Raw genomic sequence first — 68024 nt, 5'->3', positions numbered from 1 at the left:
GGCGAAAGAAATTTTCAGATCACAGATATTGGACACACGACGTACAAGTTTCAACGTGGAATCGCGTTCCATTGTGCTGACAAACAAACGGAGCATATCAAATGCATTTGATGGAAGGATGCACAACACGCATTGGGCTTGTAATGGGCCTTGACGAGTCCTAACTTCCTCAACGGCAAGTAGATGGGCTTGGGCCTTGTAAAGTACATTTCATACGGCCCGAGTTTAGCTAGATTCCTAACACCACCGAACCACAATGATAAATGTGATTATTTGTTGGAGACAACCAAAACAGGTTGAACAAACCTAGATCTAATATTTGGAAGATCAAATATTCGTGGTTCAACGAAATATCAAAGCTCCTAAGATCATCATTGAAGCTAGAGGAAAGGACCTGTACAGACATAGCACATGATATCGAATTCCTAAAGGCATATTTATTAAACTTCATATCTAAATTGAGAGAGGAAAGCTCCCAAATCTAGAATTAAACCGAGAGAGTTCAAACTCTCGTATTTAGAACTAGACCGGAAAAATAAAACTCCCAAATTTAGATCGGGAGATAAGAAAAAACAAGAAAACATAAATTAAATCAATAAGAGGAAGAGGGGAGGGTGAGATTAGCTCAAACCCTCCCCATGACTATAGGTTAAAGAAGAAGATGGAGAGAGAAGAAAGAAAGGGACAGAAAAAGACTTTTTCCATAAAGTGCCTTGACATTGAAGTTGCATGCAATCATGAATCACGGATTGATAATGAAAATACACGTTGCTTTGAATTTGTATGTTGACATTCGATTATCTGTTGTCGTCGTGGTAAAGCTACATAACATTAAATGCAAATTAAGATTGAATGTTATGATTTACATGTCGATATCGATATAATGAAATCATATGTTGATCAAAACTCACACGTCGTCAGGAAAACGTACGTTGTTGTGAGTTGCACACTTGTAGTGAAATTGAACATTATTTAACCGCGAATGGATTCATCCCCGTTAATTATTTCGTATTTATGCGATGTTCGCATACACGAGGTGTATTGATTTGGAATTGGATTCTTGGCCATTCATTGAAAATTGTTTTTGGGGATATATTTTCTATTTTCATGATGACATCATCTTATTTTGTTTGTGCGAGAGAGTCCTATTTTTAAACTAAATTAATGTTGGTTGGCAAAGCCTGCCTCATTCTTAGTACAAGAAGTGAAGACTTATGTTGAGATAACCAATAGATAATTTCAATTATGACTCCCAAGCCATTTAGAAATACGGACGGTTATATATAACAGTTACTTTGAATTAAAAACCAACCCTACGCGGCTCCTATTGTTTAGCAACACTTGTCTATACAAACGGTTACACATCCGATATTTGTTGACTTTACTACTCGACAGTTACACTCCGCATTTTGATTTAGAAAATATGTTTCATCCGTTGCCATTCTGCTTCAGCACTTAGCTGTTTTATCGTTGATGCCTCTGTCGATCGACACCGGGTCTTCCCGACCACCGATTTCACTTTACCGACTAACCATTCTCATCACTTGGCCTGTTGTGCCTGCTGTCAATCTCCACGCTTCTGTCGATCAGAACACTTAAGACATTGTTTGGCGTTAACCACTTCTTTATCAATATGTAACATACTTATTATACGTGATTCCATTTCCCATTGCATCCCATTCTTATTGGGGTCAATAACTGAACCGTGCCTCGTGAACGAATGCCGAGCATTCAATTGCATATGGGTCATAATCAGAGTCACAAATGACCAAAGATGGCAAGAATCCAACAGCAGCAGTACATGGGATGGGATAATCGAGAATGGACAACTCTTATATTACGTTAGCACAAAACAGAGAAACAACAGACATCAAATCACCTCCACTGCTTACACTTGTTGGCCTCTCTCATTCTCTCTCTCTCCTTCCTCCTTCCTCTCAATTTCGGTCAAAACAGACGGTCAAAAGAATACAAGAACTCGCCAGAACATTAATTAGACTTGCGCCTAAAGAAGCCCCCCCAAAACTTTTTTGCCAAATTTGACATTCTTGATTCTTTTTCCCTTCCCTTTTCTCTTTTTTTCCCCTTCTTTTTCTTTATTTATTTTTCCTCAACTACCCAACCCTTTAAGCATAAACAGAGCCGTAAGACAGGGCCATCAACAGGACAGCCGCCTGCTCTTCCTCGCCCAGCTTCTTCCTCTGCCTCTGGAGGCTCGATGTCGACGACGACGACGATGACGACGCCGATCTCTTCTGCATCATCACTTCTCTTCCGAGAAGAGCCAACAACCTCTGCTTCAACGAATTGCCGAATCTGTTGTCGTCGTTGCTGTTGTTACTCGGGCTGTGGTTGATCTTCTTGCGCTTCTTGTCATCTGCGGGTTTTTTGCTTATGCCCAGAATGTCCCTCCTCTTCTTCCTGCTCCTGATCCCGCACGCGTTGCACAGAGACTGCAACGACAAAATCAAGATCACACGGTCAAAAACACAGGAACGACCAGGGGAAAAACAGAACGGCTATCACAAGACGATATTTTTACAGATCTAGTTTACAATTCGAGCCGATCCCATTTCAAGACACGTTAAAACGAGCCAACCCATTTCTTACAATCGATCTCTCTATCACTGCTAGTGAAGAACACAGTTTCTTGAATGACACTATCAAATCCACGTGTTTGTGATCGATCTACAAATGGATATACTCAATGATGTGGAAAAACACCTTAAAACAAGCGAAACATCAAATAAGAGATGTCCCTTCGATTTCTTAATTACACAAATCAACCTAAGTAAGTAAACTGATCATTCATGATCTTCAGAAAAGACTTGATCTTTTACCTTGGGGCCAGCTGGACCGCCGCGCCAGAGAGGGGTCTTGGTGGTGCCGCAATCAGCACACGTTTTCTTGGTCTCCGTCACGTGGCTCTCCTCCGACGAAGCTACGCCCGGCGACTCCGATCCCTGCTTCGAGCAAACCCAAAAGAACACAAAACGAAATTAGGGTTTTCATCCCTTCATTCCTCAACCCAAATCAAATCCCACCCCCAAGATCGAATCAAAGCCCGTGCGAATCACACAGAAGCGAAGCCGCGATAGACTCACCTTGTCACTCGCATCCTGCATTTCCATGGCCTATTCCCACCGATCTCCGAACCCCTTTTCCTTCCCTGTCAAGAAGAGCGCGAGCTCGCTCGAGCAGGAGCCAAAAGAAAACTCTCGCGATCGCGGAAGAACAAGAACAAGAACTAGACGGAAGAGGCAGAGCAAGGGGCCGTAATAGATCTAAAACAGAGGAAGGAACAGAGACCAACGGATCGCAAGCCGAACCGTGAGCGGGAAAGACAAAAGATTTTACGCGCCTCTCAGGAGAGAGAGAGAGGGGAAATGGAGTGGGCAATCAGTGATGATGGTACTTGGAGAAACCTAGCAATGGAAACGACATAGAGAGAGAAACAGTGTGCTTATGTAGTGACTGATAGAGAGAGAGACAGAGAGACAGAGACAGAGACAGAGCTACCGAACCGACACGGGAAAAGTTTTTTTGGCGCAGGCGGATCTAAAGGAGAGATTTATAACTGGGACGCGAAACCCTAGCTTCCGCCGCCTCGTTATTACGGAAATGCCACTCCTGGGGTTGATCTCTGTTTTGAATTTGGGGTGGTGGTGGAGGGTGGTGATTTTGGTTTTGCCTTTTGGATCGCCTCCCTCCCCGCCAAAAGCGAAAACCCCCTCCCAAAAAAGAGAAGAGGCTTGAGAAGAGTTTGCCTGAAATGGACCCCAAAAAAAGGGCGGGGGTTTGAGTAATTTTTCATGTTTCTTGAAATTGGATATCTGTGGTTTTCTTGTAGGGTTTAGCAACGAGGCTATGGAGTTGTGACTTGTGCCTTTGTGGATGAAGATATCGTTTCGCTACAAAAATGGGTGGGAGGCCCGGAGAGCGAACAGCCTCCGGCTAGAGGTTTGATCTCTCTTTCAGATGGGTTCGGTGGTGATTCGGACAGAATTGCATTGGCGCGACAAAGAAGGTGGACAATAAATTTACAAGTGAAGGACTGTAGATGGCGGGAATTTGAACGACGGTAATGTTGATAAATTGAAAAAGTATATCGGGACTTTGTTCTTGATGATAGTAGCGGATGCTACAGTAATTACACGCCGCCATATATATAGTTTGTAATTATAACTCGCCCATTAATTGTTATTATGCTAAGTACAGTTGTAACTACACCTTTGCGATTCTAGACTTCTTATTTGCACACTTTCCTCATCTACAAACGGTTACAACTCCCTGGGTCACCATGGGTGCGTTTGATTAAGCTTTGGAGAAATGCAAAGTCATTTCCCCAAATATCTTTTTGGCTCAAAGTGTAATTGCTCAAAGCAAATGCCATTTAATAGTGACTTTTGTGTAGTTTTTTGCAAAATAGGTTTGAAGTAAAAAAAAAGAGAGAGCTATTGTTCATTGTCTCTGAGGACTCGGGTGAGGACTCCGAGGGCCGCTATGAGACTCAAGTGAGAGCTTTGAGGTCGACCATTGGCGACCATCGATGCTTAGCCATCATCGTGGCTCGACCTCTAGATCTCGTCTAATAGTTACAAGCAAGGGCAATTTCGAAGAAGATGAACCAGGCAAAGACCCTAGTCATGCAACCCTAGGCGAGGACAGTCAAAGTCACGCGACACTAGGCGATGGGCTGCCGAGGTCGCGCAACCTTAGGGCAACCCAAATCTGGCCTTTCGACGATTGGTGCGACCTTGTCAATCGCCGTCGAAGGGTTGAAGAAGATTGATGCCGAAACGCGATAGAAAATTTGACTGAACAAGAAAATTTGACAGAAGAACAATTCGTCCTCCAAATATGATTATCAAATCAAAATATTCAAAATCTCCTCAAACGAAACCCTAAAATAAGCTTATATAGCCCCACACCTAACCCTACTAGGATTAGTAAACATCAAAACATAAAATTACGAAAATACCTTAATTCGAAAATTACTAAAATAATTAAAAAAAACCATTTAAACGACCCCGAATCGCGAAAATCCATCATTAATCGTAGCCAAAGGCTACAAGTATTGATCAGCACGCCGTTTCGCTTCAGCCGACCAAATTTGAGCTCAATCCGACATCGTTGACTTCAAGCCCGCCAGTTCGTCCAGTCGCATAACAGGTCCGCCGATCCCCTAGGTGCATCATCCTCCCCTGCTAGAGAAAGATTCGTCCTCGAATCTGCTTCGTCTTTATTGTCGTCAATCTCTTCAGGGTCTTCTTCCTCTTCAATGTAGTAAGGTGACAAATCTGCTACGTTAAAAGTTCCAGAAACATTGTGCTCACCCGGCAACCCAGGTGGCAACTCTTTCGGTACGACATTAGCAAACTCCTCAAGCAAGGGCAGAACTTGGGTAGGAATTTCAGGACTGTCAGAATTCCACTCCATCACCACAATGGCAAAAAGCTCAGGCGCGTTCACTGCCTCTTCTTGAAATTTTGATTTGGAAAGCAGATTACTTTTCCCTTCTTTTCTCAAATCTAAAGGACCTACAGTTATGGTTCGACCATTCTTCTTGAAGGTGTACGTATTTTTGAATCCATCATGCTGTGTTTTTCTATCAAACTGTCAAGGTCTCCCCAACAGAATATGACAAGCATCCATTGGAACTACGTCACCCCACACTTCATCAGTATATTTCTTCCCAATCGAGAACTGCACTAAACACCTCTTACTCACTTTTACCTCATTCCCCTTCCTAAGCCATGACAGCTTGTATGGTTGAGGATGATCTTCTGTTTTCAACCCCAACTTTTCCACCATAGTCGTGGACACCACATTCTCGCAACTCCCACCATTTATTATCATGCTGCATACTTTTCCTCTACTAGTGCACTTAGTATGAAAAATATTATGTCTAAGCCACGATTCATCATCCGCTACAACAACATTTAATATTCTTCTAACGACTAGGGACTCACCAGAATCAGCATAGATAATCTCTTTCTGTTCCGCATCCGCATCCTCTTCTTCGCCTTCAGATTCATCATAAACTGGGCCTTCATAAAAAACTGGATTATCAACAAGCGTCACAATCTGTCGGTTCGGACAATCAGCAGCAAAATGCCCAAATCCCTGACACTTGAAACACCGCTTGGCTGCAATTCGTCCCCTGCTAGTTCCAGTACTACTCTGCCCCTCGTTGGATGCAGGTTTAGAACTCACATCCTTAACTGTGATCAGTGTTGAATTTACTGCAGATGTTTCCGCTTTTCCTTGGGATTCTTTATCTGACCACTTGGAACTGCTGCCTGACCACTTAGAGTTACTGCTTTTTCTTTTAAACTGCCCCTCCACCTTTAGGGCTAGTCTGCACACATCCTCATATGTCCAATACTGCTGTAATTGGACAACATCAGAGATCTCATATCGCAGCCCTGCCAGATATCGTGCAATCGTTTGCTCGTCTTCCTCCGCCACATCACAACGCATCCGCAAGCGATCAAATTCTTCTGTAAATTCCTCAACTATTTTATCACCTTGCTTGACGTTATGATACTCGATAAACGCCTCTTACCTATAATGGGTAGACAAAAAATTTTTCTGCAATAACTTTTTCATCTTATCCCAGCGATCCACCTTCGGCTTTCCCTCTCTAGCGCGTTGCTTTTTCACGTGTTCCCACCAAATCGAAGCATGTTTTCGCAGCCTAATAGCCACTAACTTCACTTTTTGCCCCTCAGTTAGGTCTTTAAGATCAAAAATCCGTTCTACCGTATGTAACCAATCAATAAACTCATCAGGATGAGCCTTACCATTAAACTCGGGAATCTCGATCTTCATTCCGAAATTTTGTGAAGAACGCTGATTTCCAGGTCGTACTCCTCGATTCCGCCCTTGGTTCAGAACCCCGAAAGGGTTTACGTCCTCCTCTTCATCATCGGATGAATGCTCAGATTCCGCTCCTTCTTCGGATTGAACGTCCAACCTCGCCTCCGCAAGTTGTCGCTCCAAATCCTGGATTTGTCTTCTCTGTTCTTCAATTTCTACGTCTCACAGATCTCTTAGACGCGGTTGGTCGTCTACTTCAGGAACGCCTCCACGCCCCCGGCCACCACGAGCCCGCCGTCCACGACCGCGATTCTGTTCAGCCATTGATTCAAGCAACCTGTGCTCTGATATCAATTGATGCCGAAACGCGATAGAAAATTTGACTGAACAAGAAAATTCGACAGAAGAACAATTCGTCCTCCAAATATGATTATCAAATCAAAATATTCAAAATCTCCTCAAACGAAACCCTAAAATAAGCTTATATAGCCCAAAACCTAACCCTACTAGGATTAGTAAACATCAAAACGTAAAATTACGAAAATACCCTTAATTCGAAAATTACTAAAATAATTTAAAAAAACCATTTAAATGACCCCGAATCGCGAAAATCCATCATTAATCGTAGCCAAAGACTATGAGTATTGATCAGCACGCCGTTTCGCTTCAGCCGACCAAATTTGAGCTCAATCCGACATCGTTGACTTCAAGCTCGCCAGTTCGTCCAGTCGCATAACAGGTCCGCCGGTCCCCTAAGTGCATCAAAGATAGACGATCATGGGTTGAAGAAGATGATAGGTTAACCCTTGACCTACGCGATTTGGACCTCGGTGACCTCGAACTCAATGACGTTAATAACTAGCGAGCATAAAGACGGTAGGTTGAAAAAGATAAACAGTGTTTTTTTAGGGCAAGAGTGAAATACGCAATTATCAATGAGGGCAAAATTGGAAAGAAAAAAAATGGTCATTAAAACCCACAATGTCATTCCAAAAATGTTGAAAAGCCAAAACATTGCCTTGCACTTTCAACTTTGCCAATGCTAGTAAATGCCCTAACTTTTTCTCAAGGGGAAATAAGGCTCAAAGCTCATTTGGAAAGCTGAACCAAACGCAATCACTCAATCGTCAATCAATATTTGTCTTCCATCGACATTGCAATCTTCGTGTTCTCCTCTCTATCAAACACTTAGCTAGATTTAGGAGGACATCTCGTGCTCTTCATCGACATTTCTTGTTGATTGCCCTTGGACTACCTGTTAATGTCGATGTTGTCTTGCAGTCGATGGCTACATCATCGATGTGGAGATTCATGCCTTTAATTGACGTCTTCATTCTATCTCTTTTCTTTTCCATGTGTCCAACACTTAGCCAAATTTACAATAATATTGGCCATATATTGTTATCGAAGCAAAATTTCCGTCGACCACACGCTACTGTGTATCGATAGTTATATTTCATGGTTATCAATAATTGTCATCCATAGTCATCGATCAACTTTTATGTAATCATCGATAACTGCCTTTATGTAATTGTTACTGAATCACATAACTCATCGATATTGACTTGATCATTACACTCTTTAGCCAAATCAACTTTGTGTCCATTATATATCAAACCAAATCGACTTTGTGTCGATGCTAAAGAGTTAGCATTTTTTTTTTGTGTAAACAGATATCTATTTATTATAATAGGCACGGAAGGAAAATTCGATCAATGAGACCCACATCTATAGAAGAACCATGGAAAGTTTTCACTATGATTGAGTGATATAAGAAAAATCGCGATTGCCGAATGTTTCTCGAGAATTCACATCGTTGCTGATTACACCTAACAATCTTGCAGATTACCCTCCAACCTTTCGTTCTTTGTTATGAAAAGCATAAAAAAAAATCAAGAAAACATGCGGAGAAGCCTAATCCTATGATCATTTGTGCACCTGCCAATGATCTTGCCAAGGTGGATTTTGATTTGAGTCAATCCTTAGCCAGTGAAAGGTTGTAAGACCAAAGTTGTGGTGAGCCTTTGCTGGAATTGAGAGTTGGGATCAAATTGATGGTATTTGTATTAGGGATGATCGATTTCAGAATATGTTGAAATAAATATTGAACCAAGAATGAGCCCATCTAATCCTAGAATCAGATCGGACCGGACCGGACCGATCCACGCCGGATCCTAAGGGCCTATTTAGGGCGCGTTTGGTAACGCTTCTGTTTCTCTATTTTTCTGTTCTTCTGTTCCCTGAAACAAAAAAAGAGCAGAAATCCGTTTGGTAACGCATTTTATTTTTCTATTTCCTGGAGTAGAAAAGTGGCCAAGAAATAGATTTGAAGCAGAAATAAGAAGTAGAAAAAATCTACTTCTTTGTTTCCAGAAATAGAAATAGAAATAGAAAGGTCCGGTCCTCAAGCCGCGACCTCAGCTCCTCCTCCATCCTTCGTCGTTTGCAAACCGTCTCAAAGCACCGGTCCGGTCCATTCTCGGGCGAAATAATAAAAAAAATAAAAAAATTAATTAAATTATAAAAAATTAAAAAATTCCAAAAATTGATAAAAATCAGAAAAATTCTCAGAAAATCCATAAAAATCAGAAAAACTCAGAAAACCCATAAAAATTTGCAAAATTCCGAAATTGAAAAAATTAAAAAAAATTCATAAAAAGCTTTCTAGAAAATAAAAAGAGACAAATTTCGAGAAAGTAAAAAGTTTTAATAAACTTTTCCCCAAAAAAATAAAAAATAAAAAATTCACATAATGGCTTAGAATAAATTAAAAAATTCCGAAAATTCATAAAAATTAGAAAAAATTCAGAAAAATCCCATAAAAAATTAGAAAATTATCCCAAAATTCATATAAATCAAAAAAATTCTCAGAAAATCCATAAAAATCAGAAAACTCAGAAAACCCTTAAATATTTGCAAAATTCCGAAATTGAAAAAATTTAAAAAAATTCATAAAAAATTTTCGGAAAAATAAAAAGAAACAGATTTAGGGAAAGTAAAAAATTTTAATAAATTTTACCCCAAAAAAATATAAAAAAATTCACATAATGGCTTAAAATACCTGTGGCCACCCACTTTGAGTGAAATTTAAATTTTTGAGGTGCCCAAGTGGTATTTTTGAAGATTCCTTAGTTTAGGGATTAAAAGGGGTTTTAAACCCCTAAAAAGGATTAGACAAACCAATAAATCATGCTTATTGATTTTTTTCACTTATAACTTGTACTTATAGTTAAATAAAAGATATAGATTTGAATGCAAAAAATTAGGAATAGAAATTTTGTACAGTTACCAAACGCATTTCTGTTCTTTTTCTATTCCAGGAATAGAAATTTTGTGCAGTTACCAAACACATTTCTATTCTAGAAATAGAAATTTTATGCAGTTACCAAACGCATTATTTTGCTCAAAAACTCTTCCAAGAAATAGAAATAGAAAAAACTATTTCTGAAAAGAAATTGTTCCCAGAAATAGAAACGTTACCATACGCACCCTTAGTACCCGGCTAAATAGTGCTCGATTCTATTCTTTTGTTCCCGGGAACAAAAAAAGAATAGAAATCTGTTTGGTAAATTTTTTGTTCTCGGAAACAAATATGTTCTCAGAAATAGTTTTGGAATAGAATCAAGAATAAAAAAAAAAAGTTGATTCTTGATTTTGGGAACAAGAATTAGAATTGGAAAGGAAATTTTTTCTTTTTTCTTCTTTCCTGGCCTGTGGGCGGTGGCTAGCGACTGACCACAGGCTAGGGCCGTCGAGGGCGAGGGCTGGACCCTTGCGGCCTAGGCGAGGGCCGCCCTCGTCGGATTTGGCGAGGGCTGGACCCTCGCGGCCTAGGCGAGGGTCGCCCTCGCAGGACCCTCGCTAGATCTAACGAGGGCGGCCCTTGCCTAGGCCACGAGAGTCCAACCCTCGTCCTCTCCTATGGTCGGCGAGGGCCGTGACGCCCTCGCCGGCCATTAGCCAAGGAAGGAGGAGAAGAAAAAAAGAAAAAAAAAAGGAAAAAGAAGAAGAAAGAAATATTAAAAAATTCAAATATATTATTAAAATATAATTCATAAAAAGAAATTTTGGGCAGTTACCAAACGTTTTCAAATGCTTAAAAATTGTTTTTGGGAATGGAATAAAAAAATCATTTCTTAAAAAAAATCATTTATGAGTAGAAATTATTTTCGAAAATATAATGATTACCAAACGCATTTTAAGTAGATCAAGGAATTGATGGTGATTCTTTTTTTCCCTATCCCCTGCTAGCGTCTCTCTACAAAATGAATGTTGCTTCTGTTCGTGAATGTACGTGTCAGTGTGTTCTCCCCTTGCTGAACGTGTCTTGTAGTTGTATTTTTGTCTAAGTGTGCTGCTTCAATGGGTGAGTGAGTTTGCTGCTTTGGTTCAGCGTGAGAGGCTACTAAATTAGGGTTTTGTCTTGCCTCTCATATTTACTCTTTATTCTTTAAGGAAAAAAGGCTTATAAAAAAAAAGAAGCATATCAGTTCAGTCCCATCCAGGTAATTCGAGCAGTTCAATTCCACACTCGAAATCGGGAACCATATTGATTATTGCCAATTCCAAATTTTGGAAACCGGCCGGTCGATCCTATTCCTGAGTTGGAATTGCTCACCCTTAATTTAAACGTTGTGAAGTGATTTTAGATGATTTGTATTATATAAAAATCGAAGTACCTAAATCATAAAAAGAAAATAAATAGTCAAAAGCAAGAGCCGCTTGACCTTCTCTTCCATTACAAACTCTAATTTTATTCGGTTGTAATTTTTCCATATGAACGAATAGTTAGATAAACTGATTACTATATCACAAAATAGTGATTTTTTTTAGGTACATTTAAGATAATGCAAGCAAGTAATCACTTGCTTATCATAAAACGTATAATACAAAGCGAATAATGCGTATCCATATTGGTCCATACAATTGAGTACGTGAGGAATACATATATAAAGAGTATTTATGAATTATTATGACCAAATCAATTACTATTTTTTTATCTTTTTAAAATATAAAAGAAAATATTAAAAAAAAAGAGAGAACGCTGTACTTCTACGATGGATATTCGCTGCATATGTGATGTGATCTTTGGCAGAATCCTGATGATTAATTTTGACCCAGTTCTCAGGTCAACTCTCCTCTTCATCAATACATCATCAATTTCCCCACTTTTCAGCAACAAATTAATATAAAAAAAAAGTGCCTTTCCCTCTTCAGTCAATGCATCACGATTCATAAACCCTAATTGCATTTACTTAGATTCAATTATATCCTTACCCGTCCAAATAACATAAAAAGAAATTCCCTTTATCTCCACTTTCTTAACCTCTTGACCTTTTACACTACCTAGAAATCCCACCAAACAATGTGCTATTTTCAGGAGATTATCTTGTTACCGCTCGAAACCCACCTCGAACTTTGAGGTCGTTGTGAAATAGCTATCCGGCTTTGATTTTTCTTGTCTGCATAGCCGTGTCGAGTGTTAATTGAAAGGGGATTCATACTTCTTTCTTCCCCAAAATAACCTCTATCAGATGATTAATGAACTTAAGAAAATCGAGAGCAATGCGTGGTTACTAAAATTGAGATGTAGTGGAGCTTATCGCTCAATATTAAGGAACAATAGAAGATTATTGGTGTTCGATTAAGAGGTAGTCTCACAAAAAATGAACCTTTCACTCCTATGAGAGCCTCCGTGGCCTATCCCCATCCTATAGGACAGGCTTCACGAATGCATTTTATTTTAACATGTTGGTGTCTGCACGTCTCACATCCCCAATCCCATGTGTCCTTATTTTTTTTAGGGAGAGAGAATACTTTCTAAAAATTTTACACTTCGGTGATCTCGAAGCAACAATAGAAGATCCTTCTAGGGCAAAAGAGGGAGACGCTTCTAATGACCGTATTTTCCCATAAATATTAGGGATAATGACACAGACAGTCCCTGAATTTTGGCCCAATGTGCAATTTGGTCCCCGAATTTTTAATTTGTTCGATGTAGTCCCTGAACTTTAGCTTAATGTTCAATGTGGTCCCCGAACTTTTAATTCGTTCAATATGGTCCCTGGACTTTTGGTACATGTTCAATTTAGTCCTTGAACTATATGAAAATAGTCAATGTAGTTCTAGAACTTGAATTAATGGAAGGACTAAATTGAACATTTTCATATAGTTCAGGGATTAAATTGAACATGTACTAAAAGTCTAGGGATCACATTGAATGAATTAAAAGTTCAGGGACCATATTGAACATTAAGCTAAAGTTCAGGGACTACATTGAACAAATTAAAAGTTCGGGGATCAAATTGTATATTGAACCAAAGTTCAGAGACTGTTTGTGTCATTTTTCCTAAATATTAAGACGGTGATAGGAGAAGTGTGCCCGAGAGGCTGTGCGGTGCAGGCAACGAGTTGACTGTGTGGATTGAGGAAAAGATGCCGTAGCGAGACAGATTCGGCCAGATACTATCAGACAGAGAGGGAAAGTGAAAGCTCATTAGATTTTTTGGTTTGTCTTCAAGATCAGACAAAACCAAAGGACCACACGATCTTACGACATTTATTAGTATGATCATTAAAAGTTCAAATGCTTTTCCTTTTTTTTTTTTAAAGAAATTTCTAAAAACCTCAAATTATACTTACTGTGACATATTTATCATAATCTTTTTTTTGTGGCACTAAAAATCTTAAACTTGTTTCTGTATGATATATTTACCCTACGTCAATATTCCGTCAATGAGCAACGTTAAAAATCTGCTTTTATGGACGGCGGAAGACAAACTGTACTGACAATGGTGCATGCGTGGCTTAAATAAAACAAAAACAATGTCGTTTTGGCTAAAAAAATCAACCGATTGAATCTTGATAGAAGGTAAACGTGTCACGCAGGTACAATTATGGGGTTTTTTATATTACAAGAAAAAGTTTAGGGTAAATGTGTTACGGTAGGTATTGTTTGAGATTTTTTACGTTGTAAAAAAATGTATAAGGTAAATGTATCACAATAAACATAGTTTGGAGTTTTAATACATTTTACCCATCTTTTTTCTTAAGGTTCAACTAGCAACACGCAGGTAGTTTGGCGAAGTCTCTCTTCAAAATATATTTTGAGTGACAATCATGTCACGTGACAATGATATTCAAAGAAACAAGCCAATAAGAAGTTTAAGTTGAAAGTTGATTCATGGGTGATACGCGAATTTGCTGGACTGGATCGAACAAATTGAACTCCTCCTTTTGTTTGGATTCGACGGAGCTTAAAGAAATGACACTAGCCTATAACTTGGGAAAGTACGAGAGACTATCGATCTATAGAAGGTTCTTTTCCTTTTAAACATACTTTTACAACGATCTTTTTATCATGGGATCATAGTATGTGATTCAATTGGGAAATCCCCCTTTAGGCCTCGGATAATTAAGTAATATTCGCAAAACAGTATAATTTTGGGTTTGAGTTTCTCTCTCTCTCGTGCAAAGAGATCGACGAGTGGTCTACCATGTAGGGGTGAGCAACATAAAACGGCTCAGACCGGACCGGACCGGCCGGTTCTGAGCAGTTCTCGGGGTACCGGTCCGGTTCCATAAAATTGGAATTGATAATTTTTGGTCTGGTTCCTGGTTTAATGATGGAATTGCCCACTCGAACTGGACCGATTATTTTTTTATTTCTTAAAAATATTAAAAAAAACCCTAAAACCTAATCACAATCGTACTTTCATACTCGCTCTTCCCACCCCCTATTCCCTCTCACGCTCCCCATTTCCCCTCTCATGCTCGCTCTTTCCATCATGGCTCTCACGCCTCTTTCACATCACAAACCCTAATCGCTCTTTCCCTCTCATGCCTCTCTTGCTCGATTGTCACTCACGGCTCCCTCAGTCACTCTCTCAGTAAGAGAGACGATCATGAGTTTGCAAACGGCGATCAAGAACTGAGCTTTGGACTTAGCGTTCGAGAGGACAACCGTTGAGCAAAGGACAAGCAATCAAGCGGGACAACGCTTAACAAACCCAATGGGTGTGCAACGTCGCGATGGTGGCGAGGAGACAGCTGGGGCTGCGAAATGCGTGGTGAGAGCACGCAAAGGCTGGCAACGAGGAGGACTAAGGCAAGATTTTGAAGCAATCGTCGCAGTAATAGCTAGTTGAAGAAGAAGAAGGTGGCTGTTTGGTGAAGGGAAGAACAGAGTAGAGAAGAATAGGAGAGTCCATTAGGACGATTTGGCCGCCTTGCAGCGGTTGAGCCGCCACTAGAGCCCACACTCTACCTTCGATCTCGGCGGGGTTCCTTTGCTATCCTACTAAACACTACCTATTACGGAGGCTTGGTCACGTATTATTCATGGCTTTTTATCATGGACGAACTTGATTATGCTTCATCGATTACAAAACCATGGGTTGTAGTTAGTTGTGAATCCACTGGTTCCATAGGACACCTTGGAATAGGACCAGACCGTCCGGTCTAATTCCTAGGATCAGATGGTTCAGTTCCCACTTCCAAAAAGTGGGAACCGGTCTTGTTGGTCCGGTTTGCGGTTCCAAGATGGGAACCGGATCACTTTGGAATTGATCACCCTACCACCTCGGGTCCAAGGTCAAGCACGTGAGAAATGGTGCACACTAAGGGAAGGGGAAAAATTCGACCAACCAAAAAAACAGAGAGGGGAAAAAGAAGAAAGGGAAGAGAGATCAAGATCTCTTATTAGGAACATTTTTTTTATAGTTGTTATCATGTGCCAATTTAGTTCATAACCTTCAATCAGAGCAATTCATACACGGCAGAACACTAACCTAACTCTCGGTTCATAAGGCGCTCTCTGCCCCTCTTTCTCTCTCTCCCCAAGTCAAGTCATATTGACAACCTAGTAGAAGGATTCTCGAATTAGGATGTTATATACATGGCATGCATTGGTCGGATTACTTTAGACCGAATCACTTTTTCTAGGGCAATCTCTACTACTTCAGAAGGAAACAAAAAGAAAAAACCTTTAGAAACGTGTGAAATCTGGCTCTCGCACGGGTACAAAAAGAGAAAACAGAGTCTATGAGAAACGCAGTCTAGAGAAGGAAACGAAATCCCTGAAAAAAAGATGTTTCCTGTGGCCAAATATGTCCGACAAAACTTGGTTTTCCTATGCGGTTCCAGGGAGATCAATGCATTTACCTTCATATTTCTATGTTCATAGGCCTGTGAATAGACCCTATATATCAAAGACCAGCTATTCTTATGTCTACTATACTCTATTTTGTTTATTTATTGATTAAATCTCCACATAGCCTGTATTACTATGACCCCTCGTGTAAACATATATAGATTGCATCACTTTGCACGAATTTCAGTTTCTTGGACAATCTAGTTTCCATGTAGATGGGAAGGTGAGCTTGAGAATTTAACATGAAAGCTTACAGATGGGCCGAGTCACTATCGATCATGTGGAGACTCATGGCGTTCATGTGCCGCAGGAATGGCCAACAAATGTCATTAGGCCCATCCAGGCCACAAACATCAGATTGATGAGTTTGAATCGCCTCTTTCTTTCAGGTTAAATCCATCCCAAGATGAAGTGAAACTCTAGCTTAATCAAGAGCAATGCTCTTCAATCATTTCAAACTTAAACCCCATTTTAAGTTTTTATTACATGACTTCCGAAATAATCAAAGAGGCGAACACGATGTTTTATCACATGAACCGGGGCTAGAACCGGGTCTAGAGCGACGGTCCGGTAGTAAACCCGAGTAATTCAATAACTTTGCACAGCGAAGAGTAAACTAACACACACGTCAAGCCATCATAGCTTCAGCTTATTCTTCCTGCCCATTTTTGAGAAGAAATAAGCAATCAAAGCAAAGAATGAACCAATGGAGCACATGAGCCAAGAGAGGAAGAACGAAACCCGGTCCCCGAGCTTCTTCTTTGGCAGGTGGGCTCGGTCCACCTGCACTAGCACCCAATAAACCGCTTTGGCCAATGCATAGGCGGCGACTGGGTCCGACTCCTCGGGCAAAATCCCCTGCTCGGTCAAACACGGGATGTCATAAACCCTGGTCGTCTCAGCCACTCCTAAATACTCGGAGAGGTGGGCGAGGTGAGAGCTGAGACGGTGATCATTTTCTTGAATTCTCGGGCTGCTCCTCCACCAACAGCAGGATGATATCAAAGGGCTTGTTTCTTGATCTTCTGTGCTGCTTCTCATTGTGCGCATGAGTCTTTTCTTCTTCCTTCCAATGTGGTTTGCATTGTACAAGAATGGAGTCTGTGAGTGGAGAGAGAGAGAGAGAGAGAAAGAGAGAGAGAACTATGGGATACGGTTAGTTCAGTGGGATAATGTCCATTATAGACAGGTAGGTTATGTAATGTAAGAAATGGAAAACTTCCGGAGTTGCTGGAGGGTGCCGTTAAGAGGAAACTTTCAGACGCTGCAGGTCTGCATGTGGCGTATACCATGCTCGCAGAAGACTCGCACGTATGTCAATAGTTAATAACAGACATGGATGGTCTCTGATGTGTATTCTTGACGCTTTATTTTTTTGTGATTTACTATAGTTATGTCTACATGACGATAGATATTTTGTATGCCCATTCCGATGGACGATTCTATAATCTCAAGAGGTACTGTGCCTCTAGAATTTTTCGCCGCTGGATTGAACACGATAGATCTCAATCCGAACAGTAACTATTTTTGTTTTTGGATCCAGTGGTGAACAATCTAGGAGGTGCCTCGTGAGAACAGTAGACTCATCCGGTTTCAAAATGCTGCTATAGAAAGGGATATATCTTTGCTAGCAAGTGGCAGCAGATAGAGGTGTAAGACAAACCAAATGAATAGTAATGCTTTGTTTGGGAGCAAACTGAACAAATTCATAGGTAATTTGCTTCGATAATCATGCGTGGTTTCTTTGTTGGATAGAAAGAAAGAAGAGACTTGCCTTCCTTTCTCTTCTTTCATATTGTCAATGATAATTGGAGAAAAAGTGACCGCAGTTCACATAGAATGCATGTGATAATGCTGAAAAACAAAATCTCAAGGAGTTGCCTTTCTAATTGTAGTACATCAGGAATGAGGTTTTCAGATGTTGTGTTCAACAGAGATGCAACGACCAGCCGAAAACTTCTCAAATCTAGAAAAGACTAGCAATAGTAAACTGACTCAGAATAGATAGACGATGGGCATGCAAAGAAGAGCCAAAGCATTCAAGCGACCAACCTCATAAATGAACGTCTTGAGACACTCAAAAAACTCGACATCACAATCATTGATCAAGGGCATGAAGGTCAAGTCTATAACCTGCTTGTTTGGGACGATGTAGCACACACAGACGTGCTAATGGACCCCTTTGACCATAACAGACACCAGACTGACTATGGCAGTGCATCCAGACATACCAAGCTGTTCTGACTTCAATAGCGCCCCCGATGTGAATATCAATTGCCCCAACGTTAAATCCCTGCAATCACAAGATAATCATCAGCATCTTCTAAGACAAAAGACCAAAGTTCCTCGGTTCTCTGGTTTGATCAACTTAAAGCGCCCACTCGTCAGAGACTACCCTATAGATAGCCCACAGTCCACACTAGCTTTTTCCAAAATGTACATTATGCTAATTGGCCAAAAGAAAAAAAAAGTACATTATGCACTTACTTTTACCTTCAATTAAAGTTGAATCCACCAGATGGAGGTAGTCCATTGCCTCCGAAGTTGAAGCCCGGTTGAGCATTTTCACCTGGAGGTACTATCTCATCATCTTCCTCCACCCAATATGTCTCAAGAAGCTTGACTGACTTCTCGTAGATCTCATTGTTGTCATGACTCTGAAGATTCTCAATCTTCTCCAGCCCCTCGGCATCATCTATCATCTGGGCATAGACATTATCGCCAGTATTGCCCTGTTCCTTCTCCGCTTGCCCAACCTTCAGAACATTCTCTAGTCCTTCTAAGCAGACAGTTACAATCCTTGGATCAGGGCACACAAGCAGATCACATAGTGGCTTGATACATCCTTGACTCACCATATACCTACCGTGGAGAAGGAGAAATAAGAGCTATATATTCATGAAAGCATAAAGAAACAAGGGACTCAAGGTAAAAGTTAGAAAATACATACTTGATTTGGTCATGGGTACCACCGGATGAAGCATTTGATATTGCCCAAGCAGCCTCTTTCTTTATATCAAACTCAGCATTTTGAAGTAGATTGAGAAGAGGGTCAATAAGACCAGCTTCTATGACAGCCTACATCAAGTCAGCAGGCAATTAACACAACTTCCTCCTTAGAGTAGCTTTCTAGGTCAGCTAGGTCTTAAATTCTTGATGATTCCTTCGATTAAGCATATGACCAGGGAACTCATGTACTGATAGAGGACAATGCACGTACACTTCATTATCTTTTCTACAACCCAAGCATATTATTTTGGAAACATTTCGTGAGACATTAAACAACATTCAAGAGATAGAGATCCGCAGCATCACACTGCACGAATGCTTTTCCTATGAAACTTCTGAAATAACCAGTACCTGTATCTGTCCACTATTTCCAGCTGTGACATTTGAGATCGTCCAGCATGCTTCTTTCTTGATGCTCTTTTTGTGATTGTGGGCCAAAAGACTCAGAAGGCATGGAAGCGCACCATTATTAATAATGCTCTGGTCAAAACACTTGCATTAGCATCATGGCTATACAAAGCACAGCTCAAATAGAGAACATCATGAAAGCATATTGACTGTGTGTTGCTGTACTAACATGACAGGGATATGTCCTCAACTAACGAGGCACCTGTTCAATAGAACAAAAGGACATAAAAAGAAAAACTTACTACTTACAAAAATTGGTTTCACTATCTAATATAAATACCTTAAACATGAAGAATTCTTGCCTCAATCACATACTATAGCATCGTGCTGAGCTAAGCAACTTTGACAAAATATGAACTAGACTACATTCTAGAACACTGAATTTGTCTATGCAAAGTCCATGACTAATTAAAAGGTAGGTCTCTCAAACCTGAGTTTGGACGTCATCTCCAGTGACAATGTTTCCGACTGTACGAAGGGCAGGAATCAGCACTGAAGGAGAAGGATGACTGTTGAATAAATATATGAATTAGTATGACATGACAAGGAGCAATAGCTGATTATTTATCAATCAAATACTTACAGAAGGAGCTCAACTAGCCGAGGGCAGACACCTGCTTCAATAACAGCTTGAATTTTGTCATTTGTACCGTCAGAAAGATAAGAAAGCGCCCAACAGGCATCTGTCAGAACTTCTTCATCATTCGAATGAATGAGACGCTCCAAAGATGGAAGCGCTGGCTTAACCAGCTCGAATGGAGGCTGTGGCTTGCCTCTGCAGAAATTTGATAAGGTCCATGTGGCATTTCTCAGCATTGAGAGCTTTGCATTTTCATTTAATTGAGCCAGTAAATGCATCAAAGCTCCATGACCCAAGACCAAATCACGGCATTTAGGCGAGTCGCCAGCAACATTTCCCAATGCCCACACAGCCTGTGGTGTACCAAAATCAACAAAACTAAAGTCCACAAAATAAAATGTCTCCAACATAAGACTTTTGCAATATATGATTTTCGAGGTCAAGAAACCATATCAGAGGATACCTGTTCACGGACATCATCACTAGGTGAGGCGAGCAGCTTCACAAAGATAGGAACTGCCCCGTGATCAATCACGACCTTGGTGTTTTCTGAGGTCCCTGATGCGACATTTGTGAGAGCCCATGCAGCTTCAAACTAAGAGATTTACAGGGAATCATGACTCAAATGCCACACAGAAATTACCAACAGAATGTTCTAAATCAATTGACAGTTTCAAACCTGAAGCTGCGGGAAATCTTCCCTAAGTAGAAACTCTACAAAGCGAGGAACTACACCAGATTGTATAACTTCCTCAATTGGAGGGCTTCTCTCTGAAAGTTAAAATTTTGCAGCTATATCAGTCTCAGTGCAGGTGTAACACAAGTAACTACCACCACAATGCACAAAATCTGAACTTAGATGGCAATAGAGCTTACTACAATGAAAAGGCCATACGTTTCCAACTTCAACTTAGATGGAAGAAAAGAGTAAATAAAAAAACCAAATAAAAAGCAGCAAACAAGAAGATGTCCCGATACAGCTTCCAAATACCTATCGAGAGAAGTTTTCGGAACTGTGTGGTTGCTTCCAGATGCAATGCAGAATCCGTAGACCAAACTTTGGCTACCATTGAAGGAAGACTCTCCAACTGCAACAAACATCAAAATCAGCCCACCAAAACACCATTCTCCAATCCAACCAAGCACTCCACAATCACGAAAAAGCAAATCAAGCAATCCTAATAATGCATCATCCAACAACTGCACCGTGCTGCATCTTCATGTAGACATCGCGATAGCGAACTTCGCACAATACGGTGTAGCTGCCGTCACTCGGCACGACCATTACATCATATCCTTCTTCCCCCCTATGGCAACACAACACTGAAACGAAATCTCCCAGCATCCAGCAAACCGAGCGCCCCTCACTCAAGACCCAACACCAATCAAACTCGAAATTTCAAAATCCGAGAAACCCACCGATCACCGCAGCCAAACCCTAACCCGCTACGGCCGCGCACTCGCCGCAGAAACAACAAGATTTCGCGGAAGAAAAACAAGAAGAAGAAAAAGCAAAAGCAAAAGCACCGCGATACCTTCTCCACGTTAGAGGGTTGGAGAGGAGCAGCGACCTGCAACCCCTCGCGGCGCTTCTTGAGCAGGCTCTCCTCGCGCTTGCTCTTGCGGATCTCCACCAGGTTGTCCTCCCTGCGCCGCCGCCCCTCGTCGGCGTCCACCGCCACCTTGTAGCGGTTCCGGCGAACCTCCGCCCTCGCGCTCGGCCTCAGCGACATGGCTGGCTGGCTAGCGACACGGAAATCGAGGGTCGGAGGGATTCGAAGCGAGGGGGGGGGGGGGGCGGCCGTCGACGTCGGGTTCGGGCGACGCTAGATAGCCGTGCGACTGTGTGTGTCTGCGTTTCGTGCTGCTGCAGGGTTTGGCGAGGGAGAGAGACCGAGTCAAAGGAGTTCAAATAATTGAGAGGGTAAATCAAGGGCTCATATGTATGAACGTAGGTATGCGTATGGTATGCATGTATGTACGCACGTGATACATATGTATGTATGTATGTATGTATATTTATCTCTTTTATTAGTTTATAAGGTTTAGGATTGGAGGTGATTAATGGGAAAATTACAAAAGAAAATTTTAAACCTATTGTAATTGTACTAATACAGTCATAATTTTTTTTTTTTGCCAATTGAGCCTAGAGATGGTGAGGCTAGCCTCGCCAGGGGTTGGTGAGGTTGAACTAGCTAGCCCTCGCCTCTGGCCGGTTGCGTCAGTTCGGCGACCGGCTAGATAAACCAAGAAGGAAAAAAAAAAGAGAAGAGAAAGAAAAGAGAAAAAAGAAAAACAATTAAAAAAATCCGAAAAAAATATTAAAAAATTATTCACGTCAGTGTTGGTCTGCCAAAATTGGCCGAATGGACTGAATTGGCACAAATGCAAAAGGTTTAAGACTCAATTGATAAAAAAAATGTTTATAACTGAATTGACATAATTATAATAAGTTTAAGATTTTTTTAGTAATTTTTCCGGCAATTAACAGACCAAACTATAGGCCCAGATCCGCTAAACATGGGTCCGAAGGCAATTTTAGGTAGGCTTGTAACAATGTGTATAGCTACACGCCCCGACTCGATAATGACTCGAGTGAAAGTCCGCTCGATTCAAAAAATGGGTCGTATTCGATTCAATGGAGATGATTGTGCACAAAGACAAAAAGTTGGGCCAGAGCTCAAGGATCAAGCCTGTTCAAGCCTCTTAAATTATCTTCACTAATCTCTTGTATCGTCTATGTCGAGGATCTGATCTGATGGGCTTTGTTCTTCGATAGAATTTTACACACGGTGGCTGATTTATCTTAGGTAACGACTTTGTAATTCGAATTTCACTAATTTTGCTTCTCACGATTAGGATTATTTGGTATGTTTACCAAACCAGATTGATTTTGTTGAGAATTTCTTATGATCGGGACTTTTTCGTGGTCTTACCATACTCGAAAGAGATGGCAAGATTACCCGTGTCATCATAAGGTTTTTGTGAAAACTTAAATTAAGTCAGCGAACTGATCACATTATCATAAAACTTGAGGATTTCTTATTTTTTTGAAGAGACCATGAGCTATCGCGTCATCTCATGTTATTGTATGTATCCACAGTTACTTAGGTCATGTTAGATCATATACAAAAAGGAAATTGATTTTTCATGTTGGCTCAATTTTAAAGAAGAAAGCACTATTCAATGACTCACGGCTACAACCGAATAAAAACTATGTGCTTTTGTTACCATCCAAAGATAAGTGACGATCACATGAAGAACCCAATAATGACTTTGAGACAAGACACAATATACCATGTGCGCTTATTGAGGGAAAGTGTCTCAAATCCATTGACAGATCTCTTGAAGTTTTTTCAAGCATAAGCGTCGGGATTTTGGAGAAGGTACGCTTCGGCGACCTTGTACATTCCCAAGGCTCTCTCTTTGCCGGCTTCGATGTCTTCTTCTTTGAGCTCGACGTTACCCTTGGTGTAGTACATGCTGGTCATCTTGTTCTTGCTCCCCTCATCAGGTGTTGGCTCAAACTTAACTTCGTAAGCAATGAATTCAAATTTCTCCTTGAGATCAATCATTGTATGCTTGTACACGAATGTCTCCTCGTTCAATTCGTCCACGCAATTCTTCATTTTGCCGAGCTGACTACCTGTATACAATAGAATGAGATTGTATCATAGCATACTTGTATATCTATACAGCGAAAATGCATAATTACCTTCGACGAAGTTGATTTGCTTGATGGTTCCGGGCCCTCCATTGCCTTGGAGGATGTCGATGTTCTTGATAGCTTGAGGCCAGAGCTTGGGGATGAGTTTATGAGAGTCGACGATCAGGGCCTTGAACAATCTCACCGGAGGAACGGAGGACGTGTGCTCATCGGTGAATGTGAACACTCCCATGGTTGAATTGGGTCGTTAACTAGAAGAAATATGAACACAATTTGATGATGAAAGAGGGTTGAGATCAAGAGGCTTTTGGGAGCTTGGCATGGAAGAGATGATTAAGGAGTTGCATCTATTGGTCAGATTGAAGTGAGTCCTCATTTTTCCAAACTTTGTCCCATTGGCTACTAGATTCTACAATTTTCAGGAGTCCCATAATACAAACCTTCACATTTTGTCATGATCTCGACAAATGTCATGGGTTGATTAGATTGGGTCGTCGTTCTCAAGGAGTTGGGAATGAGAAAGGGAGTGCACTAAAGTTCAAAAAAAAGCATGTCTCGCGTTGTTTGAAGTATTGTCCAATGTCGCTTGATAACGGATCCTAAAAGATTTTTACATTCATGTGGTCCTCATCCACCTAACGATGCTCATGACGCTTGTATCTTCACGTAACACAATGACAATACGGCAAAATGATGGATCTTAAAAACAAACAGTGTAGATTATGCCAAATAAGCAGGCTAAATTCCTCCAACATTTCTTAGGTGAAACAACGAGCTCATGTGGACTTGGTTCACGGGGTGATTGGGCGATCGCGGGGTTCCTTTTTTTTTTTTTTTTAAAACAGAATTTCTTAAAAAATAAAGTATTCTTCGTCCTAAAATTTAAGAAATTGTACATTTTGATGTGTAAGTTAATAGAAGTTTAGAGAATTTTCAAGCCTTTTACAAAAGGGTCATTTTACGAGATAAAAGTAAACCGAGGGTGTTCTTGAAAAGATTTTTGGCTGGATTTCATGGGAGATATTTATGAATGCGGTAACCATTTTAAGCTTTTAAGACAGATGATTGCACGCTCGACCTTAACAATGGCGGCCATGCTATAGGTTTCTAACCGGTTGATTCCCCGTACTCCCCTTTCACGTGGTTTGCACGTTTCAATACTTTGTTGTCCTACCCAACCTTTGCTTGAGGGGAGAGTTTCAGCAGTCATTAAAACGATTGAGAAGTCGAACAAATTACTTGGTCTAATTAAACCCCAAAAGCCACACATCGTTCATGATCTAATTACATCGTCAATTGAAGTGATTCATTGCGACCGCGATCTCTTTACCGTCCTATAAACACAATGTTGTTAATCCAAGACTTATGTTAAGGTAAGGCACACCTTCAGGAGCTAAATTCCTCCTTGTCTGCCATAATCTCTAGACATTTTTGCTTATTGTCAAGCACCAGAATCAAAACTAGAAGCTTTGCAGGAGCACGGGGACTTATATCTATATGTGACTAGGCAGTACACGAGCTGAGCCGATGGCTTCAACGGAGATGGGTGTGCACAAAGGCAGGAAGCTAGGCCAGAGCTCAAGGCTCAAGCCTGTTCGTGCCTATTATATTATCACCGCTAGTCTCTGCTATACTCGTCTACGTCGAGAATCTGATCTGATCGGCTCTATTCTTTGATAGAATTTTACATACAGTGGCTTATTGATCTAATGAGGACTATTCGGTATGTTTACCAAACCTGATTGATTTTGTTGAGAATTATTGCGATCAGGACTTTTTCATGGTCTTACCATACTAAAAAAGAGATGGCAAGTTACCAATGTCAGCGTAAGGTTCTTTGTGAAAACTTAAATTAGGTCAATGAACTAATCACATTATCATAAAACTAGAGTCTCATATTTTTTTTTTCGGAGAGACTATGAGGTACGACGTCGTTTCGTGTTATTATATATATCCATAGTTAATTAGGGGCAAGATTGAGGTTTGTGATGGCAAATTAGGCCATGTTAGCTCATATAGAGAAAGGAATTAGGTGATGACCTACTTTGAGCTTTCAGCATTTCAAAATGCTACTTCCATGAATTAATGAAATTTGGTCAGTTGCCCTCTTTGCCCTCGAATGGCTCGTGACTACGACCGAATAAAAACCATGTCCTTTTATTACCATCCAAAGATAAGTGACAACGACATTTATTGGAATCAACCCAATAACGACTTTGAGACAAGACACAATATACCATGTGTGCTTATTGAGAAGGATTGTCCCAAATTCATTGACAGAGAGCTCTTGTAGTTTCAAGCATAAGCATCGGGGTTTTGGATGAGGTACGCTTCGGCGACCTTGTACATTCCCAACGCTCTCTCTTTGCCGGCTTTGATGTCTTCTTCTGCGAGCTCGACATCGCCCTTGGTGTAGTATGTGCTGGTCATCTTGTTCTTGCTCCCACCATCCGGTGTCGGCTCGAACTTGACTTCGTAAGCAATGGATTCGAACTTCTCCTCGAGATCGATTATGGTATACTTGTACGTGAACGTCTCCTCGTTCAGTTCATCCACGCGATTCTTCAAGCCGCCGAGCTGACTACCTGTACACAACAGAAGGAGATCGTATCACAGCACACTTGTACATCCGTAAGGCGAAAAATGCATAGTCACCTTCAACGAAGTTGATCCGCTTGATGGTTCCGGGCCCTCCATCGCCTTGGAGGATGTCGATGCTCTTGATAGCTTGAGGCATGAGCTTGGGGATGAGGTTCTGGGAGTCCAAGATCAGGGCCTTGAACAATCTCGCCGGAGGAATCGAGGATGTGTACTCTTCGGTGAATGTGAACACCCCCATGGTTGAATTAAGTCGTTTGCTAGAAGAAAAATATGAACACACTTTGATGATGAAAGAGGCTTGAGATCAAGAGCTTTTTGGCATATAGAAGAGATTGATGAGGAGTTGCATTTGTAGGTTAAGATTGAAGGAGTCCTCATTTTTCCAAACTATGTCCGATTGGCTAATAAATCTACAATTTCTAAGAGTCCCCAAACACAAACCTTCGCATTTTGTCATGATCTCGACAAAAAAAAAAAATGTTATGGGTCGATTAGATTGGGTCGTCATTCTCAAGGTGTTGAGGACGAGAAAGGGAAGGCACTAAAGTCCGAAAAAGGGTATTTTTCACGTTCATGGCGATCGTATCTTTCAGTAAGACAATGACAATGTAGCAAAATGATGGATCTTAACAACTAACATGTAGATTAGCCCAAATAAGCAGCTAAATTCCTCCAACATTTCTTAGGTGAAATTACACATTTTGATGTGGAAGTTAATATAAGTTTCGAGAATTTTTAAGCCTTTCACAGAAAGGGTCATTCTACAATATAAATATAAACTAGGGTGTTCCGGAGAGAATTTTTTGTTGGATTTCAGGGGAGATATTTATGAATTTCGTAACTGTTTTAAAAACAGATGATTGCACACTCGACCTTAACAATGGTGTCCTGGCTAGAGGGTTTCGAGCCATTTGATTCCCCGTATTCCCCTTTCACGTGGTTTGTATATTGCAATCCTTTGTCGTCCTACCTACCTTAGCTTGAGGGGAGAGTTTTAGCGGTCATTAAAACGACCGAGAAGTTGAACAAACTACTCGGTCTAATTAAAACCTGAAAGCCACACGTCATTCATGATCCAATTATATCGTCGATTGAAGCGATTCATCGTGACCGAGAAGTTGAACAAATTGCTCATTGTCAAGCACCGGAATAAAAACTAGAAGCTTTGCAGGAGCACGGGCACTTGTATCTATATGTCACTAGGCAGTGCACAAGCAGAGATGACGAACGGCATATTCCCTATTAGCAAGTGTGGCTCCAATGTCAATGACTACTTCATTTGGCATATATACTTTTATGCTCCAATTGTAAGTTGCATGCTCTGCTTCAAATTTGTCATCAGCTCAGAAAGATGCTGTCTCAAGATGTTTTACCAGCATATGCTCATGGAGAAACGGTTTCGTGGAATCGCTTTTCGGAATCAACTTGTCTCATCACGCATTTCCTACCCTCCAATTTGATCTGTTTTTTTCGTTCAAAATGTGCACAATCTGGAGCTGGATGCTTAAACAGCTTCACAGGGCAAGGACCTACAAGAAACTTGTGCTGTTTCTTGCCAAAAAGAATGACATCCTAATATTCATTTCTTGTCTCATAAGACAGTAAATACTCATTCCATGAGTAGGAATTGCACCAAGAGAAGATTCCCAAGTGTTCCTATTCTCCACCCATTTGGTTTCCCGACGATACGCCTCGCGAGATATCGGTTCTGCAGATGACAGATCTTGCAGTTTGCATTCACTTTGCAGAAGATTTTGTCCGAGTGTCCGACTCTCCTTCAATTCCGCTTTGAAAGACGAGGAAAAAACCTAAAATGGCTTCTGAGAAGGCCGCGTTCGGAATGGAAACGGGCACGAGCAGCAACCAAGCGACCTGCGTGGCAAGGGAGCATAAGTTGGAGGGCGCATCGAGCTCCAACTTGGGGAAAGTGCTGGTCCAGAGAGCGCTTTTTGGGTCGCACCGACGCCGGTTTGGCGGTAAAAAGAGTTTGAGCGAGGCTGTCAAGTCGCTCCCAAGCAGGCTAAGCAAAGTTTCCTTGGCTGAGGAGCACAAGACTTAAGGTATGAACAAGCCTTCTAACAGCTTAGAGTTACAAAACGACTCTGATTTGATACAAACAGCCCAGTTTCCATGTACATGAGAAATATGAAATCAATGTAACGTAGCAAGTGTTGATGAAGCTGTAAATTTCTATGATTAGTTAGACAAAGATACGATATAACCACGAACTTGGCGGTAAGGAACTTGCGTATGATTCTTTAGGGCGAGACGAGGGACATCGAATCTCATGATTTCGCGAGATTTTATGTGATTTCGAGCATTGATTTATATCAAACAACGGTCTTGTTCCGACTAGAAATAACGGATCGACTCATTGAAGTTCCATACAATGCAATACACTGCCGTCTACCGAGTTCGAAATATCTCGTCCTGTTTACTTTAGCCCCTTCGCATGTTGTCATCTGAATAGTCACGCGTAAATGCTTCATATGTTCAAACAATCTCTGGGAATCAAGAAAGCCCTTAACTATGGCACATTGATTGAGACCGAAGGGGGGAATTCATTCTCCATACGACTTGATGAACAACAGAGCGCGATGCATAAAACTTAGGTCATGTCTGAAAGTAAATACCGAAGTAACTACGTAGAAGAAGAATATTTAAGCGCTTCTACCGGAAAATACCCGGAAAAGAGAATTGAAGAGGAAAACAGAGATCTCAGCTGGAAGACTCTGTCATTGCAAACAACTAGGTTTCGCACCTCGTCCGGTATGCGACAATCGAGCTTTCAAACTCTCGAGTCGATGCAATAGGGCCTCTTTGATCAGATCACAAGCGATGCAACGAGCCGTGCAGGGCCACCCACCGTCGCGGGATCAACGTGGCACTCGGCAGCGGGATCCACGTCGAATGACCGTCCCGACGGACCGGTCACGTCGTTGCCGTCGGATTCGAAGTTTTCACATGTGAGGGAGGGGAGAGTGAGTCGGCCAATGTGGATGTACTTGGTTGTTGATCAGGGAACGCGTGTGGTCGGACATCAACATCTTCATATGCCTGTAGGGCTGCCCAGGTCATGCTTTTGGTAGAAAAGTGCAAGAAATCATGAGCTATGTGGAAGCTTAGTGAACCAATCCCTCCTTTGTGATTCATAGACATTTGTGATGTTAAAAGTTCTGCTTATCTCCAGCTGACAACATCTGAAAAATTCCAAACAATAACAATAACAATAATAATAACGGTGGTGTTTTATCAATCTATGATTAATTAGTATGTTATGATATGTTTATTTCAGTGAAATCGTCTGTCAATTTAAAAATGTTTTCAGCTTAGAAAACCCTTTTTTGTGGAAAATAATTTTTCAGTAGTATCGTTCCATGCGGATGCTTTCGAGTATCTATCTGAGCGAGCTTGGATAAATCTTTATACAAAAGCCTGCCCCAATCCTACATCGAACATTGGTTTTGAATCTCAATGTCAAGAAGAATCATATCGAAGTTATGATCATACCATGTCTTTCCCATGTGGAAAAAACGCGTTTAGAAAAGATTTTCATGGCAATTCTTTCTAGAAAATCCTCTTCCAAGAAGAATTATCTTCGCTTCGAGCGCCAAATCAACGTCACGTAAATTTAATCTAGTAAATTCGATCTCCGCCGCAAAAGGTCGATTGCTCTGTCCTCAAAAAAGGGACACCGGAAGTGTTATAATTCACGTGCGTCGCTCGCTTTAAAGTCGAGAATTTTCGAGCGATTATTCGAGTACAGAGAACGATTTTCTTTTTTTTTTTTGTTCGTGTTAAATATTCGAGCTGTTCGGGAGTATCGAATCGAAGTCAAATTATGCTGAGTCGCGACATTAATAATAAAAAAAAAAAGAAAGAAGAAGAAGATTGGAGAAATGAAAATGAAAGTGAATCCAACAAGACCGGCGGTGGTCCAGCCCTGGGCAAAAGGTTCTTTTGGTGTACGAAAATTGAGAGAAGGTGGAGGCAGCTGAGACATTAGTATCAGTTCAGGCGAAAGGGATTCGGGGGAACAAAGGAAGGAGGGGGGACATGATTTGACATTGCATTTGACTCTTATCTTCAAATCCTCCACCCAATGACAAAAGACTTTAACACGTGGGATTATTTTTTTTATTTTTTATTTTTTCTTGAGACGTGATATCATAACAGAAAAATCACTTCCCGTATTTTATTTTTGTTTTGTTTTGTTTTGAAAAGACAAAAGTGTTGTCCCAAAAGTGTTGCTAAGGTCTTTTTGGTCAGAAAGATTTCAAATTAAGATACGAGATACCCTCATTTTTTTTTCAAAAGAGGATCCAAAGTGGATCTTATTTCAAATAAGAATATGAAATGGCTGTATCAGTATTCACCAGTAGAGGTGAGCGTGGTCTGAGCGGGCGGTTCCCGACATGGAATCGGGAAACCGCTCACTAAGGACCGGTTCCGAGAAATTAGAACCGGTCCCATCAAATTTCACACAAATGGAGGTGATCGAGAGTGAGAGAGGGAGGTAATGAACGGCTAAAGGTGCGGCTGTGAGTTGATGAGAGTTGAGAGTCGAGCTTTAGATTAGAGATTTTATGGTTTTCATTTTTCTAAAAATATTTCTTTTTTTTTTTGGGTTGAAATTTTTCTATAAAATTATATATATATATATATATATTATCGGTCCGGTCCAGATGGGCGAGTGGGCGGTTTTACGCCTAGAATCGGGAATCGGACTGGTACTCACCGGTTCTAGTAAATTAGAACCGGTAACCAAACCGATCCTCACAGAAATTACCGGTTCCGGGCGGTTCCTGATTCCTTTGCGCACCCCTATCCGCCAGTCAGCCAAATATTCCGGCTGATCATGGACATTTTCGTCCGAAGATAATTTTTTTTATAAAAAATTTCTCCTTTCAATTCCTCCCCTGTTCATCTTCTTCTTCGTAGCCAAAGCAGTACCCGTCTTTTCATCCCAAAAGCAGTGCCGAACGGAGCGCTGCACACCTCCACTCCCTCAGGTGGTGGATCCCACCCCTCGGACCACACCTGACAGAGACCTCAGCACGTCACGCTCTTCTCCGACGTGCGTGCACGCTTTCGAGCGAGGACCCTGGCGACTCGGCCAGCTTCGACGCGGCCGAGGGACGAGCTTCAAGCTATTCTCTTCTCAAGAGTCGATGCCGAGGATCGTGCTCGTCGAGGTGGAGGTGGAACGGAGGCACGTTGAGCTGGAGGGGCGAGATGACTCAGATGCTGCTCTCTAACCCCGCTCGCTCAAAGCTCAATCTGCCCAAGCTCCTTCAGAAATGGCAACATCATCCGAGCACTGAAGTGTCCACGGGGGCTTCAGCTCATCAAGCAAACACCTCGTCGGCGAACTCTCCCCGATTGGAGCCCCGCCTTACCCAGCTCATCTTGATCTCACCACTGCCGAAGCAATTGCATCGTGTTTAAAGTATTATCACACGTCAATTGATCACGGGTCCTAAATGCTCTTTATATTCATGTGGTCTCCCTTCACCTAGCATCTTTAAGCTTTTGGGTTAGACTTTCTAACGCGTTGTTTGCCCCAATGATGGCTCGATCGCCTTGTAGCAAAACCAGAGCGAGAGCTTCAGTTCCGAAGCGAAACCTAAAAAACTCGATCTAATCCCTACGACGATAACGAGTTCGAGCTCATCAATGAGCTCCGAAACGGCCTTGAAAATCTCACAATCGAGCACGAAGCCGTCGTTGAAGATCGTTCGAATCAAGCGCATGACGGACAATTAGATGAACAGGGAAGAAGAAAAAGAAATAAAAAAAAAAGATTACCTTTGGATGAAAATGCCTTTGATCCGTCGAAATATTTGGCCAACCGACAAGATCAGGCCTTTATTTGAAACTGGCATATTTATTTTAGATCTTTATTTAAAACAATATCAACTTCGACATTAAGGCACTTTATGCTTTTATTTGGAATCTTACACTTTTTTTTTGTTTATTTTAATTTTATATCTATTTTTGGGATTGGTAGTACCTTATCCTCGGACAGGTCCTCCTCCACTAAGTTCTTGCGCCCTCCCATTGCCGCCCCCATGTTTCGTCTTTTTAAGAATGTTTTGCTTCAAGCACCTGTCAAAACTCCTTTTAGATTATTTCTTTTTATAATCCCAGGAAAATAAATCCTTTATGGGGCCGCAATTCTCACAACTTTATTTCATAAGTTGACAAATGTCAATTGGGACGTACGATTATTAGGCTTAAATCCCATAGAAGATGATGATAATTGAAAGAGGAGGCTAACAATTCTCATCACATTGATTTTAGGTTTTAGCCAAAAGCCGGGAATTCAGAACTTAATGAATTACTGAATATATGATGCATCGGTGGTAGTATTTTTCGTGATATCTAGTAAGCATCTATATAACATGCCCTCTTAAGCTCGAATTGGTAGTGTTGATTAGCTTGAGTTTAAAAGTAATATCAAAGTCCGATCCAAGTTTGCAATAGATGGTGCCACGAAACCCGTTTGGAAAGCATCGTAAAACATTAGCTTTTTCGCCGGACAATGAAAACACCGTTTGAAAGCAAACACCGTCCGAATGAGCTTTCCAAGTAGATGGTGCGAATATGTGATAACACTAATGCCATTTGAAAGCGGGCGCCGCTGAATTTTATCATCGAGTAGACGATGCAAAAAGAGGGCTACGCCGTGTGAACGTGAGCTCTCGGTTTAGATCAGCCTTTGGATAGACGGTTGGAAATTGCGAAGCACTGTCTGAAAAAGCATCCAATGAAGCTCGTCTTGTGAAGACAACTGCATGTTCGGGATAACCCAATTGCTTGTGCGGGGGCCAACGCGAACAAGGTTGATCCAGTATGTGGTGAGGCCATTTGTGGCGGAGGAGGACCCTATATTGGTGCTTTTGGGGGAAAAGTGATTGTGGTAGAGAGAACTTCTGAAAACAGACGCATGTTTGTGAACAGGTGTCTTGAGTCGACAGGAGTGTATCCGGGCGTGCATCCGAGTGTATATTCGATTGTGCGACGGGTGCCACGTGCACCCACTACACTCCAAAATTTCCTCAGGATCGCCGTACTCTAATACCGACTTAGAGAATGAGGAGAAATGACGGGACAATCGAATTACTAATATGACGTATCGATGAGATAGGTGGATGGTATTACGATTTCGGTTTGTGAGCACTCAAAAGAGCATAGAAAATCTAGGATTCACTGCATAAGATCTCTACACAGCACAATGTCAACATTTTGGACATTATCCGTGACGATAATTATCGTCAAATGATGGTGGAGGGATCGCAGGATCGCGACAGACACAGGCCCTACCCCCCCTTTGGATCAGCTGGGGACAAAGGAATTCAGCTTGGGACAAAGGAATTGCTTGGAGGATATGTGGCCTTTAGGGAGGATCTCCAAATTATCCTGCCACACACTTTGGATGGCCCTCCGCTCAAGTCTGTTTACACAGAGAACAGCGGCGAGTGGGACTGTCAAATTGGGCCGGCGTAGCGGCAGACACGATCATCCGTCGCTACGCCGGTCCGGCCCGTGACTGCCGGCACGGATCGTACCGATTTTGATGCCGAGAGATCCGATACAATCGGTTTCCCGAGCCTAATCAAGAAGATCGAAATGGAGTTTAGCCCTCTAATTAGCAGATCCGATCCCGATTCTACGAGCATACCCGCTTTAGATCAAGAGTCATACGCATTTTACACTGATGATAGGTCGGGCAATGGCTGGAGATGAAAGTGAGCAGACTACAAAGATGAGGAATCAAAAGGCATGGTGGCTTTATTGTGCATGCCTATATAAGTTGAGGCAGATAAAGAGAGGTACGACTACTGGAGCTAAGCATCATCAGGGCAGAAGAAAGCAACAAAATGTAACATTTTTTAAAAAAAAGTCCTTTTCATTTCACTGTAGTTTTGGATATGGTTTAGCACTTTCCACGCTTCCCCTGGCTCATCCCTTCTCTATATATACCCAAGTCTCAGCTCTCAGTGTCTCACTACCCATATCACGAGAAATACTGCACAGAATCTGATAAGGAACAGGTTTTTTTCTTTCTAGATTGCGTTATGTGTGAATTGGAGCACACGCAATCTGATACTGAAAACAAGAGACCGCCGAAGCTGATGCTGTTCGGCGTCCCGGTGGCTGGGTCCGACGAAACGCCGGTGACCGCACCGTGTGATGGAGAAATCAGGAGATTCGAGTGCCAATATTGCGGCCGGGGGTTCCTGAATTCTCAAGCGCTGGGCGGCCATCAGAACGCGCACAAGAGGGAACGACAACGGGCCAAGCGAGCCCAGATGATCAGCGATCGTCATCAACGGCCGTTGCTGATAGGGGGGCCCATCATCTCCACGCATGCGGCGACGTTCGGACCGTTCGTTCACTCCCACCAGAGAATGCACGGTGGATTCGCCACTTCGGCTAGGTTCTACCGTGCGCCGCCCCCGCCGATTCCGATGCAGTCAGATGGCAATTCCGGCCAATCTTATGTGGTACGGGCAGAGTATACCCGAGCCATGGGTCGTATCAGTAGGCCCATGGAATGTCCCCAAGTTGAGACAAACGAAGTCGGGGTTGACCTACGCTTAAGCTTAGCATCAACCTCCACTCCACAACATCATAAACCGGCAAGATTTCTGGATTGAGTGTGAGTTTAACTAATTTTCCGGAGAGACTTATTCTCTCGGCAATGTCTGAGTTTATGCTATGCTATGAATGCCCATTTTCATCAATAATGTATTCAACCATATTAGGAATATGATTTTTGTTTCTAAATCCAGGAGAGGCCAATTCCAGCGACCGAATTCATTATCCGATTATGCTCTCGACCTCAATTATACATGGAAATGGAATGGTAAAACAAATGAACATGCTCTACATGTCCTGTATAAGGTGTCAAAACCCCAGCTGAATTTACAATATCACTCGCAAAAGGAGACGTATTGATAATTTAAGTATACCTTTCCTCCGTATATTTGCCATCTCACCGGAGATCAACCACTTCAAACTTCGACTTAGAATTCATATAGACATGTGAACAGTGCTCGTAAATGGGGCTACTGTCCGAAGGCTCCTCGTGTGGGTGAAACCCGCGCTCTTGGCAATTGCGAATCACATTGACACCTCCCGGGTCGGAAAGATGGAATATTCCATGTGGACTGTAAGTTGAAATGCACGAGTGGTAAGCATGCTAACTGGTAACTCGCCGACTGAAAATTTGAGAGTGAACACATCCGCTTCGAAACCAATTAAAAAGGAAGACTGCATGCGTAAAATTACCTGGACGTGTCTGTAGGTGCCATTACAATCGCAATTGCCTCAGGCAACATAATCTACAAGTAAGTCCACAAAGCAAATTTTATCAGATTCGGTATGATTCAACCCATAAATTTGAGAGTGAACACATCCGCTTCCAAACCAAATTTTATGGTAATGAACCTATCAAATAACCTCAAATTAACTTTCCTTTCCTTATTGAGGTTAACTAAGAGACAGTACTTTAGCCTTAAAAAAGTTGTAGATACAGATTCTGCTGCTGTTATCTTTAAGAGAAGCATTCTTGTTTGTTAAATAAGCTATACATTTACTCCAAAATTACAGATGACTATGACTGCTTGTTCTTTAAAACCATTCTGCAAATGGACAAACTTCAAGTTGAACAGCTAAGACTACAGTATACATTTTAGAAAACAATTTGACTGTAGCTTTAACAACATGGCATGCCATCAGAGAGAAGGAACAAAATAATTACCTGATATGAATAATGTGTGTGCAGATCCACTGATGACATGAAGCAGGTCTGAGATGGATGCGTCTGTAAATTACAAAAGTACCTTAGGTATCAAGTACTAGGGTAAAAATTTTTTTTTTTTATAACTGCTTGTAAAGGTACATCCAAAAAAGGAAACTATACGATAAACTGAGCATATGCATCTCCTGATATAATTGCCCTAAGAATTCCTTCCCTGTTAACTGGCAGTATTAGCTGTGGTGGGACCAATAGGGGGTTCAATAAAGACGGAAGTTGAGCAGGCAACTAGGGAATGGAAATGAAAAACAAGAGATAGTTTTTCTCGAAATATGGATAGATGGAAGTTTAACTCCAAATTAAGGGGCTTTACAAGGAGAAGAACAGTAATTAAGTTATATTCACACTAGTCATGACAAAAGGACACCTCTTTGTGAAAATTAGAAAGAAAGAATTCAAATTTTGACAATTCACTATGGGTAACAGGTACACTGCCAACAATTGAGATATACGAAAGGTGAACTCCCCGCTGTAACATATGACCATAAACTAAAGTCGTAGAAATAATCAGCAGGCTACCGGAGAGAGAACAGACTAATGAGGATTGTAATAGTAGCTAAAGAGAATTTGGCAAACTAGGATGTAGAAAACTAAAGAACATGACACTCAGTGTCTACTTCTACAACTATTCACATTGAAATTCTCATCCCCCCGCCTTGTGCATTCAAAGTCACCTTTCTAGTTTCTATCATTAAAATAAATTTCCACTTTCATAGTACCCAGAAGAATCAGATGAAAAAGAATATCTTTGAATTCATCTACATGTTTGTATCTTTTAAACAGATGATATGCATAATGACTCTATTGATCCAGATTTGTCTTCATTTATAGCAACTCTAAAAGTCAACAATTTTGTTTCCTAATTGAAAATTTTGTGAATATCTAATCTCAAATGCCAATCTGCAGTGTCATTTTTCCATAGAATCTGACAGACTTCAAATCATGTTTTCTTCTCTTTAATACCATCCACTAAGATTTGCCTCAACAGTTAAACTATGCATAAAAAAACCAGGAAAAAGAAAGCTTGCTTCTAAGCCACTCTCAGATATATTCTCAACAATGATTTTCCCCGTCTAAGGATTTGCATCCACTAGTCTTTCCTGAATTATCTAAAATAAGTAGATGTATTGAACATATATAGTTTGACAACATCAAGCAGGACTTGCAAAATTGAGAGATCTTCCAAACAAAGTAATGGAGACATAATAAATGGGAGAAATCCATAAAAATCGGCTAAAGTCAGTCATAATGAAGATGACAGAATAGTCATTAACACTTACATGAATCCATCCAAGAGGGAAGAGTGATAATCGGTCCTGAACTTCAAATATTTCTTCTTCATTCAATGTCTGACACTGAACATGACATGACAAAATGACTAGGATGACAGAAAACTTGTAGTCAAAAGAAAAATGGATCAATTCTCCCAAGTAATAATGTACTCTCGAGAGACCAATATCCTAGATCATTCAGCATCAAATCAAGTTACCAATGAGCAAAAGCAAAAATAATTATTTGGTGACAGGAAGGTCCTTCTGTAACTGGTAAGTTACTCTCACCTAATAACAGAACTAGGATAAAAAGTCATAAGCCAATTGCCACATTGCCACATTGAATGAAATGAGCAGAACAGTCTAACTTGAATACCGGATTAGAAACATACCATATCTGAAGTAGACTCTTGCTTTGGAATAATTAGAGTAGTAATATGGAAAACCCTGTTTTTCTACAGCAAATAAAGAACAAATCAATTTTAATCGTCGGCAACCTCAATTCCAGGATGAGAAATAAACAACAAAGAAAGCGAAAAAAAAAAAAAAGAATTACAGGACTCACCAGTGAACCTGCAAGAACCCCACAAGTTTCCAAGTTCTTTGTAGTATTTTTTTGAGCCAATCGCAAAAAGTCTTGCATCATATTTACAGGCTGTGGTGCAAATCAACCAGGAAGACAAGAAAGAAAAATCATCATCGTGCAGAAAAGCAATCAGGACAGGTCTTGCCACATGAAGTACATAAGTTTGTCTTTGACGGCTAGGAGAACATGAAAATTGTTCGTAAAAGATATACTACATCATCAGCGCAGCAAACTCACCACATGCAGATGTTGATAAGAGCTTTCGTTTTGCTGCAAAGATTTTGCAGGTCCAGGTCTTGGATCTGCAACTTGAGATGGAGGGATAGGAGCAACGCCCTGCCGAACCTGAGCAAGAACAGGCGGTGGAGAAGGTTGCTTGATACCGACAAACTGGAAAGGATCTTCCATTGCTTCTGTAGCTAATACAGGCCAAGACTGTTCAGCAGGACGTGACCATCTACCATCATCCAAGGAGAGCACTGAATCCATTGTAGATCTAGGCGACCCTGGATCAGTATCTTTGACTGCCATGTGCTCATATTGACCAGTATGATTGAGGCTGTTTCGTCATTCACAAACAAAAATAGAGCTATTAAAGCAGCATCATATAGGAAATAATAAACAAGAATGAATGAATACATTCATTGATTTAATCCATTCTTGTGCAAAAAATAGAATTGGATTAAAAAGCTGAATGCAGTAGTCTAAGTAATCAATGCAACAAACAAAATGTTCAACAAGTTCAAACCTCAAATCTTCTGAAGGGTTCAAGTCTGTACTGCAGGGATATTGGACCTGCAGTTTCAAGCAACATGGTCACATCATCTTTGCACAGTATTACATGTAAAAAGTGAGAATAATATAAAGAGAAATTCTACCTTTATCTCTGCAGTGGGTCCTAGCCACTGGCCCCGAAGGCCATTTGGGCCTAATATAGAGTGTCTAGACAACGTTTCCTCTTTTGGAACTGGAAGACTAAGAGAACTGCAAAAACCTAAGATGAATTAGTGTTTCATCCTAATATGCAATTGCAGCATGCAATATAATGTAGATGTATTCTTACAAATAGAAGAAGAAGATAACGATAAAAAAAGGTGAAACAAAGCAGGTTAGGGATCAGATACTTAAATAGAGGAGCATCTGCTTTATCCAAAGGGCAAATCAGCGTTACCACCAATGTAAACCATTGAATAACTCAGCAATATCTATAATCGACCTGAAGCAATGACAATGCTCCATTATGTAGGTCGAAGTCATCTACTTTCAAGCTTAAAGCAATGAACCAAGGCAATTTAGCATCTTGACAAGTTTAATCCATTTTGCTTTAGTTTGAGTCAACCGCAGGCCCTAGGCAAAGGTTCGCTATTATTCGAACTTCCATGCATTACCTTTACATCAGATTCATTACTGAGAACTCCGTGAAATCGGAGCCACTTGAACTCGTCTATGCAAACACGGCCAGGCGTTGCCCTCAAAGGATTCCTTCATAAATATCCCTAAATCTATAAACACCACTATGGACCAATGAAGCATTCAAAATTGAGCATTGTGGAACAAAATTTGGCGGCAACCCTTGGTCAAAGTCCATTTCGAATATTTGTACAGGATATGCCGAGAAAAAGTTGCAATTCTGGCAGAAACCTCCAATACAACTTATGCATGCCTTACAATAATACAGGGAAAACTATCAAGCAGTGGCCTAAGCTTACATCTCCAGCCATATATCACTTTATATGCTTCTAATGAGAAGAAAAAAAAAAGCAAGAAGTAACCCAGTCATATCAGACCATTGATGTAAATGAAGTGAACATAATATAAATAATCTTAACAATACTCACAGCTTCTGGAACTGCTTGTCAACTTGCATGGTATTCAATAACGAACTCTGAGTTTGGTCATTTTGATACTTCCAAAGAGAAGAAGATGCCAAGCTATCAGGCTGCAGTAAACAATAAGGTCAATCAGATAACGGCCACATTTCCAGAAGAAACAGGCAAATCACTGTACAAGGTAAATTTTTCAAGCAGTGAGATTGTCTGGCCTAAAAAGGCAAGGAAAAGTTACAATGGGAAAGAAAATGTTCCATCAAAGCAAGTTTTTGTACAATGTACATGCCAAAAAAAATGGAGTGCAATACTGGGGTTGTACATCAGGAAAGCCTTCTTATATTTCTTACCTTCTTGTCTGTGCTTGAGTAAGAACTCCTACTGGTGGAGGGCCATTCCAGTGGAAGTGTCCTCGAGGCATATGCAGTTCTGTCTGAATTGTCAAATTCAAGCATTTGTGACCCTGCATCAACTTCATTTAACTCAGCCACCCGACGATGGAATTCTGGTTTCAAGGATTCAAGCTCTTCTACTACATGGAACAATTTCTGCAGAGGTAAGGCAAGAATTGAACATAAAAATGTTGTCTAAAATTCTCAAATTAGAAGAATGAACTATGTGCACCAATAGATTTCACCTTTCTATAAGTCGATCTTTCTTTAGGACGTTGAAGCTGGTAATCTCGATGAAACGGTATAGTTTCAGACACCAAACTGAAAGATATCAAAGATATGATACATCTGTACTTTAAATAAAGGAACAGAACCAAAGTAATGGCCTGGCGCAAAGCCTTTTACCTTGAAAACCTCAGAAGGATGATATACAGATCCACGATATTCTTCTCCTCCCGGTACACATTTGCCTAGACCATAAATGAGAAGATACAGACAATAAGAAAGTGCTGAGAACACCATGCCCCACAAAAGTAGCATAGACAATAACAACAAATAATGCTCATGATACTCCAACAAAACCTACTTATAAAAAACCCGATGGCAGAACTATTTCCTATTCTAAGTAGCAATAAACCAAGAGCTAATCCAACTCATTTTTAAGCGCATCATCCCCCGGCATAAATGCCGATCACCAAATAAGACCCGTCGTTCCAACAAATTTAAGCTGGTTATATCTTTCCAAGTTCCAGCACCTCTTGGATCTCAAAGGCTTCAATAGGCACTTGATTGCTCAAACAAACACGAAAAGATGACACCCCTTTCTGTATCGACGCAACGATTCGACGGAGGAGTTCAGACTTCCCGCACAAATTGACGCTAAATTAAACTCCGCGCAATCCTCATTATAGCTTGCGCCAACAAACGCTCATCGTTTAACTTCAGATGCCAAACCGCAGCATTCATCGAGTAAGCAAATGCACCACTCACATATGCCCAATCTCATACGGTGATACTTGGCACAGAAAAAAGCACTAAAATTTACCAAATCGGCAACTCCACGAATCGCCCTCTACTAGCACGGTTATCTAAGAATACTTGCATTCTCTGCAGGAGGGAGACAGACTCACGAACCCAGCTCATTCTCGAGCTAAGGCAATAAAAAAAAAAGAAAAAAAAAAGAACCCTCGTCAAATTCTCCGATTCCGAACTGCGACGGAACCGATTCGACGCGAGCAAGCTCGGGGAAGGAATGCCGAAGCGCGCGCGAATCGGGGGCGCACCGAACGCGGAGGGGGAGGCGCGAGAAGCACCTGCTTGAGGAGGTTGTCGGCGATCCGGTAGTAGTAATGGAGCGGGATGAGATTGTCGACCTCGACCCTCCGAGCGATCGAGTTGACGTCGATCCCCATCGTCTCCGGCGGCGATCGCCGGGGGGCGCCGCGACTCCGATTCCGCTCGCTCGCACGCGCGCGCTTTCTCTCTCTCTCTCTCTAGAAGGAGAAGCGGAGGTTGAGAGAGATCAACGATCGGAAAAACTTGTCCGTTAAGGTAAGAGGAGGACGCCGGAGGAAAGGAGGCTCTTCTCGCATCGCATCGCATCGCATGTCGACATGATGGTCATGATTTATTTTATTTCTATTAGCAAAAATGGTTTTTTTATTCCTTTTAATTTATTTTTTTTTGAAAAACTTTTTAGTTTGGCTGCTAATTAATTTATATCGTGCTATGGTGTTCATTACCAATTTTTTTTTTCCAATACGATTATAATATCTTCTTCTTTTTTTATTAAGAGCGAGTGAAAATGTGTCGATGAGCATTAATTTTGCGACTCATTCGAGTTCGAATTTCTCTCGACGATCGTAGTTGGGTTTGAGTATCGTCGCTCTTAAAATATACTTCCCGCTTTATGATTATTAAACGATGTTCACATGGACAGGTGACATCGCCAATCAACGAGACTGATAGTCTTAAACCTTTTGAAAATTTGGCAATGTAGTCATAAACCTATTATTTGGATAATTGGCCAGAATGACTAAATTTAGGACTAAATTGGCAAATAATTAAAAGGTTTAGGATTAAATTGGCAAATCGTCAAAAGATTTAGTACTGAATAGACAGTCGTGTAATAGGTTTACAAATTTTTGGACAATTTTCCCTCATCTAAAGTATCCCGCATGCCGCATGGCGGATGATGTGGGTACCATGCTCCTGACGTGGCAATTTTATCATTTAAAAAGTTTGAAAATAAATCAACAAATTAAAAAATACACGATGTCGGCCAAAAAAACTACAAATAAATCGGATTTTCAATATATAAAAGATACTGTAAAATACAAATAAAAAAAAACCGAAACAGGTATGCTCCTTCACCACCTCCTCCTCTTGCCGGCTTGGCCGCCGTCCTCCTCCACCTCCGCTCCGTGACAATCATCTGCAGCCGCCGATGCCGCCCCCCCCAACTGGTATGCTCCTCCCCCTCCTGCCGGTGTGATTGTTTTACTTCTACAGTGCTCTGACTGATGTTATGTACAATGCATGGTGTTGTTGTGATATGAAGAAGGTAGTTCGTTTATGATTCTTGGTTGATTTACCATATGATTAATACACGTTATTTTTCTTTGAAATTTGAATAGATGATACAATTACACAGGCAATTGGGCAGAAACTATCGTTTTAAAGAAAGCGATGCATTTTTTCTGCACTTATTTTGTCCATCTAGTCAAGAGACATGTCCAATTCCGAAGAACCGTGCAATTGGAAACATCTAGGTTCATTCTTTTGGTCCATAATTAACATTTCCATTCGTGGACCTAAGAGAGGCGAGTCGCTCTCGGCGGGTAGCGAGGCGGCGGCGGCGGCGAGGGGACGGGGCTAGTTAGATTAGCAGATAAAGGAGAGAAATAGTGAACAAGTAGACTTGATCTGGTTCGTTTACTATATGACTATGCTGCGATTGAACGCACAAATACATAGTGAAAGAAAGAACGAGTAGACGAGCGACACAGTGACGGGTAGCAACCACCGGCAGCTGCCGGCAGTAAGCTGATCTGTGCCCTTATACTAATCCTCATGCATCATATCATACACATCATCATCCCATCTAGGTATTAAGTATGCTATATTCCAGTAACCGTTTCATACTATTTGCCCACATCAAAACCAGATAAAGACACCCTTTTAAGGCACATCATCTTGTTCCAACAGTCCATGTCAAAGGAGGAGCAACGCCCCCACAACCACCATCAGGATGGAGAAGATGGCCTGCTTGGCATCCTTAGGTGCACCGTCTCCTTGGGCTTGAATGTGCTCGGCCACATTGAAGTCACCTGCGAAACCACACAGCGAATGATCGTTAATCTTGCTCGTCGATGCCGAGAGGACGTCGATAGCATGTTGTGAATTTCGATGCGGAAAATATATCACGTGTGGAATATCTGTGGATGAGTTTGTGAAGAGGCGTCGTTTTCAAAAAAACCCCGAGACTACATGAACTGTTTATTCATCACAGTGAACTTGCCGGTGAAAGAGAATATATGTGCAAGCACCATATTACGTCAATCGTAGAACATGTCAGTTATGGCGATACAAGTACATAGGCAATTCTCGCAAAGTTGGCGGAACAAACCTCTTTGGGGTCCATAGCTGCACCCTTCGTGAACTGTATCTTGGATGTCCTTTATCGTCGCATGGTTGTCAAAGATGTAGTGTGACAAGACCCCGTCAATGCACTTGAGCACCAAGTTCGTTTCGCTCAAGCACGGCCCGTGACAAAACTCATCGGTATATTCGGGAGGGACATGGAGGTCTCCACTGTGATCCAACCTATAGGATTCCTCACAGCTCTGATAGATCTACAGGATGAAGGCAAAACACCAAATTAGACCAAAAGAATTACATCACACTGATAAATTCTCTGGAGAACTTGGAATGCTTAACCAGTTGCTTAGAATATAACACAAACGAGCATTTAGCATTGTTATGTTGAGGAGGTTCCTAACTTCTGCTTACATATTTGTTATCGAAGCAAAGCAAAGCTTTGGCAATGATTTCAGGCGTTTCGAACCCTCCTTCCTCGCCTCCTCCTGGTGGATAAAACTCACCACCAGTCCCTCCTGCCCCGCCTCCCGATGGATTAAAACCACCCCCGGAGCCTCCTGCTCCGCCTCCCGCTCCGCCTCCTGCCCCGCCTCCCCCCGACGGATTAAAACCACCACCGATCCCTCCTATCCCGCCGCTCGGCTGATTAAATCCACCACTGCCTCCAACCTGAGTCACTTGCCCGTTGGCCGTTCCTGGATGGACCATGGCAAAAAATAACTACTCAGCATCAACTGAAAACATAAATTTCATTTTATATAAAGGAAGTAAAAAGAGAAGATATTAAGCATCACATACCATAGTTACGGCAGAATACAGACAAACATGCAAGAGTAAAGGCATAGACCCTCAGTCTGGTCGTCGATGGCAATGCCATTGGAGAAGTTTTGCAGAAAAACTGAAGCTCAAGGATGAAACAAGACTAATTAATATTTGAGTTGCTTTTTATAACTTTGAGGTCATACCAAACCTTAGAAATGTCAGGTTGGATCCTAAATTGCATGCATATTTAAGCCCCAGAAGGATCAACCTGAAAATGACAGCGCTTGTGTCAAATATTTTATAGATGACCCACCTTTAGTCTCTCTCATTTCTACACTTTTTAACCATCTGGACATGACCTACCATTCTGGACAAGCAAAATTTTCAATCGACCGGTGAGTAGAGAATCCACCAGATGCAAATTAAATGACTCCTTTGCCTAATATAAAAATACTAAATGCACAATTCAGGTAGGTTCAGTTTGGAAAAAAGAAACGAGGGATGAATCAGACTTTCTTTTGGCAAGATATTTAAGGCAATGAGGATGACTTGAGAGAGAGAGAGAGAGCAGTTGGATAGCCAGCCACCAAACGCAAAAGCTTGGTGAAGGCATTTAACTTAATTGAGTGTTAAATTTCAAACAACCATGATTTCTTTAGCGGTGACATTCTCTTTTCCTTCTTCTACAAGTAGAGATTACGTCCCATGAGAGAGAATTTAACAAGTAGCTTGTGTTAGCCAAGAAAACCCCTGCACGAGAGCCAGTTAATTGCATGTATAGACCAAGTGGTCAAACCTGTGTAACTTGGGAAAAAAAGTTACAACAGAAATTCTTTAACAAGCTTGATTGTCTTCTAGAAACTTGTTACACCATTCAGATGAAAAACACTGAAAAACTATTCAAAGCAAACAAAGGATTCGACCGACCTACAAAAAAAAAAAAGCAAACAAAGGACAGATATATAAATTATTAGAAAAAGGCGTATGCCGAAAACCCAATGTGTGATGTGCTCTATTCTCAAACCCAGGTACATGTCTAGGAACAAATGTGGTACAGTATGCTCACAAGAAACTCAGTCTGTGCATCCGCCCACAGATTCAGATGATCAAAGAATCTAAACGGTAATAGCGTACAGGTGAACTTTATTCGCATTACACACAATGTTAGGAGTATAATATCCATGGTCATTAACCACATTAACTTTAAATTGTTATCATGCTCCTCCGTGCAAAGCACACCGGGACAGCTCTCAGTTCCTCCAAGTAACCGAGTAATCTGAGGAGGAAGCTTATGGAATGATTCTGGCACATCTTCGTATGACAACACTGATCTTCCGATCCCCTAAAGCCAACTTTAAGTACAGAATATCAGGGTGGCTTCCTGTATTCAACATTCCCACGATTGAAGTTCACTTTTCACCTTTGTAAGACAATGCCAATTCACAATGTCCAGTCCTTGACTTCGACAAATTACTGATGACAATCAGTTGGACCAACGGTTAGAACAATTTTCCGGATTCTTCTGCCCACCAAAAAAAAAGCAACCAGATTCAAGCTGCAAGAATGAAACACATGACTTAAGCAATAAACTATTCATCAGATGCTCATGACTCTGGTAACTCTACAAAAACTATCAGGATATGTTATCTATTGTCGCATGTATGACCCAACATCACAACCTACAAAAAGATGTCGATAGCCTCATGCTTTATTTTAACTACACAGCATCACGACACTGATCTTGGACTAACACCCTCGTTGAGTATGGACAGCGTATACTGCATGGTAACGTCACAACAAGGACTCATCTAAATTCATGGTACTCACGTACCCATATCTTAGGTCACATCCTAAATGCTGCAACAATCATTGGTCATCCCAACATGGTTAATGGTCTTGGTAGCAGAGAACAGTGCAAACTACATATCCATCGATCATTCTACAAAGACCATATATTAAGTAAGCCGAAAAATTGAAAAATGAAATCCCGGGCAAGAAGCTGTCAACAGTGTAGAAAGAAAATAGATCACTAAACCCAAAGATTGAGTTCAGCCACTCATTTGGTTAACAAACTGAAGTTGCTGAACATGTCTTGGAATAATCAGTTCCACATTTCCAACTGGATCATAATGCCAACTGATGGCGAGAAGACGTCTTACGGAACTTAATACTGGTATTACAAAGCTTCCCAAGCCCATCTTGCGACTGACACAAAGTTCAGTGAGATCTGGTAATGCTAGTCTTTCTTACGTACATAAACGCAACACCTCAAAGCATTTAGAACTTATGAGACTCCATATTAAAGGAAGAACTAGCCATCCTATCAGAGGATTGTCAGATTAAAGAAAGGAACTATGTTACCACAATGTGCTCAACTTCAGAATTGACACACGCACCTTGTTACATGGTTTGTACGCTAGATTGTTCAAATAATTAGATTTCCCTCAAATAAATGACCCAAAAATTCCAGCGGAACTTAAAAGCAATTCTGTAACAAATAAATGTGGACTGTATCAATAGCCATAGAGTTGAATTCTCCAAAGTACCTCTAGCTCTTGAATTAATAAATGCCACAAGAAAACAGAACGTTAGATGTTATCTAGTCGAATTGCCTTCAGGCTCCATGCTTTGCAATGCAGAACATACTCATGAACCCCAGTCATAACAATCCTTGAAAACCTCCCCCTATACAATAGGGATAACATTTAGAAAGATCTCTTGTTTATCCATATCTTTACTCTATATTGTTTGCCTCTCTATATTGTCATTATCAGACTTTGGCCTCTAGAAAATTGCTTGCACTCTATCAAGGTGCACATCCATTTCCATTCATGGCAAGAAGTGCCTTGGCCTCATCAGATTGCCCTGATTCATGCAATGCCTTGATTAAAGCATTGTAGGTCTGCTTTTCAGGAGTCAAACCCAATGTCAACATTGAAAAGAAGAGCTTCCTAGCCTTCTCAACACGGTTAATCTTACAACAGCTGTGAATAAGTGCACTGAAACAAGAAATGTCTGGGCTAATTCCATCTGCTTGCATTTTGCTTAGCAGTTTCAATGATTTCCCAACACCTCCAGTAAAACACAGGGATCGGATCAATATGCTGTAAGTGATAGCATTTGGAGTGACGCCCCACTCCCTCATTTCTGCAAAACAATCAAGTGCATCTTCGATCTTGTTTAGTCTACAAAGTCCATCAATTATTGCGCTAAAAGTGACAACATCAGGTTTAAAACCAAACTGAAAAACCATCTCCAGCAGTTCCTGGGCTTTTCTCATGTCTCCTTCCTTGCAATGTGCACTAATGATGGTGTTGAGAGTCACAAGATTAGGTGCAATCCCAATATTTTGCATATCTCTCAAAGTTTCCAGTGCCCTGCCCAGCATTTTGGTTCGGCAGAAGCAATCAATCAGCATATTGTACGAAAAGACATTTGAGACTTGCCCATCCTCAAAGATCCAATTTAAGTACCGATCGCCATCCTGAATTCTTCCAGCCTTGTATAGCGCTTCGATGAGTGCATAATAAGTACTGAACCCTGGCTTCACACCTCTTTCGTTAAATCTATCAAGTAGCTCAAGCACCTCATTCAGATCCAAGCCTTTCACCAAACAAACAATAGCAATGTTAAAAGTCACACCATCAGGGACATAACCTCTCTCACCAAACTTTCTCAGAAGACCAGCTGCTTCTCTTGCCATAGAATTGTTTGAAAGGCAAAAAAGCAAAGTATCGCAAGTAAATTTGATCAAGCTCGGTTCCCTTTCCACAAAGCTACACAACAACTCAAATGCCTTCCCGGCATCAGTGCATCGAAACACTCCATGAACCAATGATCTGATAGTGGCTTCATTTGGAGGCACATTCCTTTTCCTCATGGTTTCTATGACCTTGAATGCTTCATCTGCCATTTTTGCATTACAGAAACCATCAATAAGTATCGTGTACGTATACACATTAGGCTTATAACCGACCCCCTCCATTTGTTTAACCAAGCGACGTGCCTCATCCATCACGCCAGCACGGCAAACCCCATGAACAAGTATATTATAAGTGAACCTATCCGGTTTGCAGTTATCAGCAGCCATCTGCTGGAACTTCAAATAAGCCTTGTCCAACGAATTGGCTTTCACTAACGCATCGATCACCGCATTATATATCCTAGTAGTCGGACTAAAACCCAGAAAGGAAATCTGCCCAAAAACTTCATCGCAGTACTTAGCCAATCCTAACCTGCCCCAGCTGCCAATCAACACACAAAGCAAATCCTCCGTGAACCGGCCGCCAGAACTCCTAACATCCTGAATCAGCTCAGCCGACAATACAACAGGGCCCTTCCTATGCAGCGCATTGGCCAAAACAGCTCTAACCGATCGATTCTTGGCAATCCCGGGGCTAAAACTCGATACCCAGATGTAAAACTTCAAAGGGTGCACCGGGTTTTCCTGATTCTGCAAAACGCTCGCCACGGACTGAGCGCTCAGAACCGCCGCCCTCTTCGCTCTGTGCTCGTGGGTAAGCAGCAAGAACCAGTCCTTCCTCGAAAGGACTCGAGAAATGTAATGGCGATCGATTTGCTGGTCACGTGAATTGCGGTTTTCCCTGGGAAAGGTATCGCTGGGGCCCGAGTAGTGCGGAGGCTTACCTCCGCCCGGCGCTTCTCGTGCTCGGCTGATATCTCCCTGGCGAACGGGCGATTTGGGTTGGGGCTTCGAGGGGTTATCTGGGAGGAGCTTCTTGTGAGCAAAAGCTTCGTCGGAGAGGGTCGTGAGTGCAGTCGAAGCCCTGGAAGCGAGAGGAGGAAGCCGTCTCATGTCATGTCCTCCGGCAAAAACGTTCAGTAGCAGACGGAGTAGGAGAAGGGAAGGCGACGAGGGAGAGAAGTTCGTCTGATGCGGCGGAGACCGGTCGATGACAGCCCCGTTCGGTCGTGCTCCGTTGGGTATTATAGTAAAATTTAGGTCGATTCGATACTTTATTCATCAAATAATAGGCAAATTTTTAAATAAAGATCCGAAATGTAGCGATTTTAATCAAAGAAGGGCCAAATTGAATTTTATTTGAAATAAGAATATGAGTTGATCAAGCTAATCTCGAATAAGAGTATGAGCGAGCACTTGATTTTTTGGGTCGACGTACTCAAGCTCTTTTATGAAACTAACTTGTTTACTTCAGGTTCTTAATTAAAGTAATATTTACTTTGACCTATTTTTTGAGAAAATGATGATATTTTAGGTTTTTATTTGAATTTTTTTCTAAAAATCACGCAATCCTAAATTTTTTCCTGATTTGACACTTTAACCCTTCCATTAGCCCTTCCTATGAAGCTAAGTGAAGCACTTCCCTTGATGAAAACATATTCATTTGCAACAATTGAGTGGAAGAATATGCATAATTACGGGCAAAATTTATCGTGATAACGCATTTGAATTCTCAAACTTTCGTTTCGGTCATTAAGTCCTAAAACTTTAAATTTCGACACACTCGAGTTCCTTCATTAACTCCATTAGTTTTAAAATAAAAAGAAAATGCAACGTATCTGCAATGTTGTTATTTTGCCCGTCCACTAAAGTTTAATGGAGCTAACAAAGAACTAAAGTGGACAATCGTGATAAGTTCGAAATTATTTACTTTAAAGAACAATATTCATTCACCAAAAAAAAACGTTGCATATTTTGTTTTGAATTATTTCTCTTCATCCCCAACCCTTTACAGCATACGGACTATATCATTATGTGAATGTAAATTGACTCAAAAACGAAGAACTACAATACCTAATAAACCTAGATCAACTTATTAGAGTGTGCAATCACACGAAACACGTAAGGAGCGACCTCTGTCGACATTCAGAATAAAAACGCGATTCACCTAACTTAGGATAAATGATTCTATTTTCATTTTGGTACTTGTTACTTAGGTTCCCCCGGACTCGTTACATCTAAGAACAAATATGTAACTCGTCAAATGCGCTAGTCCCGGCAAAGTAGCATTTTGGGTCGCCGCCGCTGACAAATGCCAGGAAACCGAGCGTTCAATGGCACAGACGGCGAAGTCTTCACGCAGAAGAGCATGTGGCGGCCATGGCCGACGCGCTTGGTGTCGGGTTCATCCCCTCCAACGAAGAGTTCAATTTCATCGGGCGATTTAGAGAGCAAGGGCAAGTGCGGTACGAGAATTTGGACTAGAATGTGAACCGGGCATGAACAAGAACCGCGAGCTTGGCTAACGGACGTAGGATCTTGTGTGCACTCGCGCTATCCTTTTCTTTTTTTAAAAAAAATTCCTTTCGCTACACGACGTAGCCTATCAACGGGTCGGTGAAAAAGGTCTTATGGGTGTCAAAAACAACGGTCCGAATCGAAACTCGACCCTGACAGATCCGAAATTTTCGAGCCGGGTTCTCTTTCCTGTTCGAGTAAAGGGGAGAAACGATCAGGTTGTTCGCCGGTTGCTGAAACAAAGTTGCAGCGCTAGCAATTCGAGCTCCCCCTAGTCAGAAGTTTGAGACTTATCCAACACCCACAAAACAGAACACCGACAATGTACGGAAACAACCCATAGATCAATATATAAATGGCCAATCAACAATCGGAGAAACTTCTTATTCGCTGACTTTCTTTTCCTTTAATTTGGTGATTCGTTGACTTTCGATGGGTCGAAGTCAAATCTACTTTTCTGCCTGCACAATTCGAAGGATGATGAGTCCATATGAAACGTGGAGCGCCTTCACATTCGTTGCTAAGAGGTTGTTCACAGGTCAGCTCACCTAGCTATCCCGGCCCGACGTGCACGACGGCCTCCGAGGGGGTAGCTGCTGATGCTGCGTCCTCTGAGAAAAAGGAAAATCAAGAAAAAAGTTTCACGTGATCCTCTGAATATAACGCGAAATTACAAGTGATATCGGATCTTTCCGAGTTTATTAGTACCTCCAATTTGGGGCGCAGAATCTCGACCGGGACCTTCGAGCTTTGATTCGCCCCGGCGCCTTGCTGCGCGAAATCCAAGAGAATAGTTCAATCTCTCCACAAAGATTTAGATTGTCATTTACAAGCACTTGTGCCCGTCGATGTCATGATCAATTGCATTGCTCAACAAGGCATTTTTAGCTCAACACAAATCACGGCAGGGGCATTGAATTTACCTTCCACAGAGCCCAGTCAGCTGAATCAAAGAAGGCTCGTGCGTGGTCCTACATCACATGGAATAAATAGCACCGATAATCAAATTTAAACCCGCGATTCCGGACCGTAGTAAGGCGGAAAATTTTCATATTAATCTCTTAGGCTGCGTTTGGTCGTCCGGATTTCTAAACAGGATAGGACTGGATAGGATATGATAAGAAATCCTGGGATTTCTTCATATCCTATCCACTGTTTGGTGGACTACGGATTTAAAGTCGAATAGGATAAAATTTTTTTTTTTTTGCTATTCACGGGTCCGGAGGAGTCGGTGAAGGAAAAAAAGCCGAGAAATTTTTTTTGTGAAAGCGCACAAGGTGTGGGGATGAAAATGACGGCGAGTGGAGCGTAGGGTTTCTGGAAAAATAGACATTAAAAATCCTATCCAGGTCTATCCCACTCCCCTCTCGGATTTTTTTATCCGGTCTATATCCAACTTTATCCTATCCTAGACCACCACCAAACACAGGATAGGATAAAATATATCCTATCTTGGCTTTTGTCCGGTCGACCAAACGCAGCCTTAATTGATGTAATAACCTGCCTTTGAAATCAGCGGCTTCTTCTTGGGCTCCAGTCCTCCGTATCTCTTTACCAAAGATGCTTCCTGCGATTCACATGAGCAGGGAAATTCGCAAACGACACAAGGGCTAAAAAAACATAGTACGCAAGGTCGAAAGGCGGCCACTGATCTCACGACACGTGCAATCGAGTTATTTGGTCAAAAGAAAATGTTTTCGTAACGACGTCATTTTTGGCCCTGTTTTGCTCATTGTTGCCTCTAAGATGATGGGCCAGACATTATGGGCCCAACATCGAATCGTCATGATTGGGCCACACCAGTCGTGGGTCTTGGGCCCACCAGGCTTCTCAATGTTTGCCGTACTTTGCCGCCGACAGTTACAATCTTATACCATTTTTTGGGGAAAATTATCTAAAAAGTACTAAATTCATCGCGCTTTTGTCAATTCAGTCCTAAACCTTTTAAGTTTACCAATTGAGTCCTAAATCCTTACACTTGTTGTCAATTGAGTCCTAAACCTTTACACTTCTTGCTGAAAATTACTGACGTGGACACTGAGCGGTTACGTGGCATTGACATTGATATTTTTAAATAATATTTTAATAAAATTTTGAATTTTTTATGGTTTTTTTCTTCTTCTTTTTTCCTTTTTTCTGTTTTTTTTTTTTAGGTTTTAGAGTTGGCCGGCGAGGGCGCGAGCCCTTACCCAAATTCGGCGAGGGCCGCGACGCCCTCGCCAGATCTGGCTAGGCGAGGGTGTGGGGCTGCCAAGCACCTCGCCTAGGGCCGGCGAGGGTCAGCCGGTCACCCTCACTAGCTAACTCTAAAACCTTAAAAAAAAAAAACAGAAAAAAGGAAAAAAAAGAAGAAGAAAAAAACAATAAAAATTTTAGAAAATTATTAAAATATTATTTAAAAATATCCACGTAAGCACCACGTGGCCGCCCGGCGTTTACGTCAGCAATTTCCGTCCAAAATTGGCCGGATGGACTCAATTGACAATAAGTGTAAAAGTTTAGGATTCAATTGGCAAATTTAAAAAGTTTAAGACTCAATTGGTAAAAGTGCAATAGATTTAGAACTTTTTGGATAATTTTTCCCCATTTTTTGGCCAAAAAACACACAAAAAAAAGAAAAGAAAGAGAAGAAGGAAAAACTACGAAATTGAAAAGGAAAAGAATTCCTAATATGTTTAAGGTAACATCTCCATATAAAATGGCAATAAACTTATTTATAAGGTAATCACCAGACCTTCCTTATTAAGTCTATTTGCGCAACATCCCATAAAAATATTTTCATCGTCCGCATAAATTATCTAGATATAAAGTATTGCCGACGATGAAAATATTTTCAACGGGCTAATTATTTCGCTTCACAAATATCCATCTTTCACAAAACAAGCAGAATTTCAAAAAAAAGATACGATATTTTACTCGAGATTGATAGATGAATATTGGTTTAAACCAAGGTTGATGTATGAGCCTTTTTGATCTGATTGTTTCCCCTCAAACGTATCAATAAGAAGGATACAGCCCGTGTCGTGATGGAATCCATCGGGTCGTTTCGAACTCGAGCAAGCGAGGTTCGCCGGAAAAAGAGAAGGAAGGAAGGAAGGAATGAAAGGAAGGAACATACCTCGAGCTCCGGGGAAGCACGGCAGCCGTCGCCTCTGCTGCTGCTGCAATCCGCCATCTCAAGCTCTTCTCCTTCCTGCGCCACCGATACAAGAACACCCACGATCAGCTTCCAATCGGGAAACAGAGGTGCTTTCCTGAAACTCCTCCGGTTTCAAAGAAGAAACGGCAGAACGCAGAAACAAAGAGTACCCAAGACAAGATTCTCAAACACACAGAGTACCCAGAACAAGATTCCAGAGAGAGAGAGAAGAAGGGGCACAGGTCTCCAGAAGAACAGAGGAAGAGGAGGAGGGAGATGGTGACCGGGAAAGGGTCGTGAGGTTGAGCGAGAAGCTGAGACCATAATATATATATATGCAATAAATTTGGGACTTTTATTTCGTCGTTTAATACCACGTATGCCTAAAAAGAATAGCAAGCTCTTAACTCTTTTATATCTCAGCAATTTTGGTTTTTACTTATTCGATTGCAGTTTCTATAGTTGAACCACTTTCTTTATAGAGGACAAAAAGGCGTCAAATAATATGAAACCGCGAAATTTTGTGGTTCGTGTCATGTTCGTCGACGGAAGAAAAAGAGAGAGAGAGAGGCAATTAAAAGTTCGTCGAAGGGAAATTGGCTTTTGCTTTGCGTGTGGCAATCCATATATTGTCAGGAGAATTTGGAAATTTAAATCTGAGTTAGATGTCAAATGACCATCTTCGCGTTTGCTTGCTGATCTCGTGATATATGTATATCTCCCTTTTATCTCCGTCCCGTCGGCCCCGCTCGTTCTCCCGTCCGTCTCGCATAGGGTATATCCTTAATTTAGTAGTTGACCGATGAGAATCGAGAGCAATAAATTGCATTGATTCGACGAAATAACCTGAATTTGAAAACAAAATCTAACTAATCTTTTTGACCCCTAAAGATTAATGATAGTTGGGGTTAGGTGAGGGATACATCGCATCTCAAATGTGCACACACACTGTGTGCATGCGAGACGTTCGAAAAATTAAATAAAATGTTATTTCGAAACTCTTTAACAGCCGCAATTTCAAATATATATATAGTGCTATGTTCACTAGAAGTCCTAAAACTTGTCACAAAAGTGCAATTGAGTCCTAAAACTTGCAAAAAGTGCAATCAAGTTTTAAAACTTGTCAACTTTGTTCAAATGAGTCCTAAAATTAATACCGTCAAATTTACTAACGGAAAATGCTGACGTGGCGTTAACGTGGCTTATTTTAATATTTTCTCTCTCCTACGTGGCTAAAACGACGTCGTTTATTTTTTTAAAATTTGCTTATCTTTATATTTAATTTAAATAAAATTAGTATTAACATTCAAATTTGGACCAAAATGACGTCGTTTTAGCCACGTAGGATAGAGAAAATATTTAAAATAAGCCATGTCAGCATTTTTCATTAGTCAAATTGGACAATGTTAACTTAAGAACTCGATTGAATCAATTTGACAAGTTTTAAGACTTGATTTCACTTTTTGCAAATTTTAGGACTCAATTGTACTTTCGTGATAAGTTTTAAATAGGAGTTGAATATCAACAAATTTTTTTTTTCGAAAAACCGTAGCAAAAGTTGCATTTTGTGATTATAGGCTATGATGCCATCATTGCCGCAATGGCTGCTGGTCCATGGCAATGGGTGGCTATAAGTCATATCACACCCGTTTTTCGCAACTAAATTGCGATTTCGATTGATGTGGCGTCTCCTTCTTTTTCAACATCGATGCAAAAATCGAATATAAAACGCCATTTTTTCTCTCACTAATTTGTGGATAGCTTCCACTCACATGTAGAGCGCCTTCCATGGAAAACAAAATTGTCAATTTGAGAACATCACTAGAATGAAAAATATTTCCCACTTTTTCGGGCCGAAAAAGCATCTTTTTCTTGTTCGGAAAACGGGCTATTTTCTACTAGAAAGACTTTAATCTGTCATGGGTATTAATTGAAAACTTGAAATTGGCAATAAGTCATGGAAATCAAGACTTGTAAATTCATAAAATCGGTTTCGTAAACCTAGAGTTCTTGATTCTTTGGTCAATTGTGACCGGTAAGCAAGCACCTAGAAATCAAAACCCTTTTCTTTTCTTTTTTTTTTGGGTCAATTTTTTGGAGAGTGGGCATGATGGCTTGCGGGTCAGATTTTTACTCAATGTTTTAGTCAGGTCAACCAAATTCAGTGACCTCAAAATTAGGCCACCAGATTTTGACATGGTCAACGAGTCATTAGACCGAGTAAAAATCAATCAATTTCTGCGTTCTAACGTAGTACTTATCGTATCGGTCTTGTTTAGGTACATTTGCACCGGACATAATGAACCAATTTTGCATCGATTTGGACAAGAACTAGTTCAAACTCCAAGCCTATTCCACCGCCTTTGATTGTGACCAATTACTTACATTTTCCCCAATCAAATTGCTCTTTTGCGCAGCTTGAATGGGTCTGGACTCGATACGTATGCTTATTTCACAATAATGTTTTCTTTGTTTCTAAAAATTAGAAAAAAACAAGGCAACAAATGCGATTATTCCTTTCAATTACACCTACCTATACCTTTGCCCCTTCAGACTTGGTTGTGTTCTTATTTCACTCCAAATTTGCTTGGAGGGTCATGGAATGTTCGAGATCGCCGATGCGAAGCTTGTGCTCGCCGATCGGGATCCTTCGGATCCCGAACTCGTCGACCACGCTCAAGTGCTCGCACACGCGGATGTCGAACCTGACCCGCCGCTGTGACCCGGCCGGCACGTGGACCTTCTCAAATCCGATCAGCTGCTTGGCCGGAGACCATTTCCCCTCCGGTGGCTCCGAGAACACGAGGAGGGTGTGCATCCCGTCCATCGAGCCGGTGTTCTTCACGTCAACATGGATCTCCAGTGAGGCCGCGTCGCAATTCACGTGCGCGGCTTTGATCCCGGTGCTTAGCGAGGAGGAGTTTCGGGCGACGGTGACGGCGCCGAGGCTCGCCAGCGGCATCGAGACCTGGGTTGGTGCCTCGACTAGCGAGTGCCTGTAAGTGGTGTAGGACATGCCGTACCCGAAGGGATACACGACCGGGCCTTTGTAGAAGCGGTAGGTCCGTCCGGGATAGCCACTCGCCAGGTTCGCCCTCATGTTCATGTTTGTCATAGGAATCTTGGCAACATATTCCTGTGGGTACCAAGTCATAGGAAGCCTTCCTCCTAGAAAAGGGAAACAAGACATATTTTAGAGTCTTCTCGTGAACTGGAATTGAATCTGTCCACCGGCCAAAGTAGCCATAAGATTCACTTAGGATTGCGAAAAGCATGAGACTTGTTCTCCAATGTTGATTTTCAACGCAAGTACAGCGCATGAGGAATTGAAATTTGAAAAGAGTACCTGGGTTAACTGTTCCGAACAGGACATCAGCTATGGCTTGCCCACCGGCTTGACCCGGATACCCGGCCCACAATATGGCGGCGATCCGCGGATCGTTCTTCGCGAAGGACACGTCGATAGGCCCGCCGCTCATCAGGACCAAAATGGTTGGGCCCCTGGAGGCCATGGCCACCCTTGACACGAGCTCCTGCTGGTGTCCTGGCAAGAGCAATCCGGCTCTGTCTCTGAACTCTGCTTCAATGGACTGGTCTAGCCCCATGACTAGGACGGTGGCGTCGGCTTGCCGAGCCGCGGTCTCGGCCGCCCCAAAAAGCTGGTTCGAGTTGCACGCGACGCCAGCGCATCCTTGTTGGTGGACCGTCCTGGTGTACCTCCCTATTCCTTGCAAGGGAGTGGTGTAGCCGCATGCAACGCCTGCATCAAATTTAAATGGCAAAAGCTAGGTGCTTAATAAGCGCAAAAGCACTAAACAAACATGATGTATGATCAAATTACGCATACCTGCGTAATTCCCAATCATCGTCACAGTAACATCCGAATTCGGTCCGATGACCGCGACGGTGCGGTGACGCCTAGTAGAGAGCGGCAAAGCCTGCCCCTGGTTCTTGAGCAGCACGACGCCCTGGCGCGCGGCCTCGAGGGCTAGCTGCTGGTGGGCCGGAGTGCACACATCCCGCGGCCCGAGGTTCCCGTACGGCTGCGCCGACGGCTCGCCGTCGAACATGCCCAGCCTCATCTGCACCGTGACCGTGTTCGCCAGGGCCAGGTCCACGTCGGCCTCCGCGAGCTTCCCTCCCCTTATGGCCTCCTCCGTGTGGACCGCCAAGAAGGGCCCGCAGTCCAAGTCCAAGCCTGCGCGCAACATTTTCGCCCCCGGAAAGGCCGCATTGTCTTTAGATGAACTTGATTCGATCCTAGTAGCAAACAATTCGGACAGCCGGAAACCTATTGACGTTAGAACATGAACCTGCTTTGATGGTGTCGGCAGCCGCGTCTTCCGGCGTGGCGGTGTAGTGTTGACTTTCGTACAGCACCCCGACCGAGTCGCAGTCCGAGACGATGTACCTGATCAGAACCCAACCGAAATCACAAAAGCGTTAATGAACTGTAAATCGGAGCCGTCCGTTCGGATGACTCTGGAAAGCTCGGCGGTTTCTTTTATACGAATCCGACGGCCGGTGCTCACCCGTTGAGACGCCACTGACCGCGGATGGTGTTCTTGAGGAGGTTCGGGTCAGCGCACGTGGGGACGCCGTTGACTTGGTTGTACGAGCACATCACGCTCGCCACCTTCCCGTCCACCACACAGGCCTTGAACGGCACGTCGTACGTGTCCTCCAAATCTTGCTTGCTCACCTATAATTAAAAAAAAAGAAATTACAAAATTTTTCATAATTTTCACTTTCCCATCTAATATTAACATAATCACAAACACTTTGACGAGCACAATTTACTAATGAGTAGTTTTTTTTTTTTTTTTTATACGGTCGAAAAAACACCGGAATCTCTTAGCGCGACATTTTTGTAAATTTTTTCAAACAGATGGAGAAATTTTCTCTATGTGCATTAGTGATTCGGTTGAAACACTATTATGTTCTTTCGTGGGTATCGGAATTTGTAATGTGTACATATTTTCTATGATTAGAGCGAGTGTGACCCGAATTGAACAAGGCAAAATAGAAAAGGGGCGAGATACATTACATGGGAATGAAATTACTACCACCCCAAGAATCATTTTCGCATTGCTATCCTAGGTTTAGCTAAAGACAAAGAGAACCCAATCGAAAATTGCCAACGTGGAAACGAACATAGGCCAAATTCCAGGCTCTCCCATCAGGCCTATCAAATCCCTAAGAAGCATCCTAGTCATCCTAGCCAATCGAAAATTACCTTGAAGAAAAAACACCTTCTTCGAGGGCTGATGACCGATTGAGAATCTGTTGCTAATTAAAGGATAATGAGACCCGCCAAATCAATTATGATTATTAGCATCCCATTTGCTTAATCTTTTGTAGACAGATCTAATTAAAATGGATGCTAAACATCAGTTCTTGATTATTCTTCTCATCATTTGATTCTTCAAACAACTCTTCTTTTTTATCCTTTTTCGACTTACCCGGGCATTGAAATGGTATCGATCCACGCCGTTCCAGTTGTCGAGATCGTAGGCGGTGTAATGCTTGCAGCACGCCGCGACCTTCAACCTGTTGCCGACGTTGCCTTGAAGCCCCCGGACGTAGCTCGCCGCGTACTTCCCAGCCATCACGGGATCCTCGCCCGGCGTCTCCTGGCCCCGCCCCCACCTAGGGTCTCGGAACACGTTCACGTTCGGGCTCCAATACGTCAGCCCCGCTGTCCCTCCATTGTACATGGCCCTCGCCTCATCCGACACCACCTACGTTCACGAATCACAGGAGCATTTCAATATTTGCTATCGTGATCGATGGTTGTGATTGTTCCGGTGCGTTAACATTTGATATTCAAATGCGTTGCTGATCACGCAAGTTGAATCTTTGATGAATTACAAGTGCAAGGGAACGCAACAGTCGAAAGGCCTAGCTTCATCTTATGTCTTTTCGCCAATTGCTTTAATCCTAAGTGTGAAAGCCAAGTTAGTTAAGCAAACTCTCACTTAAGTTCCTAGTAGCTTTGAAGAAAGACCTTGTCCTTTAGCAATGATTTGATGAAAAAGGTAGAATGGCCCCGACTCAAGACTCTCGTCTCACTCAGCTACAAATAAGTCAATAACCCCTTTCATTCAAAAAGTGACTTGTGATCTTATAATCACCTGATCACAACAAAAGCATAATCGATTATGAGGTCGCAAACGCATCGAATCTCCAATACACGACCTCACTATGATCGGACAATGATCCGAAGGCAAAAGGCAAAACTAGGGTTTTCGCCATAAGATTTTATTCTCCTCCCTAAAGATATCGGGTGAAGGACTTAAAATCTTCTGGGTTTCAGCTCTGCTAGTACTGCTGTCATCTTCCTCAACTTGGGTGACGAAATTAAAAATCCACACTGCCTACGCAACTTGCTTGCTACGGGACAAAGTTTTATACAACTTTTTCTGCCCAGAATCCAAGTTCGTGTCAGCGATGGTCCCTCTCAACAGTTCTTTAATACATATAGGTTCGAAATTAAAATGTAAAAATAAGAAATAAAAGCATGTGACTAGCACTGCCAATGCCATATATTTTCCTTTCCTTAGCGTGAACTTGACATATTACTTTTTCCCTTAAAAAGAACTAGATTGGACGCATGCTTTCTGTCATTCACAAGGACACAACTGACCCTTGTTGGGAAGTATGATAGACTCTTTGGCTTGGCACATTTGACACATTTGACGCTGTTGAGACAAGGTTTTTCATACCCTTATGATGAGATTTTCGACTAAGAACTATGAGGTGGTCCCAAAGAATATTAAAGGGGGAGATTTACTTCAAAGAAAGGGACTTTTTGCCCACAATTCTATCTTCTAAAACTCATTAAAGGGAAGAAGATTCTCCTCTCCTAAACGAAAAGGGATGGCATGAGCTGCCATCACAAGACATTGCTTCTGGTGGCACGACACTTTCACGGGTCCAACAGGAGAAGAAATAATATAAAGCAGCTTTTTTCATGGAATCATTTGTATTTTGGATGTATGCATGCATGCATGTGCTGCAATTCGACACCATCGAACTTAATATTTATGATGCTAGAATTTATTATATCAAGCAGCTTAATTGTACATTTGTCACCAACCAAACCCTACCTATAGCACGGCCAAAAAATAAGAAAACCCTACTTCTTATGTTAACTTTGTATTCTATCACAAAATTCGTAAAGAGTGTCTACTTGGTAGGGAGAAGCTATCGGGCCTTTCTCTATGTCAAAGCTCTCTGCTCGGCGAGACATGAAAGGGTGAGAGTTGCGAAGAGCTGGTTGGTTTAGGAATATTAACATAGAAAACTTCGTGGGACATAAAAAAAAAACAGACTTTTCCTTATATTATTGAATAATGTAGATTGATGAATGCAGAGAAATAAGCAGCTCTTACCCGTCCGATCTCCTCCCAGAGCGTGGCGTTGAACGACGCGGCGGTTGTGATGACCTGGGGGAAGCTGGTGGCCCCGGGGAAGGCGCCGCCGAACTTGGTCCCAGGCCCGACGTTGGAGACCCCGTGGAGCGCCTCGGACCACCACTCGTACCCCTGGATGCCCAGCCTTGGCACGGCGGCCGCATTGTTGACGAGCAGCCGGATCTTCTCCTGCAGCGTCAGCCGCCCGAGGAGATCCCGCACCCGCACATGGATCGGCAGGCCTGCCCTGCAGAACCTCAGGCCACGGGTCAGCCCGTTCCGCGGGTCGCATGCAAACGGGGCGCGAGCCCACGAAGTGGGAGCGAAGAGGAGGAGGAGGAGGAGAAGCGAGAGCGTGGTTTTCACAGCGGCGGCGGCGGCATGTGAGAGTGAGAGCTTGGTGGTGGTGGTGAGCTTATTTTGGACCATTCTTTTCGGCGAAAAGAGCGGTAATGGTGTTAAGAAAAAAACTGTCTCTCGTGGTATTATTACGGGATTATTGTCGAGTATTTATAGGGAGGAAAGGTTGCGTTCACAGGTTGGCGACGACGATGGCGAATGAAACAGGTCTGATGATTGGGTTTCCACGTCGACCGGTGATGGAAGAAGCTGTTCGAGAGAGAGACAGAGACAGAAAGAGTGTGTATATAGCTAGCTAGAAAGATAAAAAGAAAGATTGTGTGCACTCACTTACTTATCCAAAGTATAGATATAGAACAAGATAAAGAGTGTGTGCGTGAGTGTTTTGAGAGAATATTGGTAGATATATTACTATATATTTAGTGATATTATTTGATGTTTCGTTATTTCCCGAATAGGTAGTGTTCTTGTTAGATTGGGATAGCTAATTATCTCGTCAAGTTTAGATTCCTCAATTCTCGTATGCATCGATTGAGTATATATGATCTATTTTTTCGTCGAAGTATATATACCCTTTTGATTGTAATACATCATCGCATCGAGCAATATGTAATATGTACTTTGATTACCCACAAGGTAGATGGGAAAGATTGGATTATGAAAGCTCGTTTTAAGCAAGTATATCAGCTCGGTCTCATCAAATATTTTTGCTGGGCACGAAATTAGACAGATGACTCGGAAAAATTACTTTTGACAAATTTAAATGAGACACGAAATTAGAATCCAATATTTAAAAAATCTCGTATTTCAATGATGGGATTCCACGCTTTGATAAATCAACGAATTGAAATAATAGTTCCGACACGATACAGTGCTTGCGTCACTGGTGAGTGGGTGTGTATATAGAAAGAGCCCGAAATGAATAATGTCAATTATTGGCTATAACCTATGGAAAATAAAATTGGAAATAATTTATTTTATTTATATATTTATTTTTAAATAAGAGAATGTTGGCAAAAAATAAAAATAAAAAAGCGTGGTCACGGAGTCGAACTTTTTCCCTGACACGTGCTATTGGGGGGGAGATAGAGAGCCGACCGTCACATTAGCCGCACCATCCCACGTTGTTTTTTTATTTTTATTTTTATTTTCGGCTTCCCTTTTCTCTAAATTAAAATGGGAAAATATATTTATTTAGTCTATCTCATACTCTTTCTTTTTCTATTAACATTGTGAATTAATCGATCGAGTCTTGAATTTGCAAAAATCGTGTTCTCTAATCATATTTCGCAAATCATACGAGCTCTTGAGATCGATCTCGAAAAATGGCAAAAAAAAAACCGAAGTAAAATACCGATTTTCCGTACAATTATGTAGCATAATTTCTGTGCTTTGGATCGATGTAGCATGCATTATTAGTTGGTTGACTCAATCATGCAAAAAAACTAGTGAGCCCCAGCGTGCTTAGCCTTTCCTTTCTTTCCCTAACCGTACTTCAAAAGCTAGCCTCTTTGCCTCACCATTTGTTGATATAGCCATACTCCAAACTCCTATAGTTACGTAGCGATACGAATAAGCGCGTTTTCTGGCGGGGTAGCCTTCTCCTATCAAGTACAAGTTGCAATGTAATCGATGTTTATGTATATTACAAACTACAAATACGGCACACCGACGCGAATTTCCTGGCCACCGGTGAGGGGAAAAGGAGTGGCCGAGTTAGGGTTGGCGGGTTCGCGAAGTTGCTTTTGTTTTCGAGATCATTGGAGTGAGGAAACTCTTGTCAAGCTCGTGAAGGGGCAGCATGACTTACTGCACCCCCCGTGACCACAGGGTTGTTCTACCAAAGGATGAAACGTTTTGGTCATGTTTTTGTCTCTTTGACTGACTCGTTTGCCTTTTACCTCTTGTGAACTCTCTTGTGAACTCTCCTCTCGTAGATGCTTTGGCTTCCAAACAATAAAATTTAAAAATGAAAAATTTTGAAGATGCTCACGTACCCTTCAAGGGAAGTAATTTAATCATACTATTTTCTTTATAATTTATCAGTTCTGGTGACTATGGTGGCATCTGGCTGGGTAGGTTCCAATTTTTGCTATATTGATCATATGATTAGTAGATGGTTTAGATGGGTCAGTCGAAAGCTACATCTCGCGTTTTCTATGTTGGTACACCGTACACACAATAGAAGCAAGGAGAAGATTCTCGTCTAACCTATTGCTAATAGCTAGATTTGATTAATTAATGAATTTGAACACCAACTAACGCTTGAGCCACGACAGAAATCCTTGCTGGATGCTGTGAATGAGAAAGTTTGCGTCCCATGTGATTCTTCTTTTGGTTTTTGTTCATTTTTTGATTAACTTTTATGCGGCAATCAACTTCGTTCTTTTAGAATTTTCCCTTAGATGGCTGTGCAATGGAGGAAAATCTTCTCCTTTGAGGATGGTCAGAAATGGAAAGTGTTCCAATAGGACATGGAAATCGATAGCTTCGCAATCGGTGAACAATTCTTGTTTTCGCATATGTTTCATTTTGCAAAGAGCAAACGACTCCACTAAATATATTATGGCTCTATTTGTCTTAGGTTTCGACTATTGTTTACGGAAGCGCATAGAGTTCGCGCAATTTATAAGGTCTTCATCAATTTATCTAGCCTTCATGTGATGGGTATGCGTGACTACTTTGTGCATAATTTATTTGATAATCACTATACTCTAAGATATTTTTTATAAATTTTCTTTATCACACCCTTCTCAATTCAAAGATTCTAACAGTCTCTTTATCTCGTCCTAGCCCTAAAATTCTGCGTTCGGTGCCTCTATTGCTTGAAGAGCATTAAAAGTCGACTCTGCATCTATTCTCTCGTGATTTCTACGTGTCATCTTTGCATCTATTCATCCAAGTACTTGTGTACGTAGGAGTAACATAAGAGAACTGCCTATCTGTAGTCAAATAACAAATGAAGTCTCATGCTTGTAGTGACTCTTGCTGTTGCCCTAGAATCCTCAAGAGCGATTTGAATACAAAGAGATGAGATGGTTATTGAGCTTAAATGATGGGTCTCTGTTGAACTCCATCAGAAATCTTCGTCACTGAACCCCTCCCTTCTGTCGTCGACCTCAGTTATTCAGTTATTGTGGTTGGTGTCTGGGCCTGCAGCAGTGTCCATGCTCGATTTCAGCTTTTCTGTTGGCTTCTTTACAACCTTGTATAACATTTGTCATATGAAACAATAAACTACAACCAAGCAAACCAGAGCAAGTTCTGTTAAAAAGCTTTACATGCCAATTTGTGTTCTGTCATATCCCCAAACGCCTGCTGCAATTCCTACTCCAACGAAGAATTCAAGAAACCGATCGGATTCAGCTTTGGGTTGTGAAACTTCGATTCATTTTCATTCATTTGAGTATCTCTAGCGTTTGCAACTGTACAGTCAAAAGTTTAAATTTCTAAATTGAAAAAATATATATAATATTCAATCATTTTGATGAGAAATTAACAATCTAACCAATCGAAACTCACATTTAATCTTATACATAACTAGATACTGGATCGGATATATACCTTATACTTCGTAATTATCTTTTATATGCCACACCAACTATATGATGGAAATGAGCGACCAACAATACCAACTCGTGTCTCCTTTATTATACGAGATTTAGCCAAAAAAAATAATGATAAAAAAGAATAGTTAAATAATAGAAAAGTCTCGTATCTAAGTATTAGAAAGGAGTTCCATCATCAGGTCAAGATTTTTTCTCCAGATCTCTATCGGCCACCACCTCAATCCTCACTCAGCAGACACCAATGGCAAGCCTTGATGACCAGTAAGCTATGTATGACTCATTTCCTATGATTTACTTCATACATTTTGATAAAGATTGGGTTAGTGCTTGCGTGTGGCTCTTGCAAACTAAAAACTCTCTTAAGCTCTGCTTCCTAGTGGCTAGTCTCATACAATTACGTGGAAAAATCCATGCATGATTGGAGACCTGAAGGCGACAGGGTTCATGACCATATAAATGTCTATTGGCTAATATGTGGCCCCAAGTGGGTCAATGAAATCGGCTCCAATATCAACTGATATCTGATCAACTATTAGGACCCATCTATCCAGATCATTTTGGGATTGTGCCAGCCCATTTTTGGATGAGAATGACAACGATATAGCTCTGTTGAGTGAACACGCATCGTGTTTTTCAAAGGGTAACTAGTTCTAAGAGCAAACACTACCTACGTTTTTTTCCGAAATCGTTATACATATCGTCGCCCCAAATTATGCGTGAAGAGAACTACAACACGGTTGTGCACGACACAGAAATTCAAGAAGTGCGTGTGGTGGTTCATGCATGGATGGGACCAACACATTGATTGGGATGTGATAGATAAAAGGGAGCAGTGCATATGCATTTCAAAAAAATCCAACAGAGGAATGGGAGGCGTATGTGGTTGGATATAACATTCTTATCCAGGGGAATATCACAAGGAAGATCAGATAGGCCTGCCATGCATGCAATGGAACCACTTTTGTGGGGTTTTTTCGGTAGCCTCCTTGCCCTTATCCTCCAATTAGCATCCTCCTATTGCTTTGATTTCCTTCTAATTTGGAAACTTTATCCATCTCTAATTGCACGAACACTGCTTGTGATGTTCACAGCATGATGGACAGTTCCATAGCATCTTGGATAAGAATATATGATGAGACGGATATTAGCGTCGGGGTCCTTCATAAGATAATATCGATTAGGTGGAGAGATGGATCAAGATTCATCCCCTCCATGAAATGATGATGTAAGAGCGTTTTCTGTTCTACGTTCGGCGCGGTGGCAATTTGTTTACACCAAAAAGTGACAAAAAATCATGGAAATAGGCATCGGGAGCTTTGGCGTCAGTAACTACCGATAGTTCGCAACTTACCGATAGTGGGTGAGCAGAGGATTGGCATCAGCAACTTACCGATAGTTAGGTGTCAATAACAAAACTGTTTATGGATAAGAGTGGTTATTTGAACGTGGAGAATGCCTAGAAAATAGGAAGATAATAACCACCGTTAGGAAGTTACTTTTTATTTAAAATTTAAAAAGTTGTAAACGCTTGTACGAGATTATAAATATCTCAAGTTTGTATTTTGAAAATCGCCCCCTGAAATCAACAACAGAACTCACTTTCTTTATCAGTTTATCTTTCTTTTATCTTTACATTTCCTGCACTCGTACATTTACATTTGGCCAAGGCCATTATTTTCCTGCAATTTACAAGCTTTAATTCTTTAGGAGTAGTTCTAATGCTCAGATTCACGTCGCCGAGTCGTCCTTCGATATGAATCTTCATCCTTGGTGCTTCGTCGTCGAGTCAAATCCCGGCGTAGTACCGCCGCTCTTTCAAGTTTCGTCCTCGAGTCAAATTCCGTCGAAGTTTGTTTCGATAGTACTTCCTAAACTTTTCCGTCGAGTCAAACTCCGGTTTGGTTTAGATTTGTACAATTCCACGTTGATTTTTATGATCGCTTGGATATTTCCTGTCAAATCACCACAGAACCCGTCCTTCAATTAAAAGCCAAAGATCCATTTTCGGTGTTTGTTTCCTTACGGATTAAATTACGGAGAAACACAATTATAGCATGAGTGCTTGAAAAGTGCAATCAAGCAAGAATTTTTCAACTGCGAGAGGGGTCCTATATGCAGAAAAGAGTGGAGACTAGCTACCTAAAATTTTTTTTCTTGATTTTGCAAAAATTCTCCCTTCATCTTGGTTGAGCAGGAGGGATGATAGGGCTTGTTTTTGCAAGGAATAATGCACTCGCTATCTCCCGAACTACCTCTTAAATGCAAAGCATCAGTGCATATCACTCTCCCTTAACTGCAAGGCACCACTTGCTTTTTCCATCTTACATAAGTAGAGGCTTCCTTTTAATTTAAATTTATATGTATATAAAGCTCACGTGACATATGTGACCATCTCATATGTGAGATTTACCTATTTGCTTTCGATGGTCATTTTAGGCTAAAATTACCCGACAAATCCTAAACTTATTGTACATATATCAATTTAATCTTAAACTTTTCAATTTTGGTAATTTAGTTTCAAATATTTGTGCAAAATTCAAATGTAGTCTGTCCAGTCAATTTATCAAGAAAGAAGAGGCCCCGAAGAAAAAGAAAGGTAGGATGATGGGGAGAAGCAGGATTAGTCCACGAGGATTCGGCCAAAAGATTTATGAGGATGACTATGATTGATGATTTGATTAGGAGGATGTTGAGATTCACCTCGCGAAGTAAAGACGGTGGGGCCGGCAAGGAACCACGACCTCTTGGACTCCTTGAAGAACTCTCGGAGGAAGACGCTGGCCCCCCCCATCCGGGTGATGTCGTCGGGGTGCGGTGTGA

General features: G+C 41.6%; 9 protein-coding genes across 14 annotated transcripts; all 9 read right to left on the bottom strand.

Annotated features, from left to right (window-relative positions):
* Positions 1 to 1812: 1812 nt before the first annotated feature.
* Positions 1813 to 3456, bottom strand: LOC115691975 (GATA transcription factor 15-like). Its single transcript, XM_030618725.2, has 3 exons — positions 3105 to 3456; positions 2841 to 2963; positions 1813 to 2453 (listed from the first exon to the last, which is right to left on the bottom strand). The coding sequence occupies exons 1-3, from the start codon at positions 3129 to 3131 to the stop codon at positions 2127 to 2129; spliced, it is 477 nt and encodes a 158-aa protein (XP_030474585.1). The 5' UTR covers positions 3132 to 3456; the 3' UTR covers positions 1813 to 2126.
* Positions 3457 to 17822: 14366 nt separating this feature from the next.
* LOC115691970 (importin subunit alpha-2-like) lies at positions 17823 to 21878 on the bottom strand. Of its 2 annotated transcripts, none has more exons than XM_056312630.1 (10): positions 21506 to 21878; positions 20962 to 21058; positions 20650 to 20741; positions 20434 to 20565; positions 19974 to 20323; positions 19821 to 19899; positions 19334 to 19462; positions 18924 to 19051; positions 18461 to 18835; positions 17823 to 18266 (listed from the first exon to the last, which is right to left on the bottom strand). In XM_056312630.1, exons 1-9 carry the CDS (start codon positions 21701 to 21703, stop codon positions 18469 to 18471), a joined length of 1572 nt encoding a protein of 523 aa, XP_056168605.1. In that variant the 5' UTR covers positions 21704 to 21878; the 3' UTR covers positions 17823 to 18266; positions 18461 to 18468. The 2 variants fall into 2 exon arrangements, with proteins under 2 accessions (XP_056168605.1, XP_030474581.2); XM_030618721.2 differs by having other exon boundaries at positions 18467 to 18835.
* Positions 21879 to 23071: 1193 nt separating this feature from the next.
* LOC115691977 (major allergen Pru av 1-like) lies at positions 23072 to 23932 on the bottom strand. The gene is made up of 2 exons (XM_056312631.1): positions 23686 to 23932; positions 23072 to 23616 (listed from the first exon to the last, which is right to left on the bottom strand). Exons 1-2 carry the CDS (start codon positions 23867 to 23869, stop codon positions 23327 to 23329), a joined length of 474 nt encoding a protein of 157 aa, XP_056168606.1. The 5' UTR covers positions 23870 to 23932; the 3' UTR covers positions 23072 to 23326.
* A 1918-nt stretch (positions 23933 to 25850) lies between these two features.
* LOC115691976 (major allergen Pru ar 1-like) lies at positions 25851 to 26535 on the bottom strand. The gene is made up of 2 exons (XM_030618726.2): positions 26293 to 26535; positions 25851 to 26222 (listed from the first exon to the last, which is right to left on the bottom strand). The coding sequence occupies exons 1-2, from the start codon at positions 26474 to 26476 to the stop codon at positions 25933 to 25935; spliced, it is 474 nt and encodes a 157-aa protein (XP_030474586.1). The 5' UTR covers positions 26477 to 26535; the 3' UTR covers positions 25851 to 25932.
* An 8443-nt stretch (positions 26536 to 34978) lies between these two features.
* Positions 34979 to 41601, bottom strand: LOC115691972 (AMSH-like ubiquitin thioesterase 3). 2 transcript variants are annotated; one of them, XM_030618722.2, is made up of 14 exons: positions 41453 to 41601; positions 40545 to 40609; positions 40385 to 40460; positions 40098 to 40295; positions 39760 to 39860; positions 38800 to 38905; positions 38670 to 38716; positions 38159 to 38480; positions 37901 to 37990; positions 37728 to 37790; positions 37345 to 37419; positions 36008 to 36070; positions 35536 to 35588; positions 34979 to 35414 (listed from the first exon to the last, which is right to left on the bottom strand). In XM_030618722.2, the coding sequence occupies exons 1-14, from the start codon at positions 41549 to 41551 to the stop codon at positions 35240 to 35242; spliced, it is 1533 nt and encodes a 510-aa protein (XP_030474582.2). In that variant the 5' UTR covers positions 41552 to 41601; the 3' UTR covers positions 34979 to 35239. The 2 variants fall into 2 exon arrangements, with proteins under 2 accessions (XP_030474582.2, XP_030474583.2); XM_030618723.2 differs by having other exon boundaries at positions 38800 to 38896.
* Positions 41602 to 43046: 1445 nt separating this feature from the next.
* LOC115692002 (uncharacterized) lies at positions 43047 to 45300 on the bottom strand. The gene is made up of 4 exons (XM_030618755.2): positions 44538 to 45300; positions 44151 to 44434; positions 43768 to 43993; positions 43047 to 43468 (listed from the first exon to the last, which is right to left on the bottom strand). The coding sequence occupies exons 1-4, from the start codon at positions 44614 to 44616 to the stop codon at positions 43353 to 43355; spliced, it is 705 nt and encodes a 234-aa protein (XP_030474615.2). The 5' UTR covers positions 44617 to 45300; the 3' UTR covers positions 43047 to 43352.
* Positions 45301 to 45446: 146 nt separating this feature from the next.
* On the bottom strand, positions 45447 to 49447 carry LOC115692001 (putative pentatricopeptide repeat-containing protein At3g16890, mitochondrial). Of its 3 annotated transcripts, none has more exons than XR_008816820.1 (2): positions 47048 to 49447; positions 45447 to 46056 (listed from the first exon to the last, which is right to left on the bottom strand). XR_008816820.1 is itself a non-coding variant. In XM_056312482.1 (1 exon), exon 1 carries the CDS (start codon positions 49315 to 49317, stop codon positions 47308 to 47310), a length of 2010 nt encoding a protein of 669 aa, XP_056168457.1. In that variant the 5' UTR covers positions 49318 to 49447; the 3' UTR covers positions 47030 to 47307. The 3 variants fall into 3 exon arrangements, 1 of the variants encoding a protein (XP_056168457.1); XR_008816822.1 differs by having other exon boundaries at positions 45447 to 46023; XM_056312482.1 differs by lacking the exon at positions 45447 to 46056 and having other exon boundaries at positions 47030 to 49447.
* Positions 49448 to 51073: 1626 nt separating this feature from the next.
* On the bottom strand, positions 51074 to 54293 carry LOC115691983 (uncharacterized). Of its 2 annotated transcripts, XM_030618733.2 has the most exons (7): positions 54062 to 54293; positions 53840 to 53914; positions 52226 to 52288; positions 51645 to 51692; positions 51430 to 51492; positions 51270 to 51332; positions 51074 to 51182 (listed from the first exon to the last, which is right to left on the bottom strand). In XM_030618733.2, exons 1-6 carry the CDS (start codon positions 54182 to 54184, stop codon positions 51270 to 51272), a joined length of 435 nt encoding a protein of 144 aa, XP_030474593.1. In that variant the 5' UTR covers positions 54185 to 54293; the 3' UTR covers positions 51074 to 51182. The 2 variants fall into 2 exon arrangements, 1 of the variants encoding a protein (XP_030474593.1); XR_008816861.1 differs by lacking the exons at positions 51074 to 51182; positions 51270 to 51332; positions 51430 to 51492; positions 51645 to 51692 and having other exon boundaries at positions 52204 to 52288; positions 54031 to 54158.
* A 1899-nt stretch (positions 54294 to 56192) lies between these two features.
* On the bottom strand, positions 56193 to 61923 carry LOC115691997 (putative beta-D-xylosidase). Its single transcript, XM_030618752.2, has 7 exons — positions 61255 to 61923; positions 59323 to 59601; positions 58393 to 58562; positions 58174 to 58271; positions 57708 to 58058; positions 57207 to 57620; positions 56193 to 57028 (listed from the first exon to the last, which is right to left on the bottom strand). The coding sequence occupies exons 1-7, from the start codon at positions 61702 to 61704 to the stop codon at positions 56433 to 56435; spliced, it is 2358 nt and encodes a 785-aa protein (XP_030474612.1). The 5' UTR covers positions 61705 to 61923; the 3' UTR covers positions 56193 to 56432.
* Positions 61924 to 68024: the final 6101 nt, after the last annotated feature.

The sequence above is a fragment of the Syzygium oleosum genome, unplaced genomic scaffold (assembly GCF_021117445.2).
Source record: "Syzygium oleosum isolate NSW1041296 unplaced genomic scaffold, Sole_v2.1 Sole_v2.06, whole genome shotgun sequence".
NCBI lineage: Eukaryota > Viridiplantae > Streptophyta > Magnoliopsida > Myrtales > Myrtaceae > Syzygium > Syzygium oleosum.
Note: the sequence above shows the minus strand (reverse complement) of the source record. Positions and strands in the feature narration are given on the sequence as shown.

Bases quoted from the DNA above. Each gene is read 5' to 3' on its own strand.
- LOC115691975 (XM_030618725.2), bottom strand. From the start codon at position 3,131: ATGGAAATGCAGGATGCGAGTGACAAG. The intron at 2,964-3,104 runs GTGAGTCTATCG...TGCTCGAAGCAG, and splicing joins TGCAGGATGCGAGTGACAAG to GGATCGGAGTCGCCGGGCGT. The intron at 2,454-2,840 runs GTAAAAGATCAA...TTGTCGTTGCAG, and splicing joins GCGGTCCAGCTGGCCCCAAG to TCTCTGTGCAACGCGTGCGG.
- LOC115691970 (XM_056312630.1), bottom strand. From the start codon at position 21,703: ATGTCGCTGAGGCCGAGCGCGAGGGCGGAGGTTCGCCGGAACCGCTAC. The intron at 21,059-21,505 runs GTATCGCGGTGC...TGTTTGTTGCAG, and splicing joins AACCCTCTAACGTGGAGAAG to TTGGAGAGTCTTCCTTCAAT. The intron at 19,463-19,820 runs GTTTGAGAGACC...TGTTTTGACCAG, and splicing joins GAGATGACGTCCAAACTCAG to AGCATTATTAATAATGGTGC.
- LOC115691977 (XM_056312631.1), bottom strand. From the start codon at position 23,869: ATGGGAGTGTTCACATTCACCGATGAGCACACGTCCTCCGTTCCTCCG. The intron at 23,617-23,685 runs GTAATTATGCAT...TATTGTATACAG, and splicing joins GCAAATCAACTTCGTCGAAG to GTAGTCAGCTCGGCAAAATG.
- LOC115691976 (XM_030618726.2), bottom strand. From the start codon at position 26,476: ATGGGGGTGTTCACATTCACCGAAGAGTACACATCCTCGATTCCTCCG. The intron at 26,223-26,292 runs GTGACTATGCAT...TGTTGTGTACAG, and splicing joins GCGGATCAACTTCGTTGAAG to GTAGTCAGCTCGGCGGCTTG.
- LOC115691972 (XM_030618722.2), bottom strand. From the start codon at position 41,551: ATGGGGATCGACGTCAACTCGATCGCTCGGAGGGTCGAGGTCGACAAT. The intron at 40,296-40,384 runs GTGAAATCTATT...TTACCTCTGCAG, and splicing joins AAAGATCGACTTATAGAAAG to AAATTGTTCCATGTAGTAGA. The intron at 37,791-37,900 runs GTGAGTCCTGTA...TATTTGCTGTAG, and splicing joins GGGTTCTTGCAGGTTCACTG to AAAAACAGGGTTTTCCATAT.
- LOC115692002 (XM_030618755.2), bottom strand. From the start codon at position 44,616: ATGGCATTGCCATCGACGACCAGACTGAGGGTCTATGCCTTTACTCTT. The intron at 44,435-44,537 runs GTATGTGATGCT...TGGTCCATCCAG, and splicing joins TGTATTCTGCCGTAACTATG to GAACGGCCAACGGGCAAGTG. The intron at 43,469-43,767 runs GTTTGTTCCGCC...GTGGTTTCGCAG, and splicing joins CAGCTATGGACCCCAAAGAG to GTGACTTCAATGTGGCCGAG.
- LOC115692001 (XM_056312482.1), bottom strand. From the start codon at position 49,317: ATGAGACGGCTTCCTCCTCTCGCTTCCAGGGCTTCGACTGCACTCACG.
- LOC115691983 (XM_030618733.2), bottom strand. From the start codon at position 54,184: ATGGTCTCAGCTTCTCGCTCAACCTCACGACCCTTTCCCGGTCACCAT. The intron at 52,289-53,839 runs GTATGTTCCTTC...TGTGAATCGCAG, and splicing joins GTGCTTCCCCGGAGCTCGAG to GAAGCATCTTTGGTAAAGAG. The intron at 51,493-51,644 runs GTAAATTCAATG...GATTTCGCGCAG, and splicing joins CTGACTGGGCTCTGTGGAAG to CAAGGCGCCGGGGCGAATCA.
- LOC115691997 (XM_030618752.2), bottom strand. From the start codon at position 61,704: ATGGTCCAAAATAAGCTCACCACCACCACCAAGCTCTCACTCTCACAT. The intron at 59,602-61,254 runs GTAAGAGCTGCT...TCGTGAACGTAG, and splicing joins TCTGGGAGGAGATCGGACGG to GTGGTGTCGGATGAGGCGAG. The intron at 57,029-57,206 runs GTACTCTTTTCA...TCCCTTTTCTAG, and splicing joins GTTCGGAACAGTTAACCCAG to GAGGAAGGCTTCCTATGACT.